Source organism: Mus caroli, unplaced genomic scaffold, assembly GCF_978045245.1.
Source record: "Mus caroli unplaced genomic scaffold, Mus_caroli_1 scaffold_1, whole genome shotgun sequence".
Lineage (NCBI taxonomy): Eukaryota > Metazoa > Chordata > Mammalia > Rodentia > Muridae > Mus > Mus caroli.
The window spans coordinates 69,319,396-69,380,343 of NW_028227256.1; the positions used below are offsets into that span (position 1 = coordinate 69,319,396).

General features: G+C 44.6%; 2 protein-coding genes, 1 non-coding gene and 1 pseudogene across 4 annotated transcripts; 2 read left to right on the forward strand and 2 right to left on the reverse strand.

Moving 5' to 3' along the window:
* Positions 1-5,052: 5,052 nt before the first annotated feature.
* Positions 5,053-5,243, forward strand: LOC115032514 (U2 spliceosomal RNA). Its single transcript, XR_015048885.1, has one exon. It is a non-coding gene; the product is annotated as a U2 spliceosomal RNA (small nuclear RNA).
* A 192-nt stretch (positions 5,244-5,435) lies between these two features.
* LOC147006060 (interferon-induced transmembrane protein 2 pseudogene) lies at positions 5,436-5,959 on the reverse strand (annotated as a pseudogene).
* A 3,460-nt stretch (positions 5,960-9,419) lies between these two features.
* Positions 9,420-37,231, reverse strand: Pecr (peroxisomal trans-2-enoyl-CoA reductase). Its single transcript, XM_021160374.3, has 8 exons — positions 37,006-37,231; positions 30,370-30,503; positions 29,241-29,406; positions 25,715-25,796; positions 21,405-21,501; positions 18,393-18,503; positions 12,618-12,729; positions 9,420-9,685 (listed from the first exon to the last, which is right to left on the reverse strand). Exons 1-8 carry the CDS (start codon positions 37,127-37,129, stop codon positions 9,600-9,602), a joined length of 912 nt encoding a protein of 303 aa, XP_021016033.1. The 5' UTR covers positions 37,130-37,231; the 3' UTR covers positions 9,420-9,599.
* A 57-nt stretch (positions 37,232-37,288) lies between these two features.
* On the forward strand, positions 37,289-57,402 carry Tmem169 (transmembrane protein 169). Of its 2 annotated transcripts, none has more exons than XM_021175797.3 (3): positions 37,289-37,379; positions 53,945-54,352; positions 56,563-57,402. In XM_021175797.3, the coding sequence occupies exons 2-3, from the start codon at positions 54,082-54,084 to the stop codon at positions 57,183-57,185; spliced, it is 894 nt and encodes a 297-aa protein (XP_021031456.1). In that variant the 5' UTR covers positions 37,289-37,379; positions 53,945-54,081; the 3' UTR covers positions 57,186-57,402. The 2 variants fall into 2 exon arrangements, with proteins under 2 accessions (XP_021031456.1, XP_029326046.1); XM_029470186.2 differs by having other exon boundaries at positions 37,317-37,385.
* Positions 57,403-60,948: the final 3,546 nt, after the last annotated feature.

The window sequence follows — 60,948 nt, forward strand, 5'->3', positions numbered from 1 at the left end:
GATTTACACCTGGGTCTTCAACTTAATTCGGTTGTTCAATATGTCTGTTTTTATGCCCACACCATGTGGTTTTTATACTACAGTTCATAATACAGCTTGAGATCAGGGATGGTGATACCTCCAGAAGTTCTTTAATTGTTCAGGACTGTTTTAGCTAGCCTGGGGTTTGGTTTTGTTCTGTTTTTCCATATGGAGTTGACTATTGTTCCTTTAAGGTCTGTAAAGAATTGTGTTGGAATTAAAAAAAAAAAAAAAAAAAAACCTCACTCGGGAGGCAGAGGCAGGCGGATTTCTGAGTTCGAGGCCAGCCTGGTCTACAAAGTGAGTGCCAGGACAGCCAGGGCTACACAGAGAAACCCTGTCTCGAAAAACAAAAAAACAAAAAAACAAAAAAATAAAAATAAAAATAAAAAAAAAACCTATTTATTTACTGTGTATATAGTGTTCTGCCTATATGTATTACTGCGTACCCAAAGAGGGCATCAGATCCTGTTACAGATGGTTATGAGCCACCATGCTCTTCACTGAGCCATCTCTCCAGCTCTGTGTTGGGATTTTGATAGGGATTGCACTGAATGTATAGATTGCTTTTGGTATAAATGGACATGTTAATCTTTTTTTTTTTTTTTTTTTTTTTTTTGGTTTTTTTCGAGACAGGGTTTCTCTGTGTAGCCCTGGCTGTCCTGGCACTCACTTTGTAGACCAGGCTGGCCTCGAACTCAGAAATCCGCCTGCCTCTGCCTCCCGAGTGCTGGGATTAAAGGCGTGCGCCACCACGCCCGGCGACATGTTAATCTTATGATCCCTGAGCACAGAAGATCTTTCTGTCTTCTGGTATCTTCTTCAATTTCCTTCTTCAAAGACTTAAAGTTTTTATCATATAGGTTTTTCATTTACTTGGTTAGAGTTATCCCCAAGATATTTCATATTGTGTATAGGAGGACTACTGATTTTATTTTATTTTTTGAGATAATCTAGTATCCAGGACTTCACTGAAGGTATTTCTCAGCTGTGGGAGTTCACTAGTAGAATTTTTGAGCTCACATATGTATGCTATAATAGCATCTGTAAATAGCAATACTTGGACTCCTTTCTTTCCAATTTGTATCCCTTTTCTCTTTAGTTGTCTTATTGCTCTAGCTAGAACTTCAAGTCCTTTATTGAATAGATATAGAGAGAAGGACAGCCTTGTCCTGATTTTAGTGGAATAACTTCGAGTTTCTTTCCATTTAATTTGATGTAGGCTATTGGCTTGTTGTATATTGCCTTTATTGTGTTTAAGTATATGTCTTGTATCCTTGATCTCTCCAAGACTTTTTTTTTTTAAAGATTTATTTATTAGATGTAAGTACACTGTAGCTGTCTTCAGACACACCAGAAGAGGGTGTCAGATCTTGTTACATATGGTTGTGAGCCACCATGTGGTTGCTGGGATTTGAACTCAGGACCTTTGGAAGAGGAGTCCCGGCTCTTATCCACTGAGCCATCTCACCAGCCCTCTCCAAGACTTTTATCATGAAGGGGTGTTGGATTTTGTCAAAGACATCTAATGAGATGATCATGTGTAAACAGACATATATGCAAGCAACACACTGATACATATAAAATAAAAATTTAAAAATCTTAAAAGATTAGGGGCACAAAGACCCCTCCCCCCCCCCCCCGTGCCTGGAGGCACTTCTCCTTTTGAGTCCTGCAGAGTGTCCTTTCTTGCTTTTGCCCCATCTAGTCTATGTTTGTGTCTATTGTCATAGTTAACTATAAATCCATAGTTAACTCTACTGCTGTGTCCAACAACATTCCCATTTTATTGTGCCCTCGTAATGAACGGCACTGTTACAACCCTCCTGCCATAACGAACAGTTTCCTGATACAAAAGGTCATCGCTGATTGCATGAGAGTTTACATCTAGGCTCTCTTCCCTTCTCACCTCTGCAAGGCCAGCCCTCCCACAATACCAGGATTCTATGCTCCTCAGAGCTGACAAAAAATAAGCATAAACCTGTGTTTTAGTTAGAGATTCTTGCTGTAAAGCGATATCATGACCAAGGTAACTCTTTATAAAGGACAGCATTTAATTGGGGCTGGCTTACTGGTCCTGAGGTTCATTCCATTATTGTCATGTCAGAAAGTATGGCAGCGTCCAGGCAGGCATGGTGCTAGAGGAACTGAGAGTTCTACATGTCGATCCAGTGGCAGCCTGGAAAAGATTCTCTTCCACAGGCAGCTAGGAAGGGACTCTCTTCTGTTCTGGGCAGAGTTTAAGCACAGGCCCTGAAAGCCCACCCCCACAGTGACTCACTCCCTCTAACAAGGCCACACCTCCTCTGATAATGCCATACCTCCTAATAGTGCACTTCCCATGGACCAAGCATATTCAAAACATCACAACCTGTACCTCTTCCTAATTCAACTAAACTCAGTGAATATTAGTGGGTTGCACGATGACATGAGTTATAAATAGTAGAAAACCAAGATAAAAACCTCTTAACAGGAAAAAACCAAATGTGGAGCGTGACTATTCAAATCCGAGCAACCACATGGTGGCTCACAACCATTTGTAATGAGATCTGATGCCCTCTTCTGGTGTGTCTGAAGACAGCTACAGTGTACATATAATAAATAAATCTTTGGGCCAGAGTTCAATTCCCAGCAACCACATGATGACTCACAACCATCTGCACAGCTACAGTGTACTCATATACATTAAATAACTAAATAAAATTTTAAAAAATAAAAGAGCTTACATCTGCTCCCGAGGGCTTCATGTCTAGGGATGAGCGGCTTCATTGGCACACATTTATAAACACTTTATAAATTAGAAAGGCTGTGCTGTTTAGAGCTTGGTGTGGTGGTGCTCACAGGTAGATCCCTGAATTTGGGCCAACCTGGTCTACAGGGCAAGGTTCTAAGACAGACAGAACTATAGAGAGAAACTCTTGTCTCAAAGAAAGAATGAATTGAAACTAAAGGCTATGTATGTTTTATTTCATAGGTGTCTCTTGATAGCCATCCGGCTGATGGCTGACTTAGCTTTTTTGTTTGTTTGTTTGTTTGTTTTTTCAAAACAGGGTTTCTCTGTGTAGTCCTGACTGTCCTAGAACTCACTCTATAGACCAGGCTGGCCTCAAACTCAGAAGTCTGCCTGCCTCTGCCTCCCAAGTGCTGGGATTAAAGGCATGCGCCACCACTGCCTGGCCTTAGCATTTTGATATGAGTCCTGCATAGATAGGTATTTGATTCTCATTATCAGGCCTGAGGTAATAAATTCTCAGCCTTTTTTTTCTCAGTTTTATTTTATTTTATTTTATTTATTTATTTATTTATTTTTGGTTTTTTTGAGACAGGGTTTCTCTGTATAGCCCTGGCTGTCCTGGAACTCACTTTGTAGACCAGGCTGGCCTCGAACTCAGAAATCCGCCTGCCTCTGCCTCCCGAGTGCTGGGATTAAAGGCGTGTGCTACCACGCCTGGCTTTTATTTTTATTTTTATTTGTTTTAGATATTTATTTACATTTCAAATGTTATCCCCTTTCCTAGTTTCCCCTCCGAAAATCCCCCCCCCCCACTAACCCACCCACTCCCACTTCCTGGTCCTGGCATTCCCCTACACTGGGCCATCAAGCCTTCACAGGACCAAGGGCCTCTCCTCCCATTGATGACCAACTAGGCCATCCTCTGCTACATATGCAACTAGAGCCACAAGTTCCACCATGTGTTTTCTTTGATTGGTGGTATAGTTCCAAGGAGCTCTGGGGATACTGCTTAGTTCATATTGATGTTCATAAATTCTCAGTCTTGAGGCTGCAAAGGAGATTGTCCCAGCAACCTCCCTTCCACACAATGAAACTCGCTGTTCCCCACCTTTTTGTCTACTTCAATCTACACTAAAACCTCTTTCAGATTTTTTTTTCTTTTTTAAAAGAATTTTTTACTTTTAATTGTGTGTATGTACCTGTGTTTCTGGGTATGTGCATGTATGAGCTGATGCCTCCCAAGTCTCCAGATGTGAGGGCTGAGAATTGAACTTGTTCCTTCCCAGAGCAGTTAGAAGTCTTACCAGCTGAGCCATCTCTCCAGACCCTCTTTTCAGATTTAAAAAAAAAAAAAAAAAAAGGAAGAAGAAGAAAAGAAAATCTAGCAAGCTAGCCTTAATGGCTTCATGGCTGAGGCTCTGTTTGAAAGCTGAAATTGTATACATTTCCCAAGTGCTGAAGTTATAAGCAGTGCCGACTGGCTCCCTGCTTTCTTTTCTCTAAATTTTCAAATTTAGTGTGTGTGTGTGTGTGTGTGTGTGTGTGTGTGTGTGTGTGTGTGTTTGGGCGTGTAGTGTGTGCCAGACAGAGCATATGGGGACCAGAGAACAAGTGACTCAATCCTCTCCTTCTACCAGCTGGGTAGGTCAGGTTCCACTCCCCGGACATTTAAAGGGGCTGTGCAGTGACTTTACAGGGGAAAACATAACCTTCCAGAGCTCACGCAAGTTTGTTGTCAGGTCTGGTATTTGGGAGTTGGCTTGGAATAAACCACTTGTGCATCTTGGACTCCCCCAATCCGAAATACTGACATAAGTGACATAAATGTAAACTTTAAAAGCTCGTCTTCCGGACAACGCGAACTAGACAAGTAGGTCGGCCCTTTGACCACCATCCCTGTACTCTACTTCTCAGGTAGAGCCGGCTGCAAACCCTCCTCTCGCGCTCCTGTTCTCAGTGGAGGGGAGGATAAACCGGAAGTGTCCGGGAGCCCATGTGTGCTCCTTGCGGAAGCACCAGGGAAGAGGCTCCAGTCTCGGCCGCCACACCCTCCGCGAGGGGGCGGGGCATGCAAATCATACTCGGCGTGCGCGCTCGGGAACGCCGGGAGAGCCGGGGTCGTGGACTTTGTAGCTGAAGCTGTGGGTGCTGGAGTGGGAGTGAGGCGTGGAGGACGCAGACGCGGACGGGAGGAGGAAGGAGCCTCGGGGAAGGCAGGATGTGAGGGTTGCTAGCGGTCACCACAAAGTTAATGTATCTCACGGACGCAGAGCATGGCTGCGCGGTGTGTGTCGGGTATCGCTTCTCGGCCTTTTGGCTAAGATCAAGTGTAGTATCTGTTCTTATCAGTTTAATATCTGATACGTCCTCTATCCGAGGACAATATATTAAATGGATTTTTGGAACTAGGAGTTGTAATAGGAGCTTGCTCCGTCCACTCCACGCATCGACCTGGTATTGCAGTACCTCCAGGAACGGTGTACCCCCTATGGGGAATAATGTTGGTTTAATAAGAGACTTTATATATAGTAGGGTGTCTAACTAGCTATGCAGTTGTCGCTTCGTGCGCTCTATTAATCCCACTGTATGTAACTTGTGAGGGTACTACCTGCATATGCATAGTGCTAAAGGTTAGAGTTTCAGTTTAAGATGGAGGCTCGTTTTTTTGGACCGGGGCAGCTTAAAGTCCAGAATGTGGCACTCTTTGTGAAAACTATCGCAAAGGTGGTAGAGAAAATAACGATGCAGATAGTCACCATAAAGACACTGAAGAGCAGGGAGCTGATATTCAGGCCCTTGGCAGTGGAGAGGAGGCATAAGCTCCAATCACATCACACATCTTCCTGTTCCTGGACTACATGGTCAGGCACAGGCAGGTCTTTGGGCATGTAGATCACAGTGGCCCTCACAACAGCTGGGTTGTTGGGGTCCCCCAGCTCAGTCACCCTGTACTCCTCTTTGATTGTCTCATAGCTTGGAGGAAGTCCAGCATTGGGCAAGAAAGCTTGAAAGTTGTGGCTCATGGTACAATCACCCTGTCTGGAGGATGGCTGCTGCTACCTACAGGCCTGCCCTTTCTCTCCTCTCTTCAGTTTTAAGATCTGTGAGCCGTTTGTTTCGTTATTTATGGCAGAGGTAGTTTGATCTCTTGCGTTCGATGACAGTTTGGTATACAAAGGGAGTTCTAGAAAAGCCAGACCTGTTTGGCTTGTGTAAATTAATATGCTCCACGTGTATGCAGAAGCTCCGGTGAGTTCCTGGCCCGCAGTTAAAGTGCCTGAGGGAACAAAAGGGACCGCCGTCCTCTGCCAGAGTTCTTAAACAATCATCTCTCCACTTCTTGCTCCACACTCCCCTCCCTGTGTATGCGTGCGGCTGGTGTTTTTTAGTTGTGGGTGTGACAACTAGATTTTTACTTGAACGATCATCCTCTGTTGTTTCCAGTTTTGTTTTGCTTTGTTTTTTAGCTGAACCTAAACAAGGTCTTTCACTGAACCTAGAGCTTGGCCTGCTTGCCAAATCCCTCCATTGTCTGAGTCTTACAACAGCAAGTTATGATAGGATCTGGGAAGCTGGAACATCAGTGGACTCTATAGACTGTTTAATTTATGGAAAAATGGGAATCCTCATATAGAGTTCTGCGGGATGCACAGGAAAGTAAAGGTGGACAGAAAGGAGCAAATGTGATCAATGGACAGATGCCAAGGATGGCAGAGAGGTTATTGTTGGAAATCTCATCACGTTTTCAATCAGGAGGGACTCAAGGTGTTTCATATTAGTAAATTGACAACCTCACAAAAGGCAAGTTTGGAGGCTGCAGGTTGAAAGAGGTGGCAGAACCCAGTTAGACCAAGGAATGAGGAGGACTCAGTCCCTACCTCCAGGGATTCAACCAAGAGACTGACAGCTTCAGTACTCAGAAGGTGGGGACAGTGCACAGGCATGTGCTCATTCAAGAGATGGTGCTCAAGGGCTGCCAAGTACTTACAAAGCACCTTGGCTACCATACAACAGTAGAGTTTTGCCCATAAGACAAAAGGCATTCTGCCATCAAGCTAGATTCCCAACTGGCACGCCTAGTTAGACCTAGCTCGGGACTGTGGTTGGTTTAGACCTGATCAACAACGAGTGCAGGAGAAAAAAATGGAAAGAAGAATCTAAACCTCACGTTGAAGCGTTGCAGCCATAGTTTGGGTCCCAAGAGGGAGCTGCTTAGACAAATCGGTGTTCTGCATTTAATCCCACGACAGAGCTCTTAAAGGCGCACCCTAATGGTAGTAGCTGTTTCACGGTACAGGATAGAGCCATGTGGTAGCTGTGGACATAAAACAACCTGGGGTAGAGTGCACATAGATCCCTGAATAGTGGCCAACAACACCAGATCATTTGGGATAACAAAGAACAATGGCAACAAAGTGTTCTCCCACAGTAATGCTTATCCACCCGCTCCAAGTCATCAGGCACAGAACAGTCAGGCACAGCCTAGAACTGCTATAATGGGCACAGCAATAGAGAGACGTGAAACTGAGCCTGCTAGCCTGATTCCCACAGACACAAGGCTGTACAAAGTCACTAATGGGAGAGACAGAGAGAATCTATAGGACAGTGTTTCTCAACATGTCTCAGTAGCAAAATTATAGCTACAATGTAGCAGTGAAAATAAACCCATGGTTGGGGGAGGGGGGTTCTAAGACCATCAGAAATATGTGCTTTTTGATGGTCCTGATCCACAGGTTGAGAACTGCAGATGTAAGAGGAGGTGGGTTTGGCTTCTCAGTGCAGAGGGGCAAGAGACTTCCACAGAACCGACAGCACCAAGATTGCTGTGCGTGCACCTCTGTAGGGTAGTGCAGCAGAGTCCTCTGCTGAGACATTGTGCACATTCAGTTGTCCTTAGCACACTACAAGGGAATTCTAGAAAGTTCTATGAGCAGTAGTACAACACAGTTATTTCTCTGCCTTGCATGGAGTCACAGTGGTGACCACTCTATTAGACCCGAGTGTGTCGGGTAGAGGAAGGCTTCACCTTAGCCCTCCTGCATGGCTGGCTATTCTTTTCATACGCTTCAAGGATTTGTATACTCCTCCTCAACCCTCTACCCCAAGTCCCCTGTCATACTTAGGAATTCTTTGTATTGATGTTCTCTTGTGGAAGTCATAGTTATTCAAGGCGAGGGTTTGCCTTTCCTCTGCAGCTGTACCATTAGAGAAGCTAACGGTCACATTCATGGGTACGCCATCCCATGCAAAATGGTATCCCACCCAGGAACCACTCCTCCACCAAGGAGATGCAAGAATGTCTTGTGATGTGGAACCGAGGACTGTGCCTCATGCCGCACTTCCCACCGGCAGTAGTTTTGTCTTACCTGAAACTACTCATGAGACAAAGAAAGCCCAGACCACTCTGTTCCGTCTGTGTTATCGTAAGTATGCCACAGCTCCAGTGCTCTCATTTTTATTTTACAGTAAGATTGCAAAAGCTTTTGCGAGTTCAGATCTCCCTATATGGCTGAGGATGGACTTGAACTTTGGTCTTCCTACCTCCTAAGTTCTGGGATTACAGATGTGTGTCACCACACCTTTATGACCTTTAATAGTCACAGCTTTTCTTTTTCTTTTTTTTTTTAAGATTTATTTATATGAGTACATTGTAGCTGTCTTCAGACACATCAGAAGAGGGTATCAGATTCTATTACAGATGGTTGTGAGCCACCATGTGGCTGCTGGGATTTGAACTCAGGACCTTTGGAAGAGCAGTCAGTGCTCTTAACCGCTGAGCCATCTCTCCAGCCCCACAGCTTTTCTTTAAATATATTTATTTTATGTGTATAAGCATACATGCACTTATTTTTTTTATATATATGAGTAAGCTGTTGCTGAAACATCTGAAGAGGTCATTAGATCTCATTACGGATGGTTGTGAGCCACCATGTGGTTGCTGGGAATTGAACTCGGGACCTCTGGAAGAGCAGTCAGTGCTCTTAACTGCTGAGCCATCTCCCCAGCCCACAGCTTTTCAAGTATCTCTCCTAGAAATAAGAATATACCTTTAAGTTTGTTAATCTCTGTCTGTTCTTTTAAAAAGTCCCAGGATAGGAGGGAGGCCTGGAGAGATGGCTCAGAGATTAAGTGCATGTCTTTGGGTTTTACTGCTATGAACAGACACCATGACCAAGGCAACTCTTATAAGGACATTTAATTGGAGCTGGCTTACAAGATCAGAGGTTTTAGTCCATTATCATGAAGGTGGGAACATGGCAGCATCTAAGCAGGCATGGTATAGGAAAAGCTGAGAGATCTATGTCTTCATCTGAAGGCTGGTTGCAGAAGACTGGCTTCCAGGCAACTAGGATTTGGGTTTTAAAGCCCACACCCACAGTGACACACCTACTCCAACAGGGCCACACCTCCAAATAGTGCCACTCCCAGGGCAGAGCACATACAAACCATCCCAGTGCATTTACTGCTCTTCTGGAAGGCCCAAGTGAGTTCAGTCTCCAGCACCCACGTCAGGTGGGTCACACTGCCTAAAGTTCCTGCTCACGGGGATCTGATGCCTCTGGCTTCCTTGGTACTGCGCTCAGTGTGCACACACCTTCCTCCAACATACACAGTTTAAAGTAATAAAAAGGAAATCCTTAAATAATCCTCAAAAGATAACCGGTTTGAACAGGAAGATACATTTATTTTGGGAGCAGTCTTTGCAAAGATAAAGCTATTAACATTAAAGTGACCCTACAGCCCCACCCTCAACACAGAAATCATCAGCTCTTGTGAAGTGGAAAACATTCTCAAGACGCTAAGGCACGCAGGAACAAGATGGATGGATGTTTCCTTGGCTTAGTTAGAGATTGGCTTTCTTCTTAAGAGATTCCTTTATCTTCATGACAACAGAAAGGTCCCCAGGTCCTACAGGCCAGTTGTCATGATCTGTTTAGTAAGCAGAGAAGTGTTACTTGCAAATCTCTTAAACTCCTCCCCCCAGTTTCCACCCAAGCTTCATGGTTTTGTTTGCTGCCTTGCTTCTTAGTTCAGGAAGGCTAAGGAAAAGAGCTTGCAGGACAGGCAGTTTGACAAAAATCCTTTGAATACTGGGCCTGCTACTCACTAGCTTCCTGCTTATAAAGGGGGTAACTTCAGTGTCACTCCTCACCCCCTGCCTCTGGCGACTGGCTACAGGTGGACATCTTTGTGAGCTGATCCAACATGAAGCCGACTCAGAACTGAGCAAGCTATGCTGAGATGAAGTCCTTCCCTCTCCTGGCTCTTCAACCAGCTGGATGTGGGCAGAGAAAAGCCTGTGGTCTCAGAGTGGCAGGCTGCTATCCTAGGACCAAGGAAGCCAGCCTCAAAAGGGTGATACCTCACAAGAACATACACAGAGGAAGAGGAAAAGGCTCTGTGTCCCACCTCTTCATGGAGACTGAAAGGTCAATGGTGATGACGAACTCCAGCCACACAGGACCTGACACCATGTGTACTCTTTTTTTTTTTACTTTTTTTTTTTTTAAAGATTTATTTATTTATTATATGTGAGTACACTGTAGCTGTCTTAAGACACACCAGAAGAGGGCATCAGATCTCATTACGGATGGTTGTGAGCCACCATGTGGTTGCTGGGATTTGAACTCCGGACCTTTGGAAGAGCAGTCGGGTGCTCTTACCCACTGAGCCATCTCACCAGCCCCACCATGTGTACTCTAACTTAATCCCTTAACATGCCTAGGAAATACAGTCTTGGGTTTTTTTGTTTTGTTTTGTTTTGGGGCAGGGTCTCTGGCTGTCCTGGAACTCACTATGTAGAGCAGGCTGGCTTCAAATGCAGAGAGAATCTTCTCTCTTTTGTGCTGGGCTTATGTCACCACAGACCTAATACTATGAACTGTTAAGACCTCAGTTGCAAAGCCAGAAATGCAATAGAGAGCAGAGTGGAGTTAAATATGTTGCCTAATGGGGTTGCACTATCTTTCTTCAAAAAGGGAAAGAAGCCAGGCACAGTGGCACATGCCCTTAATTCCAACACTTGGGAGGCAGAGGCAGGCAGACAGTGAGACCCTGTCTCAAAACACTGAAGCAAAAAACAAAACAAAACAAAACAAAAAAGCCAAAAAACAAAAACTCAACCAACCAACCATTCATAGTATTAGGGACATAAGAAACCTACAAGGATAGGAAATGGGTCTTGTCAACCAGACATTCGTTTGCTAACAGACACTAGTAACTATCTTTAGAAAAAGGTCAAATATATTTGTGTTTATATTTCCCTGAGGCTTTGGTTTTTTTTTTTTTTTTTTTTTTTTTGGTTTTTCAAGACAGGGTTTCTCTGTGTAGCCCTGGCTGTCCTGGAACTCACTTTGTAGATAACCATGACCTTTTTGTTCCTTCTGCCTCTACTACCTTGACTACTGGGATTACAGGCCTGCACCACTACGTTTGGTATTATGGGGTGCTGGGAATTCAATCCAGGGTTTGCATACGCCGGTAAAGGATGAGCAATATCTCAGGACATTAGCATGCTTTTAAAAACGTTTATGTTTTATGTATATGGGAAGGCCTGCTTGTGTCCATGCAACACATGTGTGCCTGCCTGGTGCTTGCAGAGGCCAAAGGAGGGTATCAGCTCCCCATCTTAAAGATGGTTGTGAGCCACCATGAAGGTGTTGGAGATTGACCCAGATCCTCTGAAAGAGCAGAACAGCCTGTGTTTTTATTTTCTGGGGATTTGTTTTGTTGTTTGAAAAAACTAGGACACTGGACTATCTGATTTTATTGTTTGATATGTTGTTGTTGTTTTGAGACAGGGCCTCTCTCTATAGCCTTGGCTGGTCTGGGAATTCACAGAGATCTCCTTGCCTTTGCCTCCTGATTTCTGGGGTTAAAGGTAAGTCTCATTATACCTGGCGTGGACTATCTGATTTTATAAGACCCTCCCAACACCACATCCAATCGTGTGCAATATTGTTATTGAGTTGAATTTATGAAAGCAAATTTAGTTTTGAAGCCAAGCATTGTTGCACAGACCGGTAATGGGAGGCTGAGGTTAGCCTGGGCTACACAGTGAGATTCTGCTTCAATAAGATAAAATAAACTTGCTTCTTTTTATGGGGCTGGAGAGATGGCTCTGTGGTTAAGAGCACTACCTGCCCTTCCAGAAGTCACAGGTTCAATTCCCAGCAACCACATGGTGGCTCACAATCATCTGTAATGAGGTCTGATGCTCTCCTCTGGCATGCAGGTGTACATGCAGATAGGGCATTCATATACATGAAATAATTAAAAGAAATCTTTAAAGAATACCTTGTTACAGCCAGGCGTGGTGGCACACGCCTTTAATCCCAGCACTTGGGAGGCTGAGGCAGGTGGATTTCTGAGTTCCAGGACAGCCAGGGCTACAGAGAAACCCTGTCTCGAAAAACAAAACAAACAAACAAACAAAAACAAACAAACAAACAAAAAAACAAAACAAAAAGAATACCATGTTAGGAATAAAAGTTATCGAATCACAGAAGTTTATCATTTGATGCGCATATTCCAGAGAGAGGGCAAAGTCAAGTCGGACCGCCCCTCTTCCATGTGTGCCGCCCCTTTTCCATGTGTTCGGCACTCAGAGAGGGGGAAGAGGAACGAGTCTGTAACCCTTCAAGCACAGCTGGCCTTTGCCTCCGTTCTACCTTCTGTGCACTTAGAGGTTTAGATAGTTTTTGCAACAGAGAACATTTTCTTTTACATCCTATCATAAATATCAACATTTGGAAGGCCATTCGATGGCCTATAACAGAAACCCCTGCCTCTGAGGCAGTGGCTTACAACATGAAGCGCGGACAGGGAAGGGCTCGTGCCTCTTCACTTCCTGGCTGCTTACCTGGTATGTTGAAGGCGTGAGTGTACAGAGCCTGGCCTCCATCCACATTGACCAACTGTCCAGTGATAAAGGAAGCCGCAGGGGACAGCAGGAAACATACCAGAGGGGAGATCTAGGGAAAGAAGAGAATATATCCATACATAGGAGAAAAGAAAAAAGAAAAGCCTCCTTCTCCCTCCCCGGGAGCCCGGAACTCCCGAAGAAGCACATCTCTGCCCAAGGACTGCATCACGAGTCCTTACGCATGTGCAGCACGATTTGACAGCACAGAGACAGTGTGGACAAAAGGGAAGTCGGGTAACAACCAGGGCAAAGGCGACAAGGTGTGGACAAGCAGCAGTCAGTGGCAGGCAAACAGCAATGGTGTAAGAAGCCACAGGTAAACACGGTGGTTTCCTGCTTCAACAGTTAACTCCCTTCTGAGGCCCTGCTTGTCTTCTACAACTCTTATTTGTCATGGCGGTCCCATACTTCTCCCACCTCGGTCCCAGATACAGTTAAGTGTGTCCATGGCCTTGTCAGGCCCAAAGTACCGCTGTGCTCGGATCACAGGAGCTTCCCACCAGCGGGACTTCAAGGTCCCCATCACATCCTCCCAAACGTAGTCACTAAAAAACAAGGGATGGGGAGCGAACAGCCTGGGTTTGATCAGATCCCACGGAGGGTAGGTGTCAGAAACCACCCAGGACAGACTAAGCACACAAATGAGTGTCCTGGAGATGGCTCACCATTTTGCACGGCTTTTGATGGGTGAGCTCTAACATGCAAGGTCACCAAAGATTTCATCTCGGGATTGCCTCTTGCTGATGACACATTTTCCCTGCCACTATTACATAGCCTAATGATCCCTGGGCATCGACCCACCCTACTGGGCAAACTTCCTGAAGATCAACATGACCATGGACTTTCAGGTAGTAAGGCTGTATAGACGAATTGATGATTTTTCACAATTTCTGATAATGATTTTATATAATTTTTAAGTTGATACAGTAATCTCAAGCCCCATATAGAACAAACTGGCAAACAGAGCTCTGCAAGCCTTCAATGTCATGGGCTAATTGCACTAGGATAAGAAAGCTGGCTCAGAGTAAATCTGCAAACAAGGAAAAACCTTCACTGTAGGCCAGGTCCACGGATGAAGCCACAGGTGAGCCTTGCTCTGATACAGCAAGGCCATGGGGAACTAACTGTTGCTCTGAATGAGCATGCAGAATGAACCACTCATGATGAGCTCACAGAATGAAACACTGCTTTGAACTGTCAACATCCTTTTGTAACTCCCCTGTTGCGTAACATTCTATCTATGAGATAATTCTATAAAGAACTTATGTCTACAAAGGTATAAGCTGTCAGAGAAAAGAAATCAAGTGTGGCATTTGGAGTCAGTCCCTTCCACCAAATGTATGTATGTATATAAGTATGCATTAACACTCGTGGAATTGTTGAGTCAGGTGGTCAGGCCCGGCCAAAGTGTGTCTGTGTATGCTTGTGTATGTATGTGTGTGTATGTATGTGTATGTGTGTGCTTGAATTCTCCCTTTCTTCCTCTCTTTTCTCTCTGGCTCACAAAAAGTTAACAAACTCCAAGCCTCTTGCCTGGCCTGCCAGAGGCCCTTGAGCCAGGGAGATACCAAACCTTTTTTCTAATTCTCCTGCTGCTAACAGTTGGAGTCGAATTATCAGAAACCAGTGGCTTTTGACCTGAGGATAGCAAAGAGTTATAGGAAGAGAAACATTAGCAAAAGCAAGCAGCTCTTGGCCACACAAGAATGAATTAAAGTCAGAAGAATTGCCAAAAGTAGGTGGCTTTCAGCTATAGAATAGTAGAGTTCTCTGCCAGTGCCTGACAAATACAGAAGTGGATGCTCACAGCCATCCATTGGATGGAGCACAGGGTCCCCAATGAAGGAGCTAGAGAAAGTACCCAAGGAGCTGAAAGGGTTTGCAGCCCTATAGGAGGAGCAACAATATGAACTAACCAGTAACCCCCAGAGCTCCCTGGGACTAAACCACCAACCACAGAACACACATGGTGGGACTCATAGCTCTAGCTGCATATGTAGCAGAGGATGGCCTAGTTGGTCATCAATGGGAGGAGAGGCCTTGGTCCTGTGAAGGTTCTATGCCACAGTATAGGGGAATGCCAGGGCCAGGAATGGGAGTGGATGGGTTGGTGAGCAGGGGGAGGGGGGAGGGTAAGGGGGGTTTTGGAGGGGAAACCAGGAAAGGGGATAACATTTGAAATGTAAATAAAGGAAATATCTTAAAAAAAAAAAGAATAGCAGAGTTAAAGTTAAAAACAGAACTGCCAGAGATAAAGCAAGCAGCTTTGGCCCTGGTCGCTGACTCCATGGCCCTTAGCTGCCTTCCTCGGGAAACCGGGTGCCAGAATAAGTCCCAGCAGGTAGGAGAGAAGCAGCTCCATGAGCTGGCTTCTGACCTCCACATGTGCACCACAGCACAAGCGTGCCTGCACACACACACACACACACACACACACACACACACCACTGCTTGCAGCTGGTGTGAAAGCTTTGCTGATCATAGACTCAGCATATAATTGAGCAGAGTTTGTCCCCGGTTCTGCATCTCACAGTAGCTATGCCAGTAGTTTGTTAAAGTCTTGATGGGCGTTCCTTCAGGGGATTTTAAAAGTCAGAGCCATCATCACCATGTTGGAATTTTACTCACGGGCTCAAAGCAGTGGTTGGAGAACTGCTGGAGCCTCAGTATGGGTCACGGCAAGAAGTCAAAGGTGGGGCCGGCAAGGCGGCTCAACCAACCAGTACAGAAGCTTGCCGCGGAGATCGTTCATCTAGATACAACCGCTGGGACTTCCATGGAAGGTGAGGACAAACACCGGAGCACTGTCCTCTGACCACCACATGCTTGCTCTGTCACACAAGCACCTCAAGAGTACATAACTGTGGCTGGGCTTGGTGGCACATACCTTTAATCCCAGCACTTGGAAGGCAGAGGCAGGCGGATCTCTGTGAGTTTGAGGCCAGCCAAAGCTACACAGTGAGACCCTATCATATTTAAAACAAAACACATTTAAGGAGTGTTAAAAATGTTTTTAAAGAATATGAACTAGGGCTGGTGAGATGGCTCAGTGGGTAAGAGCACCCGACTGCTCTTCCGAAGGTCCAGAGTTCAAATCCCAGCAACCACATGGTGGCTCACAAACACCCACAACGAGATCTGACGCCCTCTTCTGGAGAGTCTGAAGACAGCTACAGTGTACTTACATATAATAATAAAAAAAAAAAAAGAATATGAACTATATTAGTATTGGAGGCACCAGCAGTCATGATATTCTGGCGCAGATAATCATGGGAATGGGTTGGGGTGAGTGCAGTCTTTCTAGTGTTATAGGTGATGAAACAAGATATGATACAGGAAGTGTGCACATGTGCACACACCCACCACAACCACCCTAAGAGCTTTTGCTGCCCAGAGAAGTCCACTGGCCATCACAAGAATATGTGATTAACTAAACAGCCATTTAAAAATTGTATTTCTTTTATACTTTACGTGCTTGAGTACTTTGCCTGCACATACATATGTGCACCACATACGTGACTGGTGCCTGCTGAGATAATGTATTCATTAACGTTTTTGGCGATTTCATATATGTACATAATGAATTTTGGTCACTCTCGCCATTACCATCTCGCATCTCTCCCCTACTTCCACTGAGCCTCAGCAAGCACCTTTTTTTTGTTTGTTTAAATAAAGGAAGTGAGGCTATTGCCACAAACAGAAACAACTGGGAATGTTTGTTTTCCATGACAAAAGTCAAGCTTGCAAGTGGACATGGAATTCTGGGGAGGCTCACGCTGCCATGCTAAACTTTGGATTCAAGCAGCAAGTAGAGACAAAAAGAGATGTGTCCTTTCAAAGTTACATAACGAGCTGTGCCAACATCTAGATCCAAAGGAGCTCCTAAAGACAGGGAGTTATGCTACAGGTTAAATAGACCCAAGATCCCAGTGTGACGAGAAGGCTCAAGTAACAGAGCACAGAAAATTCATGACATCAGGTTCACTCTGATTTTAAAGAAATTGTTGGGGTTGCGGTGTAGCTGAACTGGTGGGGTGCTTGTCTAGCAAGCACAAGGCCCAAAGGCAATCTCTAACAGCAAATAAACCAGGTCTGGCAGCACCAGCCTGTAATGCCAGCACACAGGACACCTAAGCAAGGGGACCAGAAACACAAGTTGCTCTCTGTTACAGATCAAATTCGGGACCAGCTCAGAGACAGGAGACCCGGTCTCAAAAAACAAAAACAACGTAACTAAATCCTTATTACAGGCTGGATTAAAACAAATTAGCTGGGCAGTGGTGGCAGACACCTTTAATCCCAGCACTTGGGAGGCAGAGGCAGGTGGATTTCTGAGTTCGAGGCCAGCCTGGTCTACAGAGTGAGTTCCAGGACAGCCAGGGCTACACAGAGAAACCCTGTCTCAAAACAAAACAAAACAAAAAAACCCCCAAAAAACAAAAAAACCCAAAAACATGTTATTGTTCTTGCCAAGAACGTGAACTGGTTCCCAGCACCCATCAGGCGGCTAACTGCTGGGAAGTCTGCAGGGTCCAACTCCCTCTTCTGGCCTCTAGGGTCTGCACTCACGTGTGTGGCCCTGTGTGCCTGTGGCAGGGCAGCCTGTGCAGGGTTGGGATCAAACCTTTACCTGCTGACGAATCTTCCTGACACCTACAACTTTGTAATTTGACTTTAGGTATCCCTGGGTAGCCTGAAACTTTCTGTGTAGACCAGGCTGGCCTCAACTCCACAGAGATCTGTCTGTCTGCTTCTGTTTCCTGTATACTAAAATTAAAGGCATAGGCCCAGCAAAAATGGACTTTTAAATAAAATTGGTTCTCCTACCAAGAAATATACCGTGTATTTTTTTATTTAAAATATTTATTGTTATTATGTCTAAGTGTGTGGTGTGGTGTGTGTGTGTGTGTGTGTGTGTGTGTGTGGTGTGTGTGTGTGTTAGGAATATACATGTGAATGCGGGTGCTTGCAGAGGCTGGAGGTGTTGGATCTCATGCAGAGGGAGACATCTGATATAACCACTGGGGATGGAACTCAGTCCTCTGGAAGAGCACTTCCTGCTCATAACTGCAGAGCCATCTCTCCAGCCCCACGTGTCTTATTTATTCTGGGATTTTTTTTTTTTTTCATTCTGAGGTTTTAAGTCAAGCTATGACTTATTTCACAACAAATAAATATTTGGGGAGGTTGAGGCAGGAAGACCAGAGGTTCAAGGCCAACTTAACCTATATAATGAATTCTAGCCAGCCTGGGCTACATAAGAACCGCTCTCAAAAAGCAAGCAGAGGCCAGGGAAATGGCTCGGTCATAGAAACTTTCCCCATCCTACCACCGTTAGATCTAAGTTTACTCCTCAGTCATTTGAAAAGCTATTGGTTTTAACATACTTCATTCCTCTGTGGAACTTCACGAGTCTGTCATTATCTGGCTTGCTTGGGGCTGCTGGAACCAACACTGCATGTAATAAAACTGTAGCTGCAAAGACAACAAAAATGTGTCGTCTCTAACTTCATGGCCTTCATTCCTGAGGAGAATCTGCTGTCAGCAGTCAAAGCAACTAACTAGGTTATTTCCCAGAGTCCAAAGCGCAGGCGACATGGTTTGATGGCACTGAAATAAGCCTCTCTACTGGTCAGCCAGGCCACATGCCCAGGGTGCCAAATGTCACAAAGTTCTCAAGGTATTCTCATCTGTGCCACCCAGATACGTCACCTCCTCAGGAACTCCAAGGCGCTTAGCTGGGATACTGTCAAAGGCCATATGAAATATGGTTTGTCCCATTTCGCCATAGTTGTCAAAAGCAGTCTGGGAGTAAATGATCCCCTGTATAAGAAAACAAAGCAGGAAGGTGGGTAAATGGGGAGAATTAAATTGTCAAGACACCAAGGGTTGAGGATGCAGAGGGGAAGTAGAGCACTTGCCCAGTATGCTCAAGGCCTTGGGTACCATCTCTAGAACTCACACGACAGCAACAAGAAGGCATCAGGGGATATGCTGACTGAAGACAAAAGATGTGTGGCTTAACCTCAGCACAAACGTTTCTAATCAACTTTATTCAAAATTGTCAAAGGGGATCCAGCCAACCACTATCTAAAAGCAGACCATCTGAATGATCATTTTGGGGGGCTTCTCCCCTTTAAAAACCAGCTACGTCTTGGTCTTTTTCTTGAAGGACTTAGTTTCTGAGGAGTATGTTTATGTAAGCACTTCAGTGGGGCACCTAACCAGGAACAATGGGTCTGGGGAGTCTGGTTTCTCTTCCTCTGAGCATGCTTGCTTTACCAGAGATGTGAAAAAACAGGATTTTTCTTGGTTTTACATTTCAAGTGAAGTTTAAAAAACACACCCAAATCCAAGATATGTACCCTGATAGCTAATTTTAAAAATATATATTTGTTTTAAATTTTGAGTGTGTGTGTGGAGGGGGGTTGCATGGAAGTCATATGGAGGTCAAAGGTTGGCATCAGGTTTCTTCCTTTAATCATTTTCCACTTTACTGTTGAACCCAGAGCTCACTGATTGACTACGATAGCTGGCCTGAGCGCCCGATGGCTATGCTGGTTGGTTAGTGGGCTCCGTGGATATGCGCTACTCTCTCTCCCAACACTTCACCAGTGTTACAGATGTGTGCTCCCAAGCTCAAATGGAACTATTCTCTCTACTTTATCCACGGTCAGAAACCATCATAGGAAAAGTTACTCTGAGTTGATCTGTGTAGGAGGAGAAAGATGTATTCTACCTAATATATCTTGGAATAAATGCCAAGTACAAAATATCAGGTGGGTCAAGCTATGACTTATTTCACAACAAATAAATATTTGGGGAGGTTGAGGCAGGAAGACCAGAGGTTCAAGGCCAACTTAACCTATATAATGAATTCTAGCCAGCCTGGCCTACATAAGAACCGCTCTCAAAAAGCAAGCAGAGGCCAGGGAAATGGCTCGGTCATAGTTGAACTGCATGCTGTGAAATCATGAGAATCTGCATTCTGGCCTGCAGCATCCACAGCCAAGCCAAGCGGAGCAGCACGGTTGAGTAACCCTTCCACTAGGGAGGCTAGGGCAGCGGGGACAGGCAGGTCCCTGGGGTTTGCTGGCCAGGTAGCCTAGTCAAATTAGGGAGCTTTGGGGTCAACACAGAGACCCTGTCTCAAACGCTAAGGTAGAGATTGGCTGAAGAAGACATCTAGCATTGAACTCTGCCTTTTGCCTGTACGTGCACATGCATACACATGAACACATACACGCACCACTCCCATACAAAAAAGGATGGTTTTCCCTGAGACAAGGTCTCTGTAGCTCTGGCCATCCTGGAACTCACTCTGTAGGCCAGGCTGGCCTCGAACTCAGAGATTCACCTGCCTCTGCCTCCCAAGTGCAGGGATTAAAGGTGTGCACCACCACCACTGGGCTCAAAAAAAAAAAAAAAGATTTTTTTTGAGTAATACTGTAGCTACAGTTGTGATATTATAACACATAACTTCTACTTGGTCTTAAAACTGAGTTTCTTCCCATTGATATTCATTTTTTTTCCAAATAAGGGACTCACACTATAACAAGAAAATAACAAAATCATTTAGGAAAAAAGTTACTCTTCAAAGTAGTGCTTTTTTTGTGTGTACAAGTGTGAACTTTCCACACTTATGTTATATATGTCATGGTGAACATACATGTTACATGTGTGTGTGCACTTATGTATGTTCTCAACCAGGCAGGCACATGGAGATGCCAGACATCACTATCCGTGCCTTCTATGGTTCTTCATTTTGCCGTCTCCTTTTTTCCTGTTTGCTTGTTTTGAGACAGGGTTTCTCACTGGGCCTGGAACTCACTGCTTCACATAGGCTGGTCGGCCATCGTGGGAGCGGCCCAGGACTGGAGTTACAGGTGTGTGCTGCTGTGTCTCTCTGTGAATGTGAGTGTGGAGATCTGAACCCAGCCCTTCACACTCGCACAGACAGCGCTTTACCCACTGAGCTACCTTGCCAGTCCCCAAAGCAGTATTTCTTTTTAAGATTTATTTTTATTATTTTAACTCTGTGTGTGTGTTACAGGGGACGAGCACCCAGGTGCCCAGGGAGGCTAGAAGGTGTCAGAATTCCTGGAGATGGAGTTATAATATAGGCAGTTGTGAGATGCAATGTGGTATGGGAACTGAGCTCAGGTCTTCTGCAAAAGCAATAGGCACTCTTACCTGCTGAGCCACCTCTTCAGTTCCCTAGTATTTCGCAACCTTCATCACTGTGGGATGGAATTCCTCAATGCCTTTTATAATGCGGGTACTACAATTCATGATAGGAAGTACAGTTCTTGCATCACTACTGTTTGAATACACATAATTCTAATATATACCAAGAGTGTGCATCACTATCTCGTTACCAAATAACACTACTGCTATAACGAATGACTGCCTTTCTAGTTTCACCAATGTTAAAAGTCAACCATTTATAGTATATTTACATAGTATATTTACATAGTATATGTACACACACACACACACTATATATATAGTGTGTGTGTATACTTGCCATGTTTGGGGCTGGCGAGATGGATGAGCTGGAATATATATATATATATATATATATATATATATATATATATATATATATTGTGTGTGTGTGTGTGTGTGTATGTGTGTACATATATATGTGATACAATTATCCACAACACAATCTGAATCAGGAGCCCAGTTTGTCAGTAGACTTCACACATAGCAGTTACTTACAGGAGCGACACAGTTGATCCTCACTCCGCTGCTGGCCCACGCCAAAGCCATGGATTTTGTGAGGTTGTAAACACCTTCTCTTGCCGCTCCAGTGTGCCTGTAAAGACACAAACATTACTAGCATCAGTTTCTGTCAAACATTTTTCCCATCAACTAAGTTGACGAGCACTTCAATGACTTGAGAACTCCACGGGATTCTTTCTGTTATGAGTCTCTGTCACATTGAGTCTCTGTTTAAAGAGAGAGCTGGGTCCTTCTCTATCAAAGCCAGGCCACAGTTATCAAACACAATGCACTCTGCATAAGCTGTGTCTCTCAAAAGCCATGTGCCCGGGAGAATATGTTGATGAACCTTTTATTACAAAAGAGAACAACAGATTGTGGTTTGGTTTCTCTCTCTCTCTCCACACGTGTATGTATATGTGTCCACTCAAGCATGTACCACAAGGCATGTATGGAGGGTAGAGATCATCAAGTGAGCCATTTCTCTCCTTCCATCACGTGGGCTCAGGGGATGCTCAGGGGGTGGAATGCAGGACCTCAGTCTTAGTGGCAAGCTCCTTTACCAGCTCATCCATCTCGCCAGCCCCAAACATGGCAAGTATATGTTGATATTGTAAATACTTTTAATACTAGGGGCTATAAAAACCATATATTTGGCTACATGCATTATCAATGGAATTCCAAGTAAAAGGTTGGGCTATAGATATGGCCTACTGCAAAGTCTGACGACCTGATTTCAATCCCCAAGACCGCACTGTGGAAGAAGAGAAAACAACCCCAGCAAGTTGTCCTCTGACATCCATACTTGTGCTGTGGAGCATATATACCCCACATTAAAAAATAAACCACTAAATAAATATAATTTTTAAACATTTAGAAAGCTGGGCATGGTGCCGCATGCCTTTACTCTCAGCACATGGGAAGCAGAACAGCCTGGTCTACAGAGCACGTTCTAGTCAAACAGGGAGAGATGTCAAATATCTAAGCCAGGTAACCGTGGCTCAACAACGACGAAACCATGCACTTTTTAAAAAAGAAGGTAACGGGGCTGGAGAGATGGCTTAGGAGTTAAGAGCACTGACTGCTCTTCAAGAGGTCCTGAGTTCAATATCCAGCAACTACATAGTGGCTTACCACCATCTATAATGGGATCTAATGCCCTCTTTTGGTGTATCGGAAGACAGCTACAGTGTACTCATATACATACAGTAAATAAATAAATCTTTTTTAGAAAGTATATAAAAAAAGAAGGTAATGTGATTCGGAATTTCTATGTGCAGCATAATAATATCCCCAGCTGCCATATGGTTTAATGTGGAAAAATCCATTCATGAGCATCTGAAAACAGCAGGGAAAGACAGACTAGGTAGTAAGGAAAGAAGGATTTCCTTCAACGTTTAGCTCTGCATGTTTGCTGATCAATTCTTTCCTAGTTCATTTGAAGACTCCCCTTCCCCTCTGTTCCGACAACATACATCCCACTGGGTAAAGAACTTGGGATGGCTCAGCAGTTAAAAGCTAGTCTATAACAGTTAATTTAGATTGTCAGCTTGATTTGATTCATTAGGAATTAGTAAGAGCTCTCTCTCTCTCTAAACAGGGTGAAGCTACCAACTTTATGAACGTCCATTAGGCAATCGCACAGAGATGGAGAGTGTTCGTTTTTACTGGGGTTTGGGTCGGAGGAGGGGGACTGCACGCTGCTGAGAGAGCTTCTTAGGGAAATGACAGAATAGTCAGAAATTGGACAGTGGTGATAGTTGGTGACTTTGAATATGCCAAAAATCAGTAAGTTGTATTCTTCTAAGGGATAAATTTGGGGCTGAGGTCATAGTGTACTGGCAGAGTATGTGGCCAGCATGCACAAGGTTTTGGGTTTGATCGCTAGCAACACACACACACACACACAGTGAATTTCATGTTAATAATGCTATTACTCAAACACAAAAAAGGTCATCAGTATGAGTACCTAGCCTCCCACGCCGGAAGACCCTCTAAAGGGAGCGGGAGCATGAAGGAAAGCTGTATAAATTATGTAGCCAGAGAATCTGAGAGTCTTCGTACTAAGTGGCTAGTATACCTGATCGCTTCACATAGGTTTGTTCATAACCTGATCCTTACCTTATCTGGAGCATATTATTGGATAACTAATTAAAATATCCTAGAAAAAATACATTAAAAAAAAAAACGTTCTCAGCAATCTGAAAAAACCCAGAAGCATACAAGACTAGCCCGTGCATACAAGCAGGCGTGTGGAACCCCTGAAAAAGTGTCAAATGTGCAACTGACATTAAAAACTGGCAGTAAAACATCACGGCACATGGTACCCAGGTCACACAGCCTCTGTAAGTTCTAGCTTGGTCTCCCCAGATTTCATTCTCATGGTGTGTTAGCTTGCTGTCAGGGTAAGGTGGGACAGTCTCAGGCGCTCAGGCCCTTAGCCACAGCAGCTCTGCTCCCTACTCCAAGGCCCAGCACAAAGGAGTTTCAATGTAACCCTTCCTTCATGACCTCCACGTGGGCATCTCCCAGTGCCTGCATGAAGAGCTGTACTCTGCCGTCTGTACCACACGTGCTGTGAGTGCCACAGGACTGTGTAGAGCTTAGCAAGAGGTGGAGAGTGCCATATTTCTTAAGGCATACCTCTTGAGTGTGTCTGTGAAGATGTTTTCTGAGAGAATTCACTAGGGTTCACTGTGAGAAGGGGAGGGAGGTGGGGAGACCTGCCTTGAAGGTGGGCAGTGTCATCCCAAGAGGTAAGGATAAGGACAAAGGAGAAACTGGCTGAGTACCAGCATCTTCTGGTCTCTGCTTCCTGGCTCACTGTGATGGATGCAAGTCCACTGAAAACAGGAGCCCAAACAAACCCTTCCCCCACTAAGCCTTCTCTGCCAGGAATTGTGGATAGAGAGACAAAGAGTAACTGATACTCTCCACAACTGAAGGGATCCTAGATAATACATGAAGCTAGTATGTTATTAAAATTTCCATAGAGGAAGTCAACTTGCTAGAACTACAATTCCTTAGGAATTGTGTGTGTGTTTCAGAAACTCAGAGTTTCTGATATCTAAATGAGTCCAGATCTATTTAATTTTCATAATTTAACAAAGAAGCTATTTCCCACAGTGACAGCTAGATTTGTAATATCTCAATTACTTGGCAGAAAAGGTAACAGGACCTCCAGGTAATACGAATTTCAGATAAATGACAAAAGTATAGACCTCCAGGAGACCTCAAGCCCACTGCTGGTGACACACCATCTCCCAAGGCCACGCCCACTCCAAAGAGGCCACACCTCTGAATTCTTCTCAAATGGTTCCACTAACTGGGACGAAGCATGCAAACATACGTGTCTGTGGGAGCCATTCTCATTCAAACCACTGTATTCGGCAACCTCCATCTGCATGGGCGCTATTAGCAACTAGGGAGAAGGCTCAGTAGGTGCAGTGCTTGCTGCAGGAGCTTGAGGATGTGAGCTTGGATGCTCACACTTACACAGAAGTCATGTATGGGAGTGCATGCTTGTAATCCCAACAAGGGGGAGACAGAGACGGGAGGCTCCCTGGGATCCACTGGCCAGCCATTCCAGCCAAATCAGAAAGCCATGGTTCAGTGAGTAACTCTTGTCTCAAAGAAATATGGTGGAGAGGGATTGGTGAAGACACCTGGTGTTGACCTCTGGCCTCTAACATACACAATTTGTTTTTAAAGTTCAAATAAAAGGCAATGGGGTGGGGGATGAATATGATCAAAATATACAGTGTCTTAGTTAGGGAGTCATTGCTTTGAACAGACACCATGACCAAGGCAACTCATATAAGGACAACATTTACTTGCGGCTGGCTTACAGGTTCAGAGGTTCAGTCCATTATCATCATGACAGGAAGTGTGACAGCATCCGGGCAGACATGGTGCTGAGAGTTCTACATCTTGACCTATAGATCAAGTCTCTCTCTTCTGCACTAGGCAGAGCTTGAGCATAGGACTGCAAAGCTCAACCCCCACCCCCACCCCCTACCCCTGCAGGGATGAATTTACTCCAGCAAGGCCACACCTAGTCTATAAAGAACACACCTCCTAAAAGTGGCACTTCCTGTGGGCCAAGCATCCAAACGCATGAGTCTATGGGTGCCAAACCCATTCAAACCACCACACACACTGTATGAAAATTTACAAGAATTAATAAGATCATTACTTAGAAAGGAAATTATTAGGGTTATAATTTATTAAAGGGGTGAATCATTGATTTAGCCCGCCCCCAATTCAGAGAACAAAATCCAAAGACACAGGAAAAAATATATACTTACGCGGCTCCTGGAAACCCATTATTAAGAAGGACAATGATATTGACAATCGACCCTCCGTGCTCTTTCATCCAGGAATTGTAAACTGCAGAACACACACACAGACAGCAACCATGTTAAACAGCATCTTCCTTTGTTATCTCCTGCGCCAACATACATTGATGTCTTCTATTTTAAATTAGTTTTTGTCACTGAGCTGAGGTCTCACGTAGCCCAGGATGATCCTGACTGCTGTATAGCAAGAATTTAATAAGCCGTAAGGTAAAGCTGAAAATGGTCAGTGAGAGCTTCAAAATAAGCTTGAAAAAAAAATCTTCGCTAAACTAATAATCTATATGTAAATTACTGGAACAGTGACTCAATTAAGATGGCAACAGCCATAAAGTATCTACTATAACCTGAATTTAAAAAGAAAAATTTTGAGACAAGGTCTTTGTTTTGTTTTGTTTTTTATGCATCCCAGGATAACCTAGAATTCCCTAGGTAGGTGAGGATGACCCTCAACTGCTATTGTTCCTGGCTCTACCATCCAAGTGATGTGGTCACAGTTGTCCACTGTCATGTCTGACTTACAGAGCGGCAAGGATAGAACCTAGGACCTCTTGTGTGATACATAAGCACTCTACCAACTGAGCTACATCTCCATCCCTAAGGTAAATTTCAAAATGTGAGGTTTATAGATAAAAAACACAAAACTTGAACCAAATGATTTAAAACAAAGCCCATCAATTAAAGACATGGGGTAGTCGGATGTTGGTAGTGAGCATTTCTAATCCTAGCACTCAGGAAAGAGAAAAAGAACCATGAAGTTGGGTGGGAAGGGAGGTGGGGAGGAGCTGGGGGTGGGGGGAGGAAATAACATGGCTGACTTATACTGTACAAAAAAAAGTTTTAAAAATAGTTAAGAGGCAGGCGGTGGTGGCCTATGCCTTTAATCCCAGCACTCAGGCAGCAGAGGCAAGCAGATTTTGAGTTTGAGACCAACCTGGTCTACAGAGTGAGTTCCAGGACAGCCAGGGCTACACAGACAAACCCTGTGTCAAAAAAAAAAAAAAATCAGCCGGGCGTGGTGGCGCACGCCTTTAATCCCAGCACTCGGGAGGCAGAGGCAGGTGGATTTCTGAGTTCGAGGCCAGCCTGGTCTACAAAGTGAGTTCCAGGACAGCCGGGGCTACACAGAGAAACCCTGTCTCGAAAAACCAAAAAAAAAAAAAAAAAAAAAAAAAAAAATCCCCCCAAACAAACAAATAAATGAATAATGTATGGAGAGAGAGGAGAGGGTGGAAGAAGAGGAAGAAGAAGAAGAGGAAGAAGAGGAAGAGGAAAAGGGAGGTGGAGGAGGAGGTGGAGGAGGAGGAGGAGGGAAGGAAGGAAAGGAAGGGAAGGGAGAAAAGAAAGGAAAAGAAAACACCAAATTAGGAGACAGATACAGAGGAGTGGAGGGAGAGGGCTGTGGAGGAAATGAAGGAGAGGGTGAGGGGTAGGCACTATCAAAACTGCATACACGTACGAAATTCTCAAAGAATAAATGATTTTAAATAGAATATGTGGTCATAAATTGTCCAGAAAAGTCTGAAACTGGAAACAGTCGTTGTCACATCAAGTATTAAAAACTACATGAAGGGGGAGAGGGGATGGGATAGGGGGTTTTTGGAGGGGAAACCAGGAAAGGGGTTTAACATTTGAAATGTAAATAAAGAAAATATATAGTAAAAAAAATCTCTCTTAAAAAAAAAAAACTACAGGAAGCCACTGGATTTTAGCATAAAGAAGATACTAAGTCTGTTTGAGTTACTCTAAACAAACTCTGCCTCTGGCTAAATGCCATGTCTTAACTCTGGTGGCTTCGTGACTTCCAAAACCCTGATGCTTTTCCAGGCTCAGATACGGGCATTTCTTCAAAGTCTTTGAAATAACAAAGACCATAGAGAGCAAATGGAGAGGGAAGAAAGATGTACAAGGAGGACGGCTGGCAGAAACAACTTGGGAAGGCTACACGCATCCATCTGTCAGTGTGCGGAGACACGGGAACTGTAAAGTCAAGCGACTGGGAACAAGCAAGCAAGAGTTGGGTTTTCAGAGTACAAATGAAGCCGATCTTAAGTGGTTAAGTCTTCTTTTTTTCTTTCTAGTTGAGTTCAGTCCTAAAGGGGATCAATTTGAGTTTTTTTCCTTTCTTCTTTCTTGTAAGGTCCACACCCCTAGGATCATTTGGTGAACGCACTGGGCTAGTCATTTGAAGATTCCCTTCTCTGTAGTTATCCCATCGTGTGAACAAGCATTTACATTTAATTGTACAGTGTTTCTCTGTATAGCCCTGGCTGTCCTGGAACTTAATCTGTAGAAGAGGCTGGCCTTGTACTCAGAGATCTGCCTGCCTCTAGGATCGAAGTGCTGGGATAAAAGGAATGAGCTACCACCACCCAGCTGTACATGTGGTTTTTAAGGATTGTCTTTTTTTTCAGCTTCATTTAGACAATTATCTAACCTATTCACAGAATCTTAATAAGTGATGAAATTTAGTGAGAATCAACAAAAATAAAAAACCTTCGGGCCGGGCATGATGTGAGGGTGAAACTCTGTGAGTTCGAGGCCAGCCTGGTCTACAGAGCAAGTTCCAGGACAGCCAGGGCTACACAGAGAAACCCTGTCTCGAAAAACCAACAAAGCAAAAACAAAACAAAACAAAACATTCTGTCCTCCACCCCCCACCCCCAACAGACAAAAACAAAAGAGCAAAAACACACCTGCAGTACAGTGTTCCAGCTAGATAGAAAGTATACATTCCCAAAAGGTAAGGTTCTTCTTGGAAAAATTTAATCTAAATTTAATCTTTAACAGGACAAGAGACATTTTGTAAATTAATGTCAGTCTGTCTTAACATTGATTTCTTACAGAAATAACATTAACTCTTAAAAAAATGAAAAAAAAAAAACAAAACAAAAAACCATGAATCTCTGACAAAGATTCAGATCAAATGGAGGAAGCACAGGCTGGGGGTGTGGCTCAGTGGTTAAGCACCAACCGCTCTCGCAGAGGTTCCAGGTTCTGTCCCAAGCATTCACAGGGTGGCTCACGTCTACCCTAAAGTGCAGTTGCAGGGATCTGACACCTAACCTCCCCTCTTCAGGCGACTGTGCATCATGGTGCACATGCATATACTCAGGCATGTACATATGACTAAAATAAAAAGAAATAAACCTCTAAAGGAACATAGTCAGCTGGGCGGCGGCAGTGGCGCAGGCCCTTGATCCTAGCTCTTGGGAGTCAGAGGCAGGTAGAGTTCTGATTTCCAGGTCACCCCGGTCTACAGCGTGAGTTCCAGTTCAGCCACTGTTACACAGAGAAACCCTGTCTCAGAAAGAGAGAGAGAGAGAGAGAGAGAGAGAGAGAGAATACAAGTACAAGATATGAATTTTGTTAAGATACCACAGAACCGTTACTGAAATGGGCTTGAGTCCCTAGCAGCTCCTCTTCCCTGTGGTCTCTTACTGAAGCCATGCTGGGGTTTTGTGCTGTTGACACTTGCCTGCTTTGCACATGTAGAAGGTGCCTGTCAGGTTGGTTTCTATCACAGCATGCCATCCCTTCGCAGTGATGTCTTCCACAGGAGCCATGAACTGGCCTCCGCCGTTGTTGACCAAGAAGTTGATCTTACCATACTTAGCCAAGGTAGATTTGACCAAATTATTCACCTAGAGAAACATGGAAAGGGAAAGTTTAACAGCTAACCTGCGACATGGCCCAGGTTTAGAAATATAATGCAGTCTGTAGACTCCTATATAATGCATATTCATTCTAAATACTACAGTCCAAACACATAAAGCCACCACTGAATAAACCCCCAAATCCCACAGTGTGAATTTACCACTGTACCACACTCCTAAATGAAAAGCCGAAATTCTAATTTGGATGGCAAGACACCCTGGAGAGTATAGATAATCCCTAAGTACAAGAAGCCTCAGTAGCATTAGTTTCTTAAATACCGACCTTAAACAAAAATGATGAAAACCAGGCCAAAATGAACACTAAGAAATGCCTTAAAGCGTTTATCAAACTGGGGTCACAACCTCTTGGGGATGGGGGATCCAACAACCCTTTCACAGGGTCCCATATCAGATATCCTGCATACCAGATATTCACATTATGACTGATAGCTGTAGCAAAATTACAGTTATGGAGTAGCAATGAAAATAATTTTATAGTTGGGGGTCACCATAACATGAGGAACAGTACTAAGGAGTTGCAGGATTACAAGGTTGAAAACTACAGCTTTAAAGGGTTTCTAGCTGAGAGTACATATCCCCCCCCACCCCCCCCACCCCACCCCACCCCCGCCCAGGGTTTCTCTGTGTAGCCCTGGCTGTCCCGGAACTCCCTCTGCAGACCAGGCTGGCCTCCAACTCAGAAATCCACCTGCCTCTGCCTCCCAAGTGCTGGGATTAAAGGCGTGCGCCACCAATGTTCGAGAGTACATTCTTGCTTAGTTCACCACTCCTCCTTCAGAGGTCACCAGCTCAGTAAGTCAGGAGCACAGGCATTGCTCCTTACAGGCTCTGCCTTCTAGTGTGCCTCATCACCTTGGAGTACAGCAGGGGCCAGGAACCACTTCTGCAAAGAACACTGGGTAAGTAGGCCGTGCCGACATGTTGTCTTACCTCTTCTTCTTTCCTGATGTTGCATTGTATGGCGGTGACTTCAGCGGAGTTGGAGGGAGGCAGAGAGGCTCTCAGTTCATTCTCAGCAGCCGTTAGTCTGTCCAGCTTCCGGGATGCAATGACCACGTTACACCCTAAGATGAAAAGAGCCAGAGGGAAAAAGTAAGCAAGCTTCCAAGAGCTGTCCAGATTAAGGGGCTGGGTGGTTAAGAGCACTGACTGCTCTTCCAAAGGACCCAGGTTCAATCCCCAGCATCCGCATGACAGCTCATAACTCTCTGTAATTCTAGTTCCAGGGCATCTGACACCCCCCCTTCTGGTCTCCACAGGCACCAAGCACATATGTGAGAAGCAGACCTGTAGGTAAAATACACATAAAATATACAAATATACAAAATATACAAAATAAAATATACAAAAATAAATAAAAAGCTGTCCAAACTACAGAAAATCTTTCGTGTATTCTGTAAAAGGCGAGTGTGGAAGAGTGTTAGGCTGGTTTTGGTTGAAGATATGTTGAAACAATAGGAACTGAAATGACTAAGAAGCTAGACAACGCACACACACTTTCACACACACATGGGGTGGGAAGGGACAACTGTTTTGAAATACTGAATATCAAGTGCCATGGAACGAAAAATAAGTAGCCACCTCCGAGAGCATGCTAGTCCAAGAAGGGGTCTATGAATAAACCATATTATTGTGAGACAAGGAGTTAGACAGACAGATAGGAGAGGCACCAAGACTAGGCAATAATGGTGGTGAACTTGGGCTGGCTTCTTCCTAACCCCCCCCCCCCCGACTTGAGACAACAGTCTGGCAGCTTAAAATTATGGCCTTGTGGGCCTTTTCTCCTGCCCAAAGGGCCTGGCTGATGGATTGCCTCAACAAGTTCAGGTAGGATCAGGGCAAATTACTCAATAGTTGTGGGCCAATCAGCCATCTTCTAATTTAGGGGCGGAAAACTCTCCAGAGACGTAAAAACCCTCCGTTCTCAAGAAGAACCTGGCATTTTTGGCTCCCCGCTCTTCAGCTTGGCAGAGCGCAGATCTGTGCATGGGCGGACAGGAATAGACTGGGAAAGAACCCTTCACAACGAGCCAGGGAAGGAACCCAGAATTCAGCACCAGGAGTAGGCAATCTGTTGACCACCAAATAAATCAATAATAAAAAATAAAATAAGGGCTGGTGAGATGGCTCAGTGGGTAAGAGCACCCGACTGCTCTTCCGAAGGTCCAGAGTTCAAATCCCAGCAACCACATGGTGGCTCACAACCATCCGTAACGAGATCTGGTGCCCTCTTCTGGAGTGTCTGAAGACAGCTACAGTGTACTTACATATAATAAATAAATAAATCTTTAAAAATAAAATAAAATAAAATAAAAAAATCTTTCACTAGGTGCAGCGTAGCTTTGGCGGTGAAGCGGCATTAGCCAGAGATGAAAGGCTCCCAGGCCTCACTCTTAATTTCAAGACACTCTTTGGAAGTATCAAACTATGTTTAAAGTAACCGAGCTGCATCCCAGTGTGGCCCAAAGGTGGGGAGGGAGAGCTGATTTATAAGACTATAAATATAACAAGGCTCAACTCGGTCGGCAACCAGCGAAATCAACCCTGGACCTGCACAGCAGCAAGAAGGTAATAACCCACACCAAGAGATGCCAACTACTAGAAACCCAGACGGGGCTGGGGAAATAGCGCAAGGGTTGGACAGGCACTGTTTCCACCGCTCTTTCCCACCCTGAGGCAACGGTTACAACCAAGGACTCACTCACCCGACCTGTGCTTGCCCTACCCAGATTAGCACAAGGCTGGGAAGGACCAGCATCCTTTTCTCAAGGATCGAAGAGGTGCTCATGAGGCCCTGCCCCTTCCTGCGGGGCTATGGGACGTCAATGGTTGCCGAGAGTAATTTTCTTCAGTGCTAATACCCACTGGTATGTTGCTCATGCATTAAAAAACAAAAAAAAAAAAAAACAAAGCAAACACCCCATCCAATCCACACTCATGAAGCAACCAACCACAGTTAAACAGTAGGTCTCTCACATCAGAAAACATCAAAATCCGGATGAAACTAGTTCCAAAGACAGGCGGGGACGAGAGACAACAGCAGGGGGTTAGAAGCCACTAAAATTCATTACATACCTGTATAGAACTATCAAAGACTGAAAAATCAGAACTGGAAATGATAATTTTGTGACTATACAAACTGTTTCTTCTTTCTCTTCACACTGACTTTAAAAAAAAAAAAGGATCATTTGAAGGACAAGAATTAACAGTGTGTACTGGGATTTAAAGTATATGTAGAGGGCTGGAGAGATGACTCAGCGGTTAAGAACACTGAGTCATCTTAATCGAGTTCTTAACCAGAGGTTTTGAGTTCAATTCCCAGTAACTACATGGTGGCTCACAACCACCTGTAATGGGATCTGTGCCCTCTTCTTGTGTTTCTGAAGACAGCTACAGGGTACTCATATAAATAAATTTTAATGTATATGCATGTGTGTGTGTGTGTGTATATATATATCAGCCAGGCAGTGGTAGCACGCACACACCTTTAATCTCAGTACTCTGGGAGGCAGAGGCGGGCAGATTTCTGAGTTTGAGGCCAGCATGGTCTACAGAGTGAGTTCTACAGAGTGAGTTCCGGTATAGCCATCGATATACAGAGAAACTCTTATGTGCGGAGCGGGTAGGTCTTTTAGTAATTGATTCTTGCCCATCTGTTGTTCAGCTCAAACACTGACAGTACAGATCATAGCTGTGTCATTTCCTCAACTCCCCATGATAAACTGTGTGACATGTTGCAAAAGTGATTGATCAAACAAGATTGGCCAATGCGATAGAAGCAAAAAAAGGAATTAAAAACTGCTAACAACGGAAGCCTGGGGAGTTACAGAGGGATGAGCTGATGCAGGCATGCTAACACACTGGAGAGAGTTACAGGCACCGTAGCCAGAAGGCACTACTAAGTGCAGACTTCTCGATATAAACAGGGAAAATGGTAAAGCTGAAGGTTGGAGATGTTTAAGAAGTGATAATCACAACAAGCTTCACATTACAGAAATTCTTGGGGCCATGTCTTCTTTTCCCTTTGAGACAAGGTCTCACTATGTGGCTTTGAATAGTCTGAAAATCACAGAGACCCACCTGCCTCTGCCTCCCGAGTACTGGGATTAAATCAAAGAGCCACTACATCTGGTTTTATTTTACATTTAACTGACAAATAATTGTACATCCACTGAGTATATTTTTGATATTTTTATATACCATGTAATGATTAAACAGACTAATGAACACATCTCCTTTCATACTTAACCATTCCTCGGTGGTAATGATAGGTAAAGCATCCTTAAACCAGGCCTAGTGTTCTAGCTTATAATCTGAGCTACTCAGGTGGCTAAGGCAGGAGAATCACCAATTCAAGGGCTGCCTGGGCTACAGAGTGAGAAGGCCAGACTCCAAATAAAAAGGTTTTGTTATTGTTGTTTTGTTTTTAAAGAGAGGCCTGGGGATGTATCGAGGTGGTAAAAAACTTGCTGATCATGCACAAAGCTCTGGGTTCAGTTCTCAGTACAGATAATTTAATTGTCAGTTAAATGTAAAGACCAGATGTAGTGACTCTTTAATTTAATCCCACTACTCAGGAGGCAGAGGCAGGTGAATCTCTGTGACTTTCAGACTAGCCAAAGCTATAAAGGAAAAGAAGAAACCAACCAAACAAAACCAACCAAACAAAAAAGTCTTCTAGCAATTTTGAAACATAAACTATATTACTTCCTTTTATTACATTTGTTCAATGTGTGTGTGTGTGTGTGTGTGTGTCACAGCACCCATGTGGAGGTCAGAGCTTCCAGGAGTCTGCCCTCTCCACCATATAGGTCCCAGGAATTCTTGCCCTTACTCTCGGCAGCAGGTGCCTCCGTACAACAGTCTTAGTAACTGTGCATTTAATCAGCACTGTGGGCAACAGACAGCCAGACATTATCCTTTCTAATTGAAACTTTGTACCCTTCAACTCCTGCTTGCATTTATTCGGGGAAACTCGTACAATCTATTCTGGGCACGTTCACCCCATCCCCAACCCCCTCCAGATGACACTTGGCACCTTCCGACCAACCCCTTCCTACTCACACTAGCCTAGTGTGGTTTTAGCACAGCCTCCCTCCACCCCAATACATGTCTGTAACTAGAAATAAAAGAGTTTTCAACAACAACAAAGGTAAGGAGACATTTGTAATCCCCCCCCCCCTTGCAGATGACCAGTTTGTTTTGCATAGCATTAGCTCACTGTCACTGCTAGGTCTCCTCTATGCTGTGCTGTGCTGTGCCGTGCCAGGGACTACCTGTAACAGTTGTTAAGACGTTCTGATAGCCTATATATCTGAGGAAGGCAGACCAGCTAACACATTACTAAAGAATTTATCTATGTGTATGTGTGTGGGCCCTGGTGCTTGTACAGAGGTTGGGTAACTCTTGGAACTCAGTACCCTCCACCCCCCATTCCTGTTCTGAGGATTGAACTTAGGTCATCAGGCTTGGCCGCAGGCACCTTCATCCACTAAGCCTTCCTGCCAGCTCTCGGCTAATGCTTTATAATAGTCTATTGTCCAATTTGGGTTTACATAACAACTTTCAGAAAACAGCCATTAATTCTGGCATTAGAAAAAAACAACAACAACAAAGATTGAAAAAACCACAGTAGAGAGTACTTCACATCCTTGGTGCTGGAGAGAGAGCTCGGAGCTTAAGAGAGCTGGTACTTCTCTTGCAGAGGGCATGAGTTTGGCTCTCACCACGCATACTGGGTGGCTCACACTCCAGTTCCAGGGGATCTGCCACTTCCAGCCTTCATGGGCACCTGTACTCCCATGCACAGGCCCTCCTCTGCCTCCCAATACACATATATAATTAAAAATACAACAAACCTTTAAAAAGAACTTTTTTTTCATATTCTCTCATGGAAGGCAATCCAATTATAAATACAGCAGTACAACGTTCACTTCTCTTTTAGGTGTAGGAAATATTTCCCTAGGGACATACCCCATGACTCTCACAGCATATCCAGGGCTGAGTGGCCTTATATTTCAGTCATGCCACAATACTCTGTTGGTCGACCCCAGAACTGGTGTAGTGTCTGCCCAATGCAAGCTTACTCAAAAAGAGGTTCAACAACTAGCAATCCACAGAAGGGGAACCAAGGTTCTGCAAATTTGCTGACAGAGGCCAAGATCCTGACCTTTGTACTAAACAGGTACCGATTGATTTTTTTTTTTTTTTTTTTTAAATAATTCTTCCTCCCAGGGGAAGTTTTGTGGTGGAAGACAGGCTGGAAGTAATGGTAAAGTGCAAACTGCAATACTATTTTGTTTTCTTTTTTTTTTTTTTTTTTTTTTGGTTTTTCGAGACAGGGTTTCTCTGTGTAGCCCTGGCTGTCCTGGCACTCACTTTGTAGACCAGGCTGGCCTCGAAGTCAGAAATCCGCCTGCCTCTGCCTCCCGAGTGCTGGGATTAAAGGCGTGCGCCACCACGCCCGGCTTATTTTGTTTTCTTTTGCAGTGTACTGCTGATAAGATAAAGTCCATCATTTCTCCATGTATTTATTTCCTATGTTAGCTCAGCATGGAATGTCTGGGCCAAATCATTTCTCATTTGTTCCACTTGATGTCAGATTTTTAAAAATCTTGTCAGGGCTGGAGAGACGGCTCAGCAGTTAAGAGATCTGTCTGTTCTTGCAGAGGTCCTGAGTTCAATTCCCAGCAACCATATGGTAGCTCACAACCATCTGTAATGAGATCCGATACTGTCTTCTGGTGTGTCTGAAGACAGCTACAGTGTACTCATATACATAAAATAAATTTTTAAAAACCTACTTGTCAAAGCTCTTTGCACAATACAAGCGTCGTGTTGGAAATACTTTTCAAACATACCTTTAAACTTTGCACTCTTCCTTCCTACCCACATCTTCGAGGCTGGGTTTCTTTGTGAAACCTCGACTGACTTGGACCTCAATCTGTAGAACAGGCTAGCCTCAAACTCACTCAGATCCACCTGTCTCTGCCTCTTGAGTGCTGGAATTAAAGTCATATGTCACCACCACCTGGGAACAGTTTGCTTTGGGTTAAGAGTAAACCCAAAAGCCGAGCGTGGTGGCGCACGCCTTTAATTCCAGCACTCGGGAGGCAGAGGCAGGCGGAATTTTGAGTTTCGAGGCCAGCCTGGTCTACAGAGTGAGTTCCAGGACAGCCAGGGCTATACAGAGAAACCCTGTCTAGAAAAAAACAAAACAACAAAACAAAAAGAGTAAACCCAAAGAAGATGTACATTCTCACATATTTAAATATTAAATGTAACTATTTTCTTCTTGATGGCTTCCTTCCTTGTGCGTGTGTTTACGTGATCATTCTAAGTTTAATAGCTTTTCCTTTTTCTTGCTTTCTGATCAGAGCCTCTCAACATTTCTCGGCTATTCGGAATAAAACCTGTTATTTCGTTTTCCCTCATTGCTCAGCTCTGCAGACCGGAGCTTTGCAACCTCTTTCCGGTCTGCCAGCACTCCCCTCTGTCTCTGAACCCAGTTTACCCGAGCTAGACCTCTGCGGACACTAGCCCAGCCCCAGAGGCCTGCTCACGTACCCAGGTGCAGGAGCTCCCGGGAGATGGCTTTTCCAATGCCTGTGCCCCCGCCGGTGACCACGGCTACTTGGTTCTTCAGCAACCCGGCCGCTAGGTAGCTCTGGCCAGTCTTCCAAGAGCCCATGGTCACAAAGCGTCTGTGCCTGAGTTCTTGCTAAAGCTAGACCATGGGGTCCTCAGAAGTAGCTCTATTAGTAGCAGCCCGCGGCCACGTGACCGGACAGACCCCGCCCCTAAGCCAGCGTAGTCCCGCCTTAGGCCCCGCCCAGGCCCCGCCTTCACGGCGCGCTAGGCCTCCTCCCAGAGCTGGACCGCTCCTGGCGGCCGCCCGCAGCCGTCTGCATCCTCAGCTTCCCTCCTGGGTCCCAGTGAAGGTGTGGGTGAGACTCCTCGTTCTTTTTTTTTTCATATTTATTTTTAAATGTCGGTGACATTGGGGGGAAACGACAGAGGAATGAAAAGAGAGTGAGAAAGAACGAAATGGGAAGGATATTTTCTGTTCTGAAAATCCAATCCTTGGGGCCATAGCTCCCACCGTTAATTAAAATTACATCTCCAGAGCATCTGTGTAGAGAAAGACTGCAGGTCTGGGCCCTCGCAGTGCCGATCTGCAACAGACATCTGGCTGTCTGGGCTTCAGCAGCTGTGTGCAGAAGGCTAGGAAGTGGGAAAGGCTTAGGTTAGCAGAAGGGAAGCCATCCAGGTCCCAGATCCCTTCTTCTTCAGGGAGGGAGTCGAAGGGAGGAGGGGGTGGGGCAGGAGAGGGCACACAGTTGCAGTTATCCACAGAGCCTAAATAATGAATGATTAAACAAAACGATTTTAGGCCCACCCTCACTCACCTCATTCTCCGTGCCCCACCCAGAAATGAAAAAAAGCACCCTTCCATAGATTTGAGATCTGGTCCGTTTCGTCTGGGTTATATAGCCTCAGAAAAAGATGAGTCGTTGCATGGTTCTTGCAAGATTCATTTCTAGGTTTATGGTTTTGGAACCTGCCTTCTAGCTCCTACCTTCAGCAAGGAACTTATCAGCTCTGAGTTGGTTCCAAGGAACAATTTATTGCTCACATTCTGTTTGTTTTGAATTAATTATTATTAAATTTTTTTTTTTTTTTGAGACAAGGTCTCTCTCTCTATAGCCCTGGCTGTCTTGGAACTCACTATGTAGATCAGGTTGGCCTGGAACTTAAGAGATTCCCCCTGCCTCTGCCTACTGAATGCTGGGATTAAAGGCATGGGTGATACCATGCCCTGCCCTTCTGTTTGTTCATTTAAAAATTAACATTACGTGTGTGTGTGTGTGTGTGTGTGTGTGTGTGTGTGTGAAGACAAATTGCAGGAGTTAGTGCCACCAGGGATTGAACTCAGATCATCAAGCTTAGCAGCAGCAGCCTTGCCCTCTTAGCACTTTTCTGTTTATCTTTTTCCTTATGTTGGACTATGCTAGGTCATTGGTCTTAATCCAGGACAACAGTCTTTCTAACTTTGCCGGGGTGCTCTGTTTTCCCTTTTCCAGTCAAAAATGCCATTTGTGTCTGTTTGGGGAGGTGGTGGTTGGAGCCACTACTTAAAATTCACAGAGAGAATTGAAGTGGAGTTAGTCACTGGGTCTCTTGCACCAGCCAGACTGCAGTTCTGAGAGCACCTCTAGGCCCTCCACCTCCCTGGCCTTCTCTGACCTCTTTTTAGAAGCACTTCCCTCTCCAGCTTAGCTGCTGATGGATTCCAACCAGCACGCAGAAAGGAAGAGCTAAAGCTCTCTGGCTGTTTTTGTCTGGGAAGTCCATCAAGAGCTCTGGTAGCCTTCTGTTTATGTCAGTTATGTGATCATGAACACATTAAAAATTGGCACCACTATAACCTCTTTTTAAAAATAATTCTTGTGTGTGTGTGTGTGTGTGTGTGTGTATGTGTTCCTGTTGAAGCCAGAGGAGATTGCTGGATATCCTTCTCTAGCATTGTCAGCCCTATAATCCCTTGAGACAGGGTCTCTCACTGAACCAGGAGCTTGCCCCCCCTTTAACTGGTGGGAATCACAGATATCCTCCTTTCTGGCTTGGCCAAGGTTCTGGGGATTTGACTTGGGTCTTCATCCTTGCACAGAAATTAGTACCCTTTCCTGCTGGATCATCTCCACGGTCCCCTAAAAATAAATTTAAATAGAGATGTTGAAGAATTGTTTCAGAAAAATACAGTTCCCAGCTATGTGATTCCCAAGGACATAGTGATCTATGTTGTTTGTTCTTCTGCCTTGCTGAAGATCTAACCACGGAGCTTGCACTCGAGTTCCTCCACAGAGCAGAGCTAAACCTCCATCTCTCTCAAATGTGCAGAGAGAGAGACAGAGAGAGAGAGAGGCTGAGTGTGGTCACTGGACAGACTGAGGAACTCTAATGAGAACTGACTGGGGATGGGAGGCAGTTAAATCCAATGGGCATGACAAGGTGCCATCTCTCAGCTGCAGGGATTCTGCAGCTGAGCAGTCAGTTCTTTCCCTCAATTCTGTTAAAATCTGTGGTTCAAGGGCTCCTTGGTTTAAAATAAAGAGATATGTTCTCTTTGTCTTGGCCTCCCGCCGCCCGGGTTTTAAGATCCTTCTAGCCCCTGAAAAATCACCACACCTGGCAATTTCACCTGGAAGTCCTTTATTTTCAGGTTTGAGTTCTGGCCCCATCAGGAGCCAAGCCTTACCCTAGACCACCACCATGCTGCTTTGGTGACTCCTTGGGCCAAATCCAGCGCTAATCTCTATATTCTGCTGCAGCTGCTTCCTTTGTCCTGGTGAAGAGAGCTTGCTGTCACAGTGATCCATCTACACCCCCTGTGCTGTCGCAGGCCATTAGCAGTGGCTTCCTTTCTCTTCTGAGATGCTCTTGCTGTTCTCCCAGCTCCCTGACCCTCCCCCTCCCCATCTTCCTGGTTAGCTTCCTCCCCAACCCCCTTGCAAAACAGCTGCTGGCTCCTATTGACAGTCAACACTCAGACTCACAGAATCTGTGTAGCAGGAATACCAGTAAGGCATCTAACTCTGCTCGTGCCTCCAAGCAAGAGCCCTCGAAGGCAGCTCACATATGAGTGTTCAGTCAGTATGGTAGTCCCTGAGCTCTTGTGTACCAGGCATAGGGCAGACAGCTCAGGCAAGGGGATGCTTGGGTTTCCCTGTCTTTGTTCAGTCTTCCGTTGTAGCATAGGAGAGGAGGGGGTGGATGGTGAGAGAAGAACTTATCACATTAGGTAGGACAGAAACCAAATAAAGGATTCAATCTTCGGTTCTTACAGTAAGGAGCAGCGTACAGGGTCTTTATAAACAAGCAACCACCCCTGCTTCCAGGAACTGTTTTCTTTGCAGACAGATGGTGCAGAATCAGCCTCAGTGTTGTTTATTTGTTTCCTCTTTATTAGGGATTGAACCAATGGCCTTAGTATGTGTATGAGGCAAAAGGGCCTATGTATATGAAGCAAGGACTCTCCCACAGAGCTGTATTTCCAGCCCTCTTAATTTCTTACCTCAAGCAAGGGCTCTCTTTAGTTGCCCAGGGTGCCCCTGACCACACTCTGTAGCTCAGTCAAGCATTGAACTCGCAATTCTCCTGCCTCCAGAATAGCTGAGTAGCACTAAGGGCATGGGTCCATACCACCAGCCAGGACTACTGAATTCTTTCATTTTTTCCACCGCAAAAGCCAGTGAATGGGACAGATTGCTGGGGACAGGGGGAAAGCAGCAAACCAAGAAGATGGCAGGGAGCTACCACTCTTCAAGTTCATGATAGAGAACCTACAGGCTCCAAGGCTTGTATAGGAAAAGGAAGAAGGAACAGGTGGCCAGTGGGCATCCAGGTAATGGCTGAGCTAGGTCTTCATCACCTGCAGATGGGCGCTTCTTTCCTCTTCTGCTGTAGTAACCTTGAGTTAACGTGTACTTTCATTCTCCAGGCTGTGTGCTGACACGCTTTTGGTGAGTCAGCTATCTTTCTGCAAGTTAAACATTTATTAGGGGATCCCCAGTTAAGAGCACTTCCTGATCTCCAACAGGACCCCAGTTTGGCTCATAGCATGCATACTGGGAAGCTCTTAGTCACCTGTAACTCAGCCCTATCGGATCTTGATGCCCTCCTTTGGTTTCCGTAAGAACCTGCAAGCATGCACCTGTGCATCCTCGCACACACATATGCACACACATGACAATAAACTCTTTTCAAAAATGTAATGTTGTGTGTATGTGTACATATGAGTATGTGTGCATGTGCATGGAGGCAAGGAGGACAATACAGAGTGTCATTGTTAGAAGCCATCAACCGTGGTTTTTTGGCATAAGGGCTCTCTTTGGCCCAGGGCTTATCTAGCAGACTAAGTTGGCTAGCCAGGAATCCCCCAAATCTGCCTGTCTCTATCTTCCCAGTGTTGGGATTATAACAGTATATGTGCCACTACCCCTGGCTTCCCAGGGTTTGCACTCATGGCCTCAAGCTTGTGAGGCAATCATTTTATTGACAGAATCTAGCTCTCTATTCTATTGCTTAACTGTTTGTTTGTTTGTTTGTTTTTGAAGCAGGGTTTCACAAGGTAGCCCTGGCTGTTCAAGAACTCAGAATATAGAGCAGACAGAAATCAGACTCACAGAGATCCTCCTGCCCCTGTTTCTCAAGTGCTGGGATTAAAGGTGTGCATCACCATGCCTGCCTGCCAAGAAACTTTAGAAACTTTACTTGAACTTACTGGTGCGTAAAATTTACCTTCCATGTCTTCTCAGAGCTGGCTTTTCCCAGGAACATCTGCTCTTCCAGTTAGTCATTAAGATGCAGAAAGGAGTTTTGGCTGGAAAAAGTTGACCATGAGAAGCAACACTCTTGATGATAGGTTGCTTCAGTCAGAGGTATAATTTACCCCACCCTAGTGGGACACCAACACCATTCATCTGCAAGGTCTTCCAAGTTAGGAACTGCTTTTCTTCCTTTTTTCTTTTCCTTTTAAAAATATTATTTATTTTATGTATGTGAGTACACTCTTGCTTTTTTCGGACACACCAGAAGAGGGCATCAGATTCCATTACGGATGGTTGTGATCCACCATGTGGTTGATGGGAATTGAACTCAGGACCCCTAGAAGGGCAGTCAGTGCTCTCAACCGCTGCACCATCTCTCCAGCCCCCAATAACTGCTTTTCAAAAGAATATTACTCATACTCATTACCTATGAGTGCTCTGCCTGCATGCGTAGTGGAACCCTTCCTTCATTCATGTCTGGTACCCTTGGAGGTCAAAAGAGAACCCTGGATCCTATGGGACTGGAATCTAGGACAGTTGTTAAGCTGCCATGTAGGTGACAGGTACCGAATTTGGGTCCTTTGTAAGAACAGCAAGTGCACTTAAATGATAAACTATCTCTCCATCCCTCCCCTAAACCAGTAATTTGTAAAAGCACCACGGGAAGATGGCTCAGTGGGCAGGGTGCCCTCTGACAAGCCCAAGGACCTAAATTTGATCTTTGGGACCCACATGGTGGAAGGAGAGAACCAACCCCCAAAAGTTGTCCTCTGCCACCATATGTGTTCTGTGGCCCACAGATGTGCCCTCACTGCAATATATATAGTAAAAAAAAATAAACACAAATGAATGGAAACAGGAACAAACACAAAGGAAAAGGAAAGGAAAGATGACTGCTCCTAACAATGATGGAGGTTTATTGTAGATAAAAGGGAGAGTGTAGCCAGAATGAGCATGACCCTGAGCTGATCCATGTGGGGAGAGGTGGGAAGGGAAGGAAAAGGGAGGAGAGGGGAAGAGGAGAGAGAGAGAGAGAAAAAGAGAGAGAGAGAGAGAGAGAGAGAGAGAGAGAGAGAGAGAGAGAGAGAGAGAGAGCCAGGTGCAGCAGCCAGGAGGGTATAAAAAGAGTGAGTAATCAAAATGGTTGGATTATACAGGGAAGAGCAGCCCAGCCTACTGGGCTGGAGAGTTCATGGTAGGCGGCAGGTATGCCAGCCAGGAGGGCCCTGTAAAAGGTAAGATCTGAGGATTGCAGGGAGAACCTAGTGGTCAAGTCTACTCTGATATGTTAAATAGGCACCCAACCATTTGTCCTGGGTTTGAAATCTCACGAAAAGCAACTAAAGTTGTAGGATGTGCTCAAGTTTTTACCCTAGTCACAAGAGGACCAGAGAGAAGCAAGCTGTATCCTGACTGTGCTCACTGCCCCTTCACAGCAACCAGCCGGAGGCAGGGAGGTCTTGCATGTTGCTCTACCACAATTCCAGTCACCTAATACTGGCCTAAGCTCAGTTCCTTCCCACCTTAGAGGAGACTGCAAGAAAGCCTGGTGACTTTTGGTGGTAAAACCGTAAACACTTTGCTTCCTTGTTGGTGGCAAACCTCATAGTGGTCAGTTGTGATCAGCAGATTTTGGCCAGCCCAGACATGTGATGTGTGATCCTTGGATGACAGACACACTGATGGGGGGTGGGATGGGGGCGGGAAGTGGGAAAGACAGCAAGTCAGAGGCAGGGTGCACTTCACCGTGTAGTGGCAGACTGACTTTGGGAAGGTAGCCTTCCACACTTGTATACTTGTAGCCACAGCAGATCAGCTGCACCAAGGGAAAGAGGCAAAAGACCACTCCTGCCGGGCATGGTGGCGCACGGCTTTAATCCCAGCACTCAGGAGGCAGAGGCAAGCAGATTTCTGAGTTCGACTCCAGCCTGGTCTACGAAGTGAGTTCCAGGACAGCCAGGGCTATACAGAGAAACCCTGTCTCGAAAAAACAAAACAAAAACTAAAACAAACAAACAAACAAACAAAAAACCACTCCTAAGATTTTCAGCAGCATCGGATTGGAAACTTCTTGTCCAACAGTAGCATGTAGTCTATCCATGTTTTGTTTTGGTTGGTCATCCGCCTGGCCATTTATTTGAAATTGGGCCAATCACCCAAATTGAAACCAGAAATTTCCCCATGAAGCTGTATACAACCCATGGCAAATGGGCCAGTCTTTATGAAAGGGGTTGGCTGGACAGTACGCCTGGTGAGAGAGAAAGTCACAGCAACTTCCTGGTTGATGAGACCCAAGCTCTTGTCTTTCTTATCCTTACACGTCCATTCTACCGGCAAGGTTTGTTGCCATTGCCTTCATTAACTCTTTCCAGTCAAATCTCAACCCACTCATCAGTCCCCTGCTACCCTGCAGTGCACACGAAAGCACAGGCCTCTAGGTTTCCTGGTTTCTGCACCGACTAAGTCTGTAATTTAAGCTGAATTATCTGAAAGAGTAGAAGGATGTGCTGGATTGGTGGGGAGCAGAGAGGTAGTGTGAACAGACTGTAGGGAAATCACAAGACGTTGAAGTGTCCACCAAGACACAGAGAGGCAGTTCTACAGGTTAGGCATGGAGGTAGACTAGTAACCAAATAATTGCTTACCTGGGATCTGGCTGACCCTTCGAAGACGCTGTAGGCTTACTCATTTTGAGGGTTTGAACTTTGAAGTATTTTAGTGATTAATAAGTAACTTCTATTTAATAAAACATCATTATTGGCCCTGCTTATTGCAAGCATCAACTTCTATCATGTCCTGGGCTGCACTGAGCTCCCCAGTGGATTTCTTCTCTCCTTTTTCTTTCTTTCTTTTTTTTATTTTAAAGCTTGTTATTTCATACCTATGGTTGTTTTTGGCTTGCGTGTCTGTCTGCACACAATCTATCTTCCCAGAGCATGTGGAAGCCAGAGGAGTGTGTCGGATTCCCTGAAACTGCTGTTATAGTTGTGAGCTGCTACATGGGTGCTAGAAATTGAACCCAGGTCTTCTTAAAGGGCAGTTGGTGCTTTTAACTGCCGAGCCATCTCTTCAGACCTCCAGGGGATTTCTGATTGAACTTGAGCCAGTATCACTGGAATAATCCATTGTACTGAACAGTTGGGTTTCAGAATTTCTGGGCTCCCAGAAGAATCAAAATGACTTAAGTTACCCAATATCAGGGATCATGCTATTTCAAAATGCTCCTTCAACTCTGTGTATATGCCAGTATACACACAGCAGAGGGATTGAGGTATAAAATGGCCTTGAAGTGTTGAATTCCTATTACTTAATACAAGACTCCCCTGCCCACATAAATCTAAACAAAAAGAATCTATGGTCCTATATTTAATTCATTCTGTGTCATTCTTTTGTCTTCTGCTGTCACTAAGGGGAATGCTTTGATCTGAATGGACTATGGAAGGATCATGTTCCAACTCCTAAAAGAGAAGTAGAGGGACAGACAGTAATACTGCATACTCACATCCATTTGTCCAGACAGTAATCACACCTAGCTGCAAGGGATGCTACGAAATGTGATCTCCTCCCACGCCCCCAAGATAGGGTTTCTCTGTATAGCCCTAGCTGTTCTGGAACTCACTCTGTAGACCAGGCTGGCCTTAAACTCAGAGACTCACCTGCCTCTGCTTCCTGAGTGCTGGGATTAAAGGTGTGTACCACTGCTGTCTGGTGGGAAAGGTCATCTTTAATTAATTAATTAATTAATTAATTTTAATTATGTGTATGTCCATGCATCTGTCTGTGAGTATATGCACATGAGCGTCAGTGCTGGAGGAGGTCAGAGGTTTCAGATTCCTGGAACTGGAATAATCAGCAGCTGGAGTATCCAATGTGGGTACTGAGGATTAAATTTAGGTCCTCTGCAAGAACAGTATGTGCTGTTAACCCCAGAGCCATCTTTCAGCCTAAGATCTTTACCAGAGACATCATGTGACCACCTGAAACCTGCATTATTAGAAAGGAGAAATATGACAAGTTCACAAGGGCCTGTAATTACAGCTCTGGAGGGACGAGACACCTCTGGCCTTTGCAGGTTCCTGTGCTCAGGTGTGTACTACTCCTTCCTAATACAAACAATTAAAAATAATAGAAGCAAACATAATAGAAGCAGACAATAAATATAGGAGGAAAGCCTACCAAGTGTGAAATAGCTAGCACACAAAAGAGCACATTGATATCTTTCTTATATTTCTCTTTAGTCTCGATCCCAAAATTAGGCTAGTGCCTTTGAAAGCATTTTCTTAAACATCTGCTCTGTTGAGCCACCCTGTGACTCCACCTCTCACAGATTTTATAGTCTCATATAGAGGAAAGACAACAAACAGATAAAAGAACATTTGTTAATAATTAAATACTTTTTTTAAAAAGATCGATTTATTTATTATATGTAAGTACACTGTAGCTGTCTTCAGACACTCCAGAAGAGGGCATCAGATTTTGTTACGGATGGTTGTGAGACACCATGTGGTTGCTGGGATTTGAACTCGGGACCTTTGGAAGAGCAGTCGGCGCTCTTAACCACTGAGTCACCTCACCAGTCCCATAATTAAATACTTAATTACAAGTGCCTATAAGTTTTACCTAGGAAAATGGTTTTGGAGAGGAAGAATCATGAATGGCAAGGGGCCGATTTTTTGGTTGTGGGAAGAGAAAGCCTGGAAGAGGGGACATTTGAACTTAGGACTTAGAAGATGGTCATGTGATGGAGTAGGATAGAACGGCATGTTATTCAGCGCAGACAGCATTTAAATATGTTAAGGAGGGAAGTATGTGGTACTCTTGAGAATCCAGTCAGCCAGAGTGGCTATAGACAGTGGTTGTAAGGGAGACGGTACAGCACGGGAGAGTGATATTAGGGGTGGGGGGCTATGTTATACTGTCCTCGGACCACGTGGAAGGTCTGCATTGCATTTTATAGTGGTGGGTTTTAGGCAAAAAAAACCCCACATTTTTATTCAGCCTTTTCAAAGATCTTTGTTTCTTTGTAAATACAAAGTCTCACTAAATAACCCAGGCTGGCCTCAAACTCATGATTCCTCAGCCTCCTGAACTCTAGAATTGCAGGTGTGTGCTACCATGCCTGGCTCCAAAAATCTCTTTTAATGCTGAGCTGAAGGACTGACTAAGGCATCAAGATTAGAAGCCAATGACTTACACCACGTTTTCCTAATCATGAGTCCTGGAGTATAAATGTGTTTATTCTTCAATACCCAAGAGTCCAGTTGGGGGTTAATGTTCTGCAGGGCAATGCTGGTTATCAGACTTTGACCTGGGAGGAGAGACAGAAGATAGGCAAAGCCTGATCCAGAAAGGACACCAAAGTTGTGTTTTTTTCTCTTGATCCTATTAATTAAAGTTTGGGGAACTTGGCAGATTGGTTTTACTCTGTCTTATCAAATCCAAAAAGGGGAGCGAGATTCAGAACCTGTTTCTCACACCAAACACCATAGCATTTTATGTGTACAAAAGTCAGAAAGAGAATTTAACTGTCTGCTTTTTAACACCTCTTTCCATTATTCAAAGTCGGTATTCGTTATTCAAATTATTTATTCATCATCTATTTCTCCTCTGTCCTAAGAAGTCAACAGGGGAATACTGACTCTCTGATACATGGCCCACCCACTAGTGGCAGTTCCTGACCTCTGCAAGTTTACAGTCTGCCTGTAGGGATGAAGGAGAGCTCACAGAGCCACTCGCTACCCATGACATGAAGTGCTGTATAGCTAAGTACTAAGAGTATAGATCAGAAGGCAATACTGGGGTTAAAGGTGCATGCCCATGCCTGGCTTTACATGGGTGCTGGGATTTGAACTCAGTTCCCCTGGCTTGCAAAGCAAGAGATCTTACCCACTAAACCATCTCTCCAAATGCACTTTTATTGTTGTTGTTGTTACTTGTAAAAGACATTTTGTTTGGCTCTGGGGAGTCCTCACAGAACCTGTTACACCCCTTCCCCCTTCAATTCATACAAACTGACTGGCAGAAAGGTGTTTACCTGGAAAGAAAACACAGATGCTGTCCAGGAGGCAGAGCTGAGGACAACAGGATTCTTTGTTGTTATTGTTGTTGCTGTTGTTGTTTTGGTTGCTGTTTTGTTTTTCAAGACAAGATCTTACTATGTAAGTCTGTTTGTCCTGGACCTCACAATGTTTACAAGGCTGGCCTTGAACTAAGAGATCTGCTTGACTCTGCTTCCCGAGTGCTGGGATTAAAGGAGTATATCACCCTGCCCAGCTGGTTTGAACTCGATTCTTAAAGAATGATGGAGACCGAGCCTGGAGAAATCCTCCATCTAGTATGGGAATTTCCCACCCATGGTTTCACTGTAACCAACCACAGTGTCACTGTAACTCCTTCATATTCCTATACAAGGCTTGAGCCAAGTGAAGGGGGAAATTGGAACATAAAGTGAACTGGCTGGTTTTGTGTGTCAGTTTGATGCAAGCTGGAGTTATCACAGAGAAAGGAGCTTTAGTTGGGTGCCTCCATGAGATCCAGCTGTGGGGCATTTTCTCAATTAGTGATCAAGGGGGAAGGGCCCCTTGTGGGTGGGACCATCTCTGGGCTGGTAGTCTTGGTTCTATAAGAGAGCAGGCTGAGCAAGCCAGGGGAAGCAAGCCAGTAAAGAACATCCCTCCATGGCCTCTGCATCAGCTCCTGCTCCCTGACCTGCTTGAGTTCTAATCCTGATTTTCTTTAGTGATGAACAGCAGTGTGGAAGTGTAAGCTGAATAAACCCTTTCCTCTCCAACTTGCTTCTTGGTCATGATGTTTTGTGCAGGAATAGAAACCCTGACTAAGACACAAAGTGTCCTCTATTTTCCTCAGGGTTGACCTTGAATAAACTGGTTAACGTCCACTAATTTCTTACTACGCTGGATTTTAGGACAGCAGTGAGTGGACTGACCTTAGATACGGCAACACCAGGAGTCCACCTGTGGTTGAATACTCTCTGCCCGTTCCTCTGCAGAAGGGGCAACGCGCCCACGACCAGTAGGAAGCTTGTCGGGAACAGGCTGCCTGATTGTCTATAAGGGCTGATGCCACTTTTGACAGAACAGTCTGTCAGACAGTGGGTGTTAGTCTGAGATTACTCTAATGTCTATGAGAGAGCCTCCCACAGCAAGTCTGAGGCTGTAGTTGGGGAAAACGCTAGGCTGCTTCTGAGATCCAGGATAAAGATCTTAGGCCAGTTTTGTGTCTCTGACGTAGTCCGCTCCGTTCGGATTACATATTACATTGCTTTGTCTGGCACCATGTTCAATGGAATTATTTATGTTTGATTTTTAATATGTTTCTTTTTTGAATTTCATATATATAATGTATTTTGATTATACCTAAGCCTCATTCTGTCCCCTAACTCCTCCCAGATACACTTCTTACCCCACATACTTTTAACAAAATAAATTTTAAACTTGGTAGAGGAGGCAAATGGCCCTCTTGTATATTACTAGTAAGGATTCTATAAAAAATAGCTTAAGAACCACAGTCATAGCCTCTATTACTATGGAAGTTTCTAAACTACCAAAAAGTTTTCATTTTCCAATGTCTCATTATTGAGAATTGCTGGACTGTGCACACCCCTGCCTTCCCGGGGCCCCCCAGGCTGAGTATTTCTTTGGTTCCAATGCCTCACACACCCTTCAGCCTCCGTGTATTCATTTGTTTAGTCTCTCCTCCTTTCATTTGCTTTGAATGGTCTCAGCGGAGGTGGGGTGTGGGTGTGGATGAGTGAAAATAAGCAGAGTATAGAATGCTGTTCGGTCAGAAGCAAAGCCCATGTCTAGAGATGATACATCTTTGATATTACCTAGTGACAGGAAGGACTCTGTGTCACATTTCATCAAATACTAACACACAGCTATTGGTGGTGGTGGCGGCTTTTTCTTCTTTCTCTCTCCTTTTTCTGTATTTCCAAACTTTGGGTGCATTCATTTTCTAGGAAATGACAGTTGTGACCTTCCAAGCAGTAGATAATTGCCCTTTGCCCTTTGTCCTTTGCCTATTCACCGTATCCTGTAGTTGATTTTCTTTTGTGATTCCACAATGGATAAACCGATTGTTGAGGCTTGTGTTTGTGTCCTAAGTCCTTAATCATCTGCCTGAACTAAACCAGTGCTTATAGATAGTATTCTTAAAGGCGAGTCTTAGAGGAAGATATTCGATAGCCCTTTATTACCTGATCATGCTTGAGAGTCCTCAGTAAACAGCATGAACCCACTGAACCCACAGGTTCCATCTTTTACAGAAGGCACCGTGTTTAGAATGTGTTATTTGTATTTGCACAATAACCTTGTATTCTTTAAAAAAAAAAAGGCACCAAACCAAAACAATAGAATATTCTCAAACTACATGGTATGAAAATTATTTTAAATGAAAATAGTTTGCTCCTTGGTTTGGTCAGTGTTCTATTGCTGTGAAGAGACAGCGTGACCAAGGCAACTCTTAGGAAAACATTTAATCGGGGCTGCCTTATAGTTAGTTCAGCATGATGGGAAGCAGGCAGACATGGTGCTGGAGAAGTAGTTGAAAGTTCTGCATCTGGATCAGCAGGCAGCAGGAAGAGAGCCGCTGGGCCTTGCTTGAGCCTCTGAAACCTCAAAAGCTACCCACAGTGATGCAGTTCTTCCAGCAAGGCTGCAGCTCCTCATCCTGGTCAAGTATCACCACTCCCTAACGACCAAGCGTTCAAATAAATAAGCCTATGGGGGTGCATTTTTATTCAAACAACCTCACTCCTGCAAAAAAAAAAAAAGTTATGGAACCTTGATAGAGTTTTTAATTTTGAATGAGATTAGCAAAGTTAAGGACACTGAGAAACTCTTATGCTTAACTGCTCTCTCAGGCTGTTGGGCTGTGAATTCATTGGAGCTCACCATTTATCTCCAGGAAGAGGCAGAGCAGAGGGACTCCCCAAAGCAAAGGAGCAAGGAACCCAACATTAAATGTTGAATGGTTCTCAATGAGCTCAGTCAGGGCTCCTCACCAAAGTGGCCCAACCCTGAGGGACTGACATGGAGAGGCTGGGAAGACATGGTCCTCCCTAAGGGTAAGGATTAGGTATACAACCATACTCCCTAATTGTCTGTTTAGTACAGAAGTGGTTCCCACAATCCAAGTCCTTCAGTAGAACTGACACTCAGGAAGCCTTAGGGCTGTGTGATACAGGTGACTTTATACCCCCATGAAGGGCACACACAAAGCATGGCAGGTTTTGCTCTGATTCTGCAATCCTCTGCACCTCCCTTGCCTGCCTTCTCTTCACTAGGAGTTTTCAAGCTAAGATGGGGAACGAGACTTCGAGTGAATTAAACGCCCAGAGCTACAGAGCTGAAGTGGAGCATACCTTTTGTGTCCCGCATTTTTATCTGCGCCAAGATGTTCTGAGGGAGGCTGGAATGCCAGAGTGCAGTGGGAAGGCAAGTTACAAACCTCCTCTCTCCCTTCCTGTCTCTCCAGGGAGATGTAGTGGGGCAGCAGAAGCACAGGCAAGGAGGTTATAACCACCATTTACAAACTCGCTTACCTGAAAACACACCGTGCTCTGAAACGCCAGACTCCCACAGTGGGAGAAGCCAGTGTTGGATGAGAAAGAGTTTAATGAGTTCAAGGACAGAAGAAAACAGAAAACAGGGCCTCAGAGAAACTTGATAAAAGTACTCTTTTGGGTTGGAGAGATGGCTCAAGAGTTAAGAGCACTGCCTGCTCTGTTCTTCAAAGGTCCTGAGTTTAATTCCCAGCAACCACACAGTGGTTTACAATCATCTGTAATGGGATCTAGTGCCCTCTTCTGGTAGGTATACAGACAAAACACTCATACATAAAATACATTAATAAACCTTTAAAAAGTAAACAAATGCTTTTCCTTATTTGCCCTGCCTCATTTCAGGCGTGATGGCTGAAAATTCCACTAGGTGGCTCTGCTATAGGTAAAGAGATGTAAGACCCAACTGTAGGGACAGGAAGATCTGAACAGATTCCTATCCAGTGATGTTAAAGAACGGCTTTTGAAATGACATCGAATATTGCTATTATGAGGTTTTTTAAAAAAAATTGTGGGAGTGTTACAGTGAGTGTGGGCTCGAGAGAGTGAGTGAGTTAGTTGTACACGGCAGAGGACAGCTTCGGGGTGTTGATTCTCTCCTTCCACCATGATGTATTCCAGAGGTCCAAGTCAGATCGTCAGGCTCAGTGGTGCCTTTGCTGAACCATCTTCCAGCCCTGTTGTGAATTTGTCTAATTTTAATTTTTTAAACACTGAAACAGTATTTTTTTTTTTTTTCGAGACAGGGCTTTTCTGTGTAGCCCTGGCTGTCCTGGAATTCACTCTGCAGACCAGGCTGGCCTCGAACTCAGAAATCCACCTGCCTCTGCCTCCTATGCTGGGACTAAAGGTGTGTGACACTACCTCCTGGCTCTGAAACAGTATTTTAAATAATCATTTTATCTATCTATCTATCTATCTATCTACCTACCTATCTTTATCTATCTATCTATCTATCTATCTATCTATCTATCTACCTACCTACCTACCGTGTGTGTGTGCGCGCGCACACACACACACACACACACACACACACCTGCTCATGCCACGGCAAGTGTATGGAGGTTAGAGAATAATTGGTTGTCAGGTTTGATGACAAGCTCCCTTCCCACTGAACCATCTCACCAGCCCCCTATTGCGAGTCACTGTTGGAACTAGGTAATGGCTGTCAGAAAGACACATTAAATTGCATCTTACTTCTATGTAAGTTTGCCATCTTCTCTATAAAAAGTTCCCCCTTAGAAGAGCTCGAAACTTACCATAAAGACAGGGTTTTTGTTTTTGTTTTTGTTTTTCCCTATGAGGAGCTGGGTGTTGCTAATGGTCACTCTGTAGCAGCAGCGTCATAGGAGTCCTTGGGATGGCTCAAGCTCAAAAATGGATTACAGGGCTGGTGAGATGGCTCAGCGTGTAAGAGCACTGACTGCTCTTCCAAAGTCCTGAGTTCAAATCCCAGCAACCACATGGTGGCTCACAACCATCCATAATGAGATCTGACGCCCTCTTCTGGTGTGTCTGAAGTCAGCTACAGTGTACTTATGTATAATAATAAATAAATCTTTGGGCTGGAGCAAGCAGAGACTGAGCGAACGGGGTTGACTGGAGCGAGCAGAGGTCCTAAAAATTCAATTCCCAACAACCACATGAAGGCTCACATCATCTGTACTCACATACATAAAATCAATCAATCAATCAATCAATCAATCAATCAGTCTTTTTAAAAAAAAATGGATTGCAGCCTCCTGAGAGGTCAGCTAGGCTCCTCTGTCTTGATTTGCTTGATGTGGCTTGCCTTAACCCTGTGAGCCCCAGATAAAGTCTCCTGATTTTCTCCTATAACAGCAGTTCTCAACATGTAGATGATGTTGGGGGGGGGGGGGGGTCAAACGACCCTTTCACAGGGGCCTCATAACAGTTATCCTGCAGGCCAGATATTTGTATCACAATTCATAACAGTAGCAAAATTACAGTTATGAGATAGCAATGCAAATAATTTTATGGTTGGGGGTCACCACAACATGAGGAACTGTATAAAGGGCTATAACATTAGCACGGTTGAGAGCCACTGTCCTAGAAAATCAATATTAGCCCAAGATTAGTTTGTAAACATAAGTAGTGTGCCTACATTTTCTCTAAAAGATGCTCTACCTCTTCTTTCTGGCTCAGCTGCAGAGCAGAAGGGTGTTCTGTAGAGTTGAAAACGAAAGCAACCTGGATTCCTGAAACTCCGGAAGCAGGTTCTTCCATAGCGAGGAAGATGCGGTAGTGAGGTTTCATTACTCCCATTTGGGTATTGTTGGAATGTATTCTTGGTAGTCAGAAGTCCAAAGTACTGGCCCCAGCCATGTCAGTCTCCGCATAAGATGAGAGGAAGACTGGATTTAACCCTTCCCTGGCTGTGGACCTCCTCACTTTCTCATACTCTGTACCCTTTAACTGGACTGATGAGGTTTTCGTAAGACTACACGTTTATTCCGTCTCTGTTACCGAAAGAGGATTTCTATGGACCCTTCCCTCCTACACTGCTTTCCCACTTTATCCCCAGCGCCCCCCTCCGTGATTCCAGCTGATGCTTTGGCTTTCTGTCTTTCAGGTCGCAGGCATCCTCAGGGGCATGCCGGCATAGCCCTTTCCAGATAGAAAAAAATCTGTGTGATGTATGGTGCTTGAGTTTGCGCAAATAAGTCAGACTCCTCTGTAAAGTAAGCTCAGCTAGCTCTCAGGCCTAGGATGGAAGAGTCGGCACCAGTGGAAAGCCAGGCTCAGCTCCCAAGCCCCCACCACGGCTCACTTAGGAGGGCAGTGGCTGCTGTCCTGGCCCTGGATGGGGAATCCACATTGGGCCGCAGGAAGAAGAGGAGGAAAGACTCCCGCCCGGAATCCATCATCATCTACCGGTCAGATAATGAGAAGACGGATGAGGAGCCTGAAGAATCTGAAGGTGGAGATCGGCCTAAAGAGGAAGAGGGGGAGGACTTCCTGGACTATCCTGGGGATGATGGTGAGTTTTTCAAGAGCACTTTGTTCAAAATCATAGGAAGAAAATGAAAGCAGCGTTCACCCTCCAGCTGCTGGGCACCTGCTTTCTGGCCTTTTCTTTCTGATGATGCATATCTTGAAGGGTTGCTGTCTTCATTCATGAAACTAACAACAGTTACTTAGAGCCTGCAGTGCTATAATTCAGATGGGACAGGATCTCTGCCCTTTCACAACTGCTGTGTAAGAGAAGTGGTTTTATAGGCTAATTACATTAAGAGATATAAAGAACAACAGTTGTTACCTTTCGTAATAATTATGAACATGCAGCCAGGTATGGTAGCTAATACTTACAATCCCAGCACTTGGGAAGCTGAGGCAAGAGGATCATGAGTTGGATGCCATCTTTGGCTATACAGTGAGACCATGTCTCAACAAAACAAAACAAAACAAAAAAACAAAACAAAACAAAACAAAACAAAAGGTAAAACCAAAAAAGAAAGAAGGAAAGGAAGGAAGGAAGGAAGGAAGGAAGGAAGGAAAGAAGGAGAAAGAAAACCAGGAGACTGTTTTAAGTTTTGAAATCAGTGAGATAATATTCCTTCACATTTGGGAATGTCAAGATTTGTGTGAGATATGACAGTATTATTATGTGGAACTAGATAATACTCTCCTACACCTCAAACACCAGTTAGAGTCACACCAACCACACTGTAGGGACTGGTCGATATTTATGAAGATACACGGTATACGTACTGTGTGTCACAGAAATTCTTAGGATCTCCACCATGAGATTTATGATCTGTGTCCTCCACGTTTCAGAATGTTTGCTGCTACTAGGGAGCCTGTGGGTCATCTGTGTGAAGAACTATCGTGCAGTACTAGATAGGCCCATTCATGTAGAAGGATAGATGCTAGGACTCCCGCTCATCACTGAGCTTTTAGTCTGGGAAGACAGACAGTGACAAGATGACTTCACGTGATAATAATCATTCCAAAGACAACGAAACCTACAAGCAGTGGGGAGGGTGGCAGGGAGGGACTCTGTGCCACAGAAGACCTCTCCAAAGATGTGGCATTTGAACTCATCCAAGGAACACGAAGAAACCAGGTAAGAAAGGTGTGGAGCAGAGGGGGGTTTGTGTGTTTTGTTTTGAAAAAAAGCAAGGGTCTTGAGGTAAGAACAACACTGGCCTATTGGTGGGGAGGGGTGCTTCTGGATAGAACCAAGGGAGGAGGTGAAAGGTCAGCAAGGAAGCCAGGCTAGATCCTGGTGCATCTTGCCAGGGCACAGTGGAGGGCTGGGAACTGTTGGAGCCAGTGGAAGTCAAGGGGGACTGTCAAGCAGGACAGACATTGTCTTAGTTTTTAAAATTATTTGAATTAAATACACACACACACACACATGCATGTGTGTCTTAGTTAGGGCTTCCATGGCTGTGAAGACACCACAACCAAGGCAACTCTATAAAGGACAGTATTTAATTGGGCCTGGCTTACAGTTCAGAGGTTCAGTCTGTATTGTCATGGCAGGAGCATGGCACCAGACTGGCAGACATAGTGCGAGGGGAGCCAAGGGTTCAACATCTTGATCTGAAGTCAGCCAAGAGGAGACTGACTTCTGCAGGCAGTCAGGAGGATACTGGAATTCCATGCTGGGTAGAGCTTAAGCCTAGGAGACCTCAAAGCCCACTCCACAGTGACACACCTACTCCACAAGGCTACACTTCCTAATAGTGTCATCTCCTGTGTGCCAAGCAGGAGTCTATGGGGCCAAACCTATTCAAACCATCACAATATGTGTATGTGTATGTGTAATTAGTGGATATTTATAGCTTAGATTTAACAGCTAGGGTGTCTATAAATATGAGACACCATGTTCCCCATCTCAGGGAAACCCAGAACTAGGCATGAGAAGGGATGGGGTGTATACATACATACACACATTTTATGCACAGGTCAATACCCATAAATAATGTCTTTATAACAGGATCGTGATAAGGTGGCGAAGAGGTTCCTTGTCTATGACAGAGACTGTGTCAAGGCTGTGTGGTCCAGAAAAAAAAATGTAGAAACAATAGGAAGGACATGCTAATCTTGCTCACAGTTTTCTTGGGGCCCACACTGTGGAGCCAGCAATCTCTGTGGGAGTAATAGCAGCATGGCCTCAGGATGGCACTGAGATGAACTGTGGATTCCTCAGTTCTTGATGCTCATCTCCTCTGTGCGCTGCAGGTGTGTGGGACACGCCTCTGGACAGCCGCTACGTCACACTAACCGGGACCATCACACGAGGGAAGAAGAAGGGTCAGATGGTGGACATCCATGTCACTCTGACAGAGAAGGAGCTGCAGGAGCTGACCAAACCCAAGGAGCTGTCCAGGGAAGCAGCCCCCGAGGGAAGGAGGGCCTGCCAGGTTGGGGCAGACCAGGGGCCACACGTGGTTCTCTGGACACTGGTCTGCCTGCCTGTGGTCTTTGTGCTCTCTTTCGTTGTGTCTTTCTATTATGGCACCATCACCTGGTACAACATCTTTCTGGTGTACAATGAAGAGAGGACCTTCTGGCATAAGATCTCCTGCTGTCCGTGCCTCATTCTCTTCTACCCAGTGCTCATCATGGCCATGGCCTCTTCCCTGGGGCTCTATGCCGCCGTGGCTCAGCTCTCATGGTCCTGGGCAGCATGGTGGCGAGCTGCCTGTGACATGGAGAAAGGCTTCTGTGGTTGGCTCTGCAGCAAGCTGGGTCTGGAGGACTGTTCTCCCTACAGCATTGTGGAACTGCTGGAGTCTGATAACATCTCGGGCAATCTCTCCAACAAGGACCCCATCCAGGAAGTAGAAACCTCTACTGTCTAGACATCTAGTGACTTCCTTCCTAGGCCCTAGTTGTCTATAGTCATTCAACGGAATCTAGCAGTTCTTTCCTTAAACTATCTAATGCTCTCTACATTCCTGGGACAGCCTAGCCCACACTGGCGTATCTCATCATCTTCATTATTCCAATATGACGGAAAATAGAAAAGCAACTTGTGCCAAAGCCGTGCATCTGAAATACAAATGCTTTTTGACTCTTTGCCCTATAATGACTGTTTATGTGCTATATGAAGATACGTCATAAATTCCTTAAGGGGCCTGAAGATGTTATTGGTGCCTATGACCCAGGGGAGTGTGTGCCTAAATGTGACAGAAAGGATAAAGAGGCTCAGGGGTGACCAGATTCACCAAGATAATAGATGGGGATGGAGCGACACATTTAGGGAGTTAGGTTATTAAAGACTGTGCATCACTGTATTTAGATAGAAATGCACATAACTAAAGCCACAAATATCAGTGAGCCAAACAAGAGAGAAATATACTTCCTTTTTATGCAGATGTCAGGAGGCAGATCATCCCAAGACCCTATGAAGTTTTCTGGGGTTCACTGGATGGCGGAATGTGGCCCTTGGTGCTCCTCAGTTTTAAAATATTGACTACAACTCTTAACTGTCATAGCAACAGAGATGGTAAGGAGAGCACATTCGGCCTGTTTAAGGAGGCTTTAAAAGCCTCCCCCCTCAATATTTATTATCTCTCATTGGCCATACTATAGTCACATGACCTCACAATCAAAGGATGCTGGGAAATGTAGTCTTTCATCTGTGTAACTATATTCTTAGATGAATACTGGGGTTATGTGAATTTGAGAAAAGGGGGATAGTGGCTATTGGGTAGTCGAGTACAAATCGATATCTTAGAACAGGTATTTAGATACATCCAGAATTCCAAATTACAAATGCAGCTTTATTTATTTGTTTATTTATATAATTATTTTGGCCCTAGTCTTAGATGGAGAGTTTATACATAGATCTGAGTTACATACACTATGCATATGCCTTAGACAGTAGCATCTCGTGTACTTGGCAACTTACCTTTTGTCAAGTGGTTTCAGGGTTCTTTGGAAAGACCCATTAGATAGGAGCATATGGTCACACAGCCACAGCACAATTCTTCCTGGAAAGGAAGGGGAACAGGGATTAACAGTATTTAATCTATAAAGATGGAGAAGAAAGAGAGATTGAGAGAGAGAGAGAGAGAGAGAGAGAGAGAGAGAGAGAGAGAGAGTAAATCTGAATGCTAACCCAGCAGGGATCAGTAGCTCAAAATACAAACCACAGTTAGCCTGTGGTTTCACCAAACCCAGGAGCCTTATTCATTCGCTCAGACCTTTCTAGCATGAAGCTTCTCTGACAGGGTTAGGAGTAATGTAACAGATTAATCCAGATGAAGAGATTCTGGACTGGAGAAATAACAGCTTCATTTTAAAGAGTGTCCTGATTTCAAAATGCTGAGTCCCAAGAGGTCAGTGGGTTTGGGTTCTTAAAAGGAGCGATATTATTATTATTATTATTATTATTATTATTATTATTGGTGTGTGTCTCAGAAAGAAGTTCTCTGAAACACTCAACGAACCAGAGGGGTTGATCAAGCTCCCCCCAAACCAGCCAGGGACATTTATTTAATGTATGGTGCTGAACTCCACTTTCAGAGAATTAAAAAAAAAAAAAAATCCTGTTATTAGTTTGATCAAAAGGAAAAGAAAATGTGTCCAGTATTTTTGAGGATAGCTGTGGTGCTTCCTGGTGCATTTCCAGAGATATGAATAATATAAATGAAAATAAAGATAATAAACTCTGATTAGCATTTACTTATTTTATTTTGGGGGCTCTCAAAAATAGCTCTGAATGCTATGGTTTTCAGCAGAAAAGGTGAGTCTGTTGGCAGTCCTGTGGATGTAAGATCTTTAAAAATCTTTTAAGGGTATGAGTGTTGCTACATGTATGTGAGTGTATCACATGCATGGCTGATGCTGAGGAGGTCAGGAGGGATTAGGGCTCATGGAACTGAAGTTGCGGGTGGTTATGTGCTACTGTGCAGCTGCTGGGAACCAAACCCAGGCTCTCCCGGAAATGCCCTTCATTGCTGAACCATTCTTTCACATCCTTCTTTGAGAGCTTTATTTTCCCACCCTGGGATGCCCACATAGGGTTTTAGTTTATAGTATTGAAAAGATTAATGGGCAACATAAGGTTTCTTTGCCTCACCTCAATTTACTTACTTACTTGAGGCTTTATAAAACATGGACTTTAAAAAGATAATACTTGATAAAAGGAGCTGAACGTGGCATCATAGCAATACGGTCATGGTTAGGATTTTAATGATGTTACCAAATTGTCCATACAATGCTACAGCTGTCTGCTTGGAGCAGAAGGTTGCATATCTTTGTTCTAATGCTCATCCAGTCATCTCTTAGGTAGTGAAGGGGCCCTAGCTGGCCTGAGTGTGACAAACAGGGCTCTGGTAGGCCTTGCCCTTTCCCCATTCCTTCTTCCTTGCAAAAAACCCCTAGATTACATCCCTAAAGCTTGCCACCAACATCCATTTTCTTACTTGACTACTTCCTCCTCCTGAAACTGACTACCAAAGTCCAACAAAACCCACGACAGATTCAAGTATGGATACCACCAAAGTCCAACTTGGCAAACCAACTAGTTTTATTGGGGCTACTTACAGGGATATGGGTAAGAGGCTACTTACAGGAGCAGAAATGGAGCTGTGTCACCAAAGCCCTGCCTCAGCATGGGTAACATCCCACAAAGCAGTGAAATCTGGAGTACACTGCACAGTCTGCAGACAGTTCCACAGGTTGGAGAGTGTCCTTACCAAGTAGCTCAGTTGATGTGCACTTCTTGCAGGCAGCTTGTTTTCTCTGAGCATGATGCTGAGTAGTCTCTATTGTTTACTTTTGGGAGTGAGGGGCCTAGTTAATCTGGTCAGTTTCAGGGACTTCCTGAAGCTATTTTGAGTTGTTTACTTTCTGTCTTAAGAAACTTCTTTGCTGGATGAGATGTTTGGATCTCAAAGGAAACTGCTATTTAACACATTTAGGGCCGGGTGTGGTGACGCACGCCTTTAATCCCAGCACTTGGGAGGCAGAGGCAGGAGGACCTCTGAGTTCAAGACCAGCCTGGTCTACAGAGTGAGTTCCAGGACAGCCAAGGCTACACAGAGAAACCCTGTCTCGACAAAACAAAAAACAAAAACAAAAAAACCAAAAAACCCAAAACAAACAAACAAACAAAAAAACACACTTAGGAGTGATGCCAACTTTAAATATTCCAGCAATTTAATTTTACATTTTGAAGTAATTTTTTTCTACTTTATTCATCATCCTGAGGAAAACACATGGTTCACCAAATTCAGAATGAGAGGTCTTACTTTTTAAAAGAACTCTTACTTTGTTGCAGGTTTGGGCTCGTTCAGAGATTCATCAGTATGAATCAAGGTTTGGTTTTAGTAAATTAGAGGCTTTTTACTAAAAAGAGCCTGGTCAGGACCATCCCAGAGAGAGTTCTCTAGGTAAGGCCCCAGCTATTGTTAACCAAAGGATTATGAAGGCAAACCCCACAAAGTTATTGTAAGGGAAAGTATCTGCTTAGGACCTCCAAGACCAAGTCCTCAGCACAAAGGAGCTTTATTTGCCCCAGAGGGACAGAGGACAGGGACTAAGAGACAAAGACAGGAGGCAGAGGAAGAGGAAGGAGAAGAGGAAGGGAACAATGGAGGGGGAGGAGGGGTATTT

Excerpts from the sequence above, each read along its gene's own strand:
- Pecr (XM_021160374.3), bottom strand. The coding sequence starts at position 37,129 with ATGGGCTCTTGGAAGACTGGCCAGAGCTACCTAGCGGCCGGGTTGCTG. Across the intron at positions 21,502-25,714 it reads AATGGGTTTCCAGGAGCCGC|GCACACTGGAGCGGCAAGAG; the intron begins GTAAGTATATAT and ends GTGTCTTTACAG. Across the intron at positions 18,504-21,404 it reads GGATCAACTGTGTCGCTCCT|GGGATCATTTACTCCCAGAC; the intron begins GTAAGTAACTGC and ends TTTCTTATACAG.
- Tmem169 (XM_021175797.3), top strand. The coding sequence starts at position 54,082 with ATGGAAGAGTCGGCACCAGTGGAAAGCCAGGCTCAGCTCCCAAGCCCC. Across the intron at positions 54,353-56,562 it reads GGACTATCCTGGGGATGATG|GTGTGTGGGACACGCCTCTG; the intron begins GTGAGTTTTTCA and ends TGTGCGCTGCAG.